General features: G+C 32.8%; 2 protein-coding genes and 1 long non-coding RNA gene across 4 annotated transcripts; 1 reads left to right on the top strand and 2 right to left on the bottom strand.

The window, feature by feature from the left end:
- Nucleotides 1-20,063: 20,063 nt before the first annotated feature.
- On the bottom strand, nucleotides 20,064-21,052 carry LOC112033347 (uncharacterized). The gene is made up of 3 exons (XR_002885210.2): nucleotides 20,933-21,052; nucleotides 20,689-20,767; nucleotides 20,064-20,404 (listed from the first exon to the last, which is right to left on the bottom strand). It is a non-coding gene; the product is annotated as an uncharacterized LOC112033347 (long non-coding RNA).
- Nucleotides 21,053-22,541: 1,489 nt separating this feature from the next.
- LOC112033346 (glycosyltransferase-like KOBITO 1) lies at nucleotides 22,542-32,496 on the bottom strand. Its single transcript, XM_065769594.1, has 11 exons — nucleotides 32,037-32,496; nucleotides 29,021-29,170; nucleotides 28,812-28,864; nucleotides 28,122-28,230; nucleotides 27,882-28,016; nucleotides 27,663-27,707; nucleotides 25,036-25,223; nucleotides 24,784-24,925; nucleotides 24,045-24,091; nucleotides 23,783-23,870; nucleotides 22,542-23,194 (listed from the first exon to the last, which is right to left on the bottom strand). Exons 1-11 carry the CDS (start codon nucleotides 32,376-32,378, stop codon nucleotides 22,910-22,912), a joined length of 1,584 nt encoding a protein of 527 aa, XP_065625666.1. The 5' UTR covers nucleotides 32,379-32,496; the 3' UTR covers nucleotides 22,542-22,909.
- Nucleotides 32,497-38,304: 5,808 nt separating this feature from the next.
- LOC112020013 (ubiquitin carboxyl-terminal hydrolase 24) lies at nucleotides 38,305-47,062 on the top strand. Of its 2 annotated transcripts, none has more exons than XM_024052564.2 (7): nucleotides 38,305-38,635; nucleotides 40,107-40,760; nucleotides 40,909-41,069; nucleotides 42,930-43,177; nucleotides 43,978-44,123; nucleotides 44,452-44,622; nucleotides 46,478-47,062. In XM_024052564.2, exons 1-7 carry the CDS (start codon nucleotides 38,621-38,623, stop codon nucleotides 46,664-46,666), a joined length of 1,584 nt encoding a protein of 527 aa, XP_023908332.1. In that variant the 5' UTR covers nucleotides 38,305-38,620; the 3' UTR covers nucleotides 46,667-47,062. The 2 variants fall into 2 exon arrangements, with proteins under 2 accessions (XP_023908332.1, XP_065625645.1); XM_065769573.1 differs by having other exon boundaries at nucleotides 40,107-40,775.
- The last annotated feature ends 12,258 nt before the right edge of the window (nucleotides 47,063-59,320 follow it).

Here is a 59,320-nt window from a genome sequence, read left to right as displayed (position 1 = left end):
TTTGATAATAAAAGCATCAATGTGGTGCCAAATTCATATTCTTTCCTCTATTTGACACAGCCAGAAGTCAATTGAGGGACCAAAGTAATGAACAAAATAAATTCATGAAAATTCAAAATAATATCCATTTAGTATTAACAAATTCTACGAACAAACAAAACGAAACTAAATGATTGTTTCTTATACATTACAATATATATTTTTTGCTCAGATTAATTATGGTTACTAGCTGAAAAATGTGTCCAAAAAACTTGGAGAAAGGAATATATCAGAGCATATCTTTATAGCCTGATATGCCATGAGGGGTCCCTTAGAAAATTTGAGTGCACTGTAGTCAGTTGCCTCATCCTGCCCTAACGCCAACACAGGCTATGAATTATGAAACCAACATAAAGAAAAACATCTCAACCAGTCTTAGATTGTTTCGATTTTCAAAACAAAAAACTGATCTGAATTCAAACGAAAATTTTGGGACGTCCAGTTTTCTCAAGCATTTCTAATACAATATAAAAGATCACAACTTTAATCATAATTATCTTATGTGATAAACTATAATTAGCTGTTTTTTTATTTTCACATAAACTAATTATTTTTTCCCCACTCATACCATCACATAGACAATTGGATAAAAATTATAAGTGTTTTATTTTGTGGTTTTAGAATTTTTGTTTTCTCTCCCTTAACGTGTGGGATTACAAAGGTCCATTTTCCAAGGTGTTCACAGCCTTCCTAAGGTTTTTTTTTTTTTTTTTTAATACAGCCTTCCTTAAGTTAGTCGTTCATTTTTTAAACTTAGTCGTCCGCGAGGAGCCTAAAAGCTGCAAGGTGAAACAACCTTTTTTTTACCAAGGTGAAACAACCTTTTGACCGGTGACTATCATAGATTCATAAAAATGCTGCATATATATATATATATATATATTTAAAATTTTGAAAATTTTTTTGAAAATTTTCACTAATTTTCATCTAGGTTTATCATTGATATTATTTTTTCAATTACTATTAGTGCTCCATGCCTTCATTCCTTTTGTCCGATTAGAGATATCAAGCCCCATCTTTAGCACGCAAGCAAGAAATATTACTTGTACAAGTTTATCAACCATAATTTAATATATGATTTGTCTAAGGTTTAGTTAGCCTTTATAAATAAGCTATATTGGTTACATTGTACTATATAGTGTTAATATCAAAGATGTGTTCATGTAATGTTAAAATTTTGTAGATGTAAGTCGTCAAGCCAAACCAAATAACTCTCATGTTCTCTCTCTTTCTTCCTATATGCTCTCTCTCTCTCTCTCTCTCTCTCTCTCTCTCTACAATATTTTCAATTCTCCTTTAATTAATTTTAACACACTTTCCCCCATGAATAATATAAATAACCTTTAGACAAACAAAAATTATGATACAAACTTATGGGTAAAATTCATCCTTGAAAACTGGATTATAAAGGAAGGGTGTAAACAAACTCCAAGTTAAATTGCACCTTCTTCACTTATAAATTTTAGGTAAAACCGTAAAAGTTGAATTCATGAAATCAAAACTCATTGAATACGTGTATAACTTACCCATAAAAAAATTACATGTCACATTTATTTTTTATTTTCAAAATCAGTTGTACAGATGAGGTAGTAACACATTGTGGGGCCAGAAAGTCAGGCAGCCTCGGCCCACTTCAAACCAGGCCCAGAGGCCCATGCCAAGGATGCATGTGAGGTCCGAGGATAAAAGTACGATGTCCAGCCCCCAAGGAACAGGTCCGAGGACGACCCCATCCTCGGACATTCGAGACCTCAGAAATGCACAAGCACCCCACCACCAAAGAGGAGTCTTCTTAAATATCCAAGGAGGAAAGGGCAAGCACCACGCGTCGACAACGGGAGCACGGTGAAGGAGCAAGTCTAAGGCAAGCTATCACCTCCACATTAAATGCCCTCAACTAATGTCCTGGCCGCATTAATGAGGAGAGGATTACAGAACAGTATTGCCTTGGTTGCCGCAACCCACTGGAAAAACGGAAAGGTGGCTGATGGGACAGGTACTCAAGTGGTGGCCTGGTTACTCAATAAATGTAGGGCCGTGATCAATGGGGAAAGGAGTATATAATGTAAGGGATCCCTCTTAAGGCGAGAGGTTCTTTTTCTTTTGGAAGGGAAGGAGAAAAAGGGAGGAAGTCATAAGAACAAGAAGCTCGTCGGAGAAAGGTCGAGGAGCATCATTATTCACGTTCACCTGAGAACTACCACGCGTGGTCATTGCACCCCTTATTAGGGCCTAGTTCTTGACTCCACTCTCTACAAATTAATTGCAGGGCTAGCTGGGCTTGGGTCCATTCCCGTAATACACAGGGAGGCCTGAACCTGGTCCCTACACACATTTAATGTTCAAACATGAGAATAATGTATCATTCTTGGATTAACAATGTACGTAATTTTACATTTCACACAACCTTTTCTTATATTTTGAAACCATGACTAATTCAAACACAAACCCCACCCAATCTAATAGAGTAAGACTGGCCGGTTATTATAAGGTTGCATTGATAGACTTATTATTAGGACCAAAGTAATCCTGTAAGTACTTGGTTGCCGCAACCCACTGGAAGAACGGGAAGGTGGCTGATGGGACAGGTACTCAAGTGGTGGCCTAGTTACTCAACAAATGTAGGGCCGTGATCAATGGGGAAAGGAGTATATAATGTAAGGGATCCCTCTTAAGGCGAGAGGTTCTTTTTCTTTTGGAAGAGAAGGAAAAAAAGGGAGAAAGTCATAAGAACAGGAAGCTCGCCGGAGAAAGGTCGAGGAGCATCATTGTTCACGTCCACCTAAGAACTACCACGCGTGGTCGTTGCACCCCTTATTAGGGCCTAGTTCTTGACTCCACTCTCTACAAATTAATTGCAGGGCTAGCTGGGCTTGGGTCCATTCCCGTAATACATAGGGAGGCCTGAACTTGGTCCCTACACACATTTAATGTTCAAACATGAGAATAATATATCATTCTTGGATTAACAATGTACGTAATTTTACATTTTACACAACCTTTTCTTATATTTTGAAACCATGACTAATTCAAACACAAACCCCACCCAATCTAATAGAGTAAGACTGGCTGGTTATTATAAGGTTGCATTGATAGACTTATTATTAGGACCAAAGTAATCCCGTAAGTACTTAATATTTTTTACAATTGTTGAGTTGCCATGTTGTTATTGATTCTTATGGACCTACCATTAATACTATTTTATAGTCCATCATTTACAATTGCCATCTTTACGATTCTAAAAATTGTGAGTTTAGATTTATTGTTTTTTTTTTTTTTAACAAGTAATGTTATAGTCACAAATTAATTTACAATATTTTTGCAAACTATTGTTGAACTCAAGATAGGAAATGTCTCAAAACTGACAAGAGTTATCCTAACTCATAAATCAGAAGTTATAATAAAATGAAAAAAAAAATGACTATAAATAGTAAATTCATTAAGACAGTAGCCAAAACAGAGGATTTGGTTGAAAAGCGTCAATAGGTCATGAAAGCATTACAACTTAAGTCAACAATTAATGATTCTACCATTTGCTCAGAGGATTTCTATTAATGTCCTTCTACCTTTCAAACTTCTTACATTGCAACTTAAGACAACAATGACAATCTCTGAGGTAATAAAAAATTTGAGCTGTGTGAAAGCATGAATTTAGTAGTAAAATCCATATTGAATTGGCTTTTGTCCTTTTGCTGGTTTGACAATAAAAGCATCAATGTTGTGATAAATACATATTCTTTTAGTGTGTTCACCTCTGTTTGGCAGGTATATATATATATATATCAAAATTTACAAGCCAAACTTTTATAATTAGCAGGGATGGTTAATGTGCCTGTACTGTTTAAGAAACCACCTATTCTTAGATATGAAAATACTTGTTTTTGTTACCTTATTATGTTATTAAACTCTAGGTCATTGTTATTATTTGATTCAAGACTAATTTGAATATGTTGATTGTAGTCCAACTGTCCAAGTAGTCTCTCTCCACCTTTTTTAAGAGGCTGTCTTCGGTTCAATGCATGAGACAAAGTGGCTTAATGATGGGAATGCTTTTACTTACTCTACTATTGTCCTTTAATCAAGTGGTCTGACTATATATAGTACGAGCATATATTAGTAAACCTAGGATTACCATAAAATTTGGATTCCTTAAACATAGTGGCATTTTCCCTTAATTGTTACTTTTGCAAAGTGGAGTTGATTATGATTCTTTGTCATTGTCGGCCAATGTAAGTAACTTTCAGCGAGTTTGTGTTAACCAGCAATGCAAGAGAATTTCAAAAATAAACTAACAAATTTTAGGAGACTTGGACATCTAAAACTAAAAGCACAAATTAAGACCCAAATTTGTTCTTCATTGCAAACATGTTCAGGGGATATTTGCTTGTGAAAAACTTTCAAGCTTGTGAGTGGCAGAAATTCATAAGATTTGAACGTACACTATATTAATCTAATTGTTTAATTTAGATTAATTTTAATCTCATGATGATTGTATAGTTCAGGCAGTATCTCTAACACTTAACTAAAAGGCGGTCTCAGGTTGAGTTAATGGGAATGAGTGTTTTTAGTGGAAATCCTACCTCTAAGTTGTGTATTTCTACCATTTTCCTTTAATAAGTACGTCCAAAATACTAGGTGCATGTTTTAGCAAAACAATTTCTCCATCAAATCCTTGTAAATTTTGCCTCCATATAATATGCAATACGATTTTATTTATGCATTTCTTGAAAGGGGTTTGCACTTTACAGTCATGGTGCACAAATCGGATGTCCCATTTATTTATTCATTTTTTTTTTTAAATCTTGTTATAATAAATCGGAATGTCCAAGAGACAATGTTTCTCTCCCTCAACAGGGGAATTCAAGAGTGTTCGTTCCATTTTTCTGGCTCCTTAGTAAACACACTACACAAGTGATGTCCTATCCTATTGAATCGTTGGAAAACTCTACAGTGGTGGTGTTGATCAATGAGACCACACGGCAATGGAATGAGGAACTGATCGATGGAGTTTTTGCTTGTGATGAAGCTACCTTGATCAAAAAAATCCCACTTGGACGTGTAGCTTCAGAGGTCGTGGTGAAATGGCCATACTCTCATGATGGTAGGAATACTTGTAAATCGGGGTATAGATTTTTGAAATAAGAAGCCAAGCTAAAATCCTCCAAACAGCCCACAAATCCGGATTCAACACTTTGGAATGGATGGCATTTGGTCCTAGGAAGCACGGGTGTGGATTTGGGTTTGGATGCAGGTGCGGGTGCGATGTGGTGATTCAGTAATTTTTAAAAAAGTAGAATACAAGTGCACCGAGATACGTTTATTAATAAATTATTAAATATATTTATATTTATATTTTCTATATATTACTAAGCATATTTTTTCATATAATGATAAATGTATACTAATTTAAGTGCAATAGTAGATAAAAAAAACCTTTGGAATCAATTTAATATTTATAACTAATATTTAGAGGGGTAAATTTAGCAAAATAATATTATTTTTTAATGATAAGTAATTTTTTAAATTGATACAATTAATTATTTAGCTATTATTAAGCTAAATGATATAAATTGTTGAATTTAATATAGTGTTTAATAAAAATCATAATAAAGATATTCAAATTTGGGGGTTTTATTATAAATAAACAAATGTGTTGCAATATTTATAAACAAGGAAGATTCCAAGAAGCTCCATTGCAAGTCCCACCACTACCCACGTGTATTGCTTTATTAATATCACATTCCAACGCCCTATTTGAAAGTCTACGCATTTGGCATCTCCACGTCTTCTTCTTCTTCTTCTTCTCTTTTTTTCTTTTTCTTTCCTCACAAATCATTTGGTAGCAAATCTTTATTCTTCTCCTTCCATTTTTTTCTCACAAATCTTTTGGTAGCAGATCTTTCTTCTTCCTCTTCTATTCGGACAGAATTGGACTAAATTGGGGCTGTTTCAGCCAGTTTCTCGGCCAGCTTTTTTTCTCATTTTGTCTCTCCAAGTGCCAAACAAAGTGAATAATTTGATGTGGCGTGCCTGCCAAAACACTTTGCCAACAAAAGTAAGCCTAGTGAGGAGGACAATCATTGATGACCCTCTTTGTGACTGCTGCCATGAAGAACATGAAATTACATTGCATGCTCTCTGGCTATGCAAGGAGGTCGACGTGGTCTAGGCTGATCCCAAGTTGTGGTCTTGTAGGAGGCATGTTCATTTCCTTAACTTCAAAGAACTATTATCTTGGATGATTGTGCAGCGAAATAGTGCCGAGCTCTTTGCTATGACTGCATGGTCGATTTGGACTCAAAGAAATCAAGTTCGGCTCAACCCAAGGCCGGCTCAACGAATTTGGGGGCCCTAGGCGAAAGTTTTAAATGGGGCATTTTATTATAAATTCATATAATTTTTTTCAATTAAAATTTATTTTTCTTGCTTTTTGAGAGGCAAAGATACTAATTAAATTTTTGCATTCAAGTTCTGTGACCAATCGATGAGTAAGTCAACTAAAAAGAGTGTTTTTTTTTTTTTTGAATCAAGATGGAGACTGGAGAGGGTTAGAGAGTGAGCGTTTTTTTCTTCTTTCTGCCTTTTGTAATATTTTCTTCTACAAGCTAAAGATTTCTGCTTTTTGTAATCTTTTCTTCTGCAAGCTAAAGATTTGGTGATGGGATTTCATGTCACTTCAGTGTAAGAAATGGGCCTTTTTTTTTTTTTNTTCGGCTCAACCCAAGGCCGGCTCAACGAATTTGGGGGCCCTAGGCGAAAGTTTTAAATGGGGCATTTTATTATAAATTCATATAATTTTTTTCAATTAAAATTTATTTTTCTTGCTTTTTGAGAGGCAAAGATACTAATTAAATTTTTGCATTCAAGTTTCGCTAACATATATTCTTTTCTTTGTCTTTTTTTTTTTTTTTTAGTTTTTCATATTCGGATGAATATTTTCTAGTAGACATTTGTAATTAAAAAATATTTACAAATAAATGAAATACAATCTATAATTAAAAAAAAATTACAATTTAACTAGAATAATATAAATTTAATGTATAAAACAATAGAACCTGCTTTATCAAAAAGTACAATTGTAGCTTTACTTAATATGATCACTTTACACTTTAAACTTGCATAAAAAAATTAAAATTAATATTAATACAAAGTAAATTATTCTAAATTTATAATTTTGTTATTAATACTCTTTTTTTTGTGTAGCAATAAACCTTTTTTTTTTTTAGCAAAATGTGTAGGACTTAACTTGATTGGATCCACTAAGACTAGCCCACTAGCAAAATATGTAGGACTCAACTTGATGCACTAACACTAAACATCATCTGATTCCATCACACTAAAATCTGATTTCTTAAAAAAAAAAAAAAAATGCAAACGTGTAGGCTAAGTCTAAACATTTTTTTCTTCAGATGAGAAACGGGTCTTTTGTAATCTTTTTTTCCGGCAAACTAAAGATATGGTGATGGCATTAGCCTTCATATCACTTCAATGTGAGAAATGGTTTTTTTTTTTTAGACGAGAAAACAATATTATATACTATATTATTACTACTTGGGGGCCTATTACAAGTGGGGGCCTTAGGCGGCGGCCTAAGTCGCCTATAGGTTTAGCCGGCCCTGGCTCAACCAAGCGGCCAGTGCTGTCCACCATATTGCCCAACCGTCCAAGGATAAGCATGCCGAGTTCCTAGCCTGCCAGTCAACTTCGACAGCTTCATCGATTGAGAGAAATGCACGAAGTAGAAGAAGAAATTTTTGGGAAGTTCCTCCGGCGGACATGGTGAAGATTAACTTAGACGGGGGCTGTCTTCTCCGATGAGAACAAGTCTGGTATCAACGTGGTGATAAGGTACTGCTCGGGCTTGGTAATTGCTTCTTGCTCTAAGGTAGTCCAACAAGCCTATAACAGCTCTGAAATTGAAGCACTGGCTGCTGCTACGGCTTTGTCTTTCGCTACGGCATAAACCAAGCGATCTTAGAGGGTGACTCGTTGGTGGTTATCAAAGCACTAAATGAACATAAAGCTCCACAATCCTCTATAGGCCCTTGGATTGAAGATGCAAAGACCTAAGCCAATAGTTTTTTTTTCAATCACCATACTCTCCTACAAGAAGAGAATGTAATAGTTTTGCTCATAATCTGACAAAATATGTGATTAATATTCCCAATTTTTTAGTATGGGTGGAAGATGTTTCATCATATGTTACAACTGTTTTACAATTTACAGGATAATTTAGCCAGGTTAGATTGATGCATTTCACGTTTTTCCCCTTCAAAAAAAAAAAAATTTTTTTAAATCGTCCTTGAGTAGCCTAAAAGCTTTTAAGCCCAACCCTTTTGACCAGCCGGTGACTATTATGAGATTGCTTTGCTTTTCTGGACTAAAGATGGCGGTTGAAACTGCACAGAAACAACCAAGCATGGCCATATAAATATACACATATTGTGATATATATTCACGCCTCCCACATGGACACATGACATTTGAGGCGATCAAGGGACGCATCCTCCTTAGTTTTCTTCAACTTACTAACCCTATTTCTTGCATGGAGCTTGTTTTTCACCGGTGAGAGTAGCGCCTTTTTCTCCCAAATTTTATATTGTTTGACATGTATATATCTAGAGGTTGTAGCCTGTAGTTTCACATTTATTTTGTTTATGCTTTCTGTGTGAACGAGAGAAAGGGTGGGTGGTTTATTTTAGGAGGAGGGAAGCTATCTTCCAATTGCTGTGTATACCACCATATGACTCAAATTGTGAGAATTAATTAGCTCTCATTTTGGATGGATAGAGTTCTAAAGATTCTTTGTTGGTTCTCAAAATTTACAAATTAAGTTTGTTTATAGTTCTTGGTGTTTCAAATCAACGATTTTAGTCCTTAAAGTCTCAAAAACAAGTTCTATTAGTCCTTCTGCCTAATTTCATTAATTTCAATGTGTACGTTGCTAATATATTAATGGAGTAATAACATGGCCTATTTTTAATGAGAGGACATCTATTTTTTCATTTTCAATTTTTATTTGAAAATAGGAGGAATAAAAACACACACAAACAAACTACACAGTACACAATTGATGAACCCAACTGGCCAACCCCAGAGGCGGCTCTAAGTGTTGGTGAGGGTGGTCCTCACTTGAAAAAAAAAAGATTAATTTAATGAAAGTGTCAAACCGCAGGGGATATATAAATTGTAATTTACATTTGAGTTAATTGTTGAGAAAATAATACTATGGTGTGATGCCCCAAATTGTTCGGATTTAATTAGATTGTGTGCATGTGTTGTATTGCATGAGCGTGTATTAAATCCCGCATGCAGAAGCATATAGCCTTATTCTACTTGATTAATGCTTTTAGTATAAAATATAGATAATTGTATCTTTCAAGTACTAGTTACACTACCCTTTCCCCCTAAGGGCATGAGCGTATTAAATCCGTTGTTTCTTAATTAAAAAAATTAAATTAATAAAAAAAAAAAAAAAAAAAAAAACTCCTTCACCCCCAAAAACAAAAATAAAAATAAACACTTTATTAGACAAAGTTTAGCTACAAAATTGTTGTAGCCTTAAACTACAATCTTATTTAATAAAATAAAATTTTCTATATATTTTGAAAATTTAACTGTTAAATTGCATGTTCTTTATGCTCTAATACACATGTCAAATTTTGTATCATCAGATATTATTTACTATATAATCTATAAGTTTATATTTTATTGAGTAATGTTGTAACCTTAGGCTACAACCAATTTTATTGCTAAATTTTGTCCCACTTTATTTACCTAAAAAAAAAAACAACGACAACTGAATCATAATTAATTTATTGATTTGACTCTTATAACTAAATATTTTGGTTGACGAATTTATCAAATGAATATAATTAAAGTTTTTTAGGATACAAATATAACATGACATCATTTTACTGGACAAACTAAATACGTGTGACAAGCTTATGTGACATTTTAACAAAAATAACATGACATCATTTTAGGGATAAAATCTAAATTCTGAAAGTTAAGGATGTAAAATCCAAAAATTTCAAACTTCAAGAGCGTAATTTACACTTAAACCTACTATAAATATTGTTTTAGTAATATGACTTGTTATGCTATAAATAGTATATGATCATGAGATGCCATGTCTTGGCCTACTCTAAAAAATTTATTGGTATCTTGGCCTGATGATCAGAACAATATTATCATGAAACGGGCGTTATAAATGGAAATTTTATAATTTCTATAATAAATAATAAATAAAAATAGACCAGTAAGGAATGATACTCATGAAACCATCATTAAATCATATTGGTGGACACCTGAATCTTTGCTACGTGGAAGCTCATTTTATGTTATAGTCCTTTAATAGTTCTTCTACGAGCATAACAAAATCTCACACAATTTTCATAATATACGAGATGTCAATCCATTATAGATCAAAATTAAATTAAATAATATATATATGATACCGAAAACCACCACAACTCAAAACAAAAATGTTTTGAAAATGTTGTGAAATTTTATTGTATACTTAGACTTTTAAATAGAGATGAGATTGAAAATAATAATGTTTACAAACAATTGTGTTACCAATTACCCAAAAAATCCGCTTATTAAGTGGTTGAAATTCTATAATTATATTTATTGCTACCTCAACTTGTAAGTTTTATGTTAGTAATTGTTTTCGTAGATTTAACATTTTCCTAATATAATGTAGAACAACGTGAAACATGAAAGTCACTACTCATGATTTAATTATTCCAAAGGCCTAAAAAGGTATCCACTACTAAGATGCTAAGAGAGATTGACAATGGAAAATGAAACTATAAGAAAGTTATGAGAAACTTTTTCTAGAATAACTTTTATATTTTCAGTATTTGCTAAAAAAAAAAAATCATTAGAAAAACATTAAAATAGTAAAAAAAAAAAAAAAAACAATGATGAGATCATGATAATCTTTTTAGATGATTTCACATGCCATGCATGCATGACGTAAAATTAAAGTAAAAATTAAATAAATCCAGCCCTTGAAATTGTAAAATCTCTTGGCTAAAATTTATAATAAGAAAAAATAATCATCAGAAGACATTATTACAGGCAGTACACACTAGCAGCTGAATTTTGAGACCATAATAAACAGATAAATGTCCCACAAAACCTACTCAATCTTAGATCCACTTCGGATGTCCCACAAAACCTACTCAATCTTAGATCCACTTCGGCAAAGTGGATATATACTCTCAAACAATAGAATACTAGCTATAGCTTAATATGTATGTCTCATTCATGCGCCTTCTGAACTTTCAGTTGAAAGTTGCAAGTTTGTGCAAACCCAAAGTATTATGCAGCCATCTTGCAACTTCGTATTTTAGCTTAACATCTCAGCAATCTTTACAGCAATCTTTACAGAGACAGCAACAGAATAAATAAAAGAAGCTGCAAAGTGGACAACAGAGAAAAAAAAAATTGAAGTAATAGCAAATTATGATATGAATGCCCTATGTTAACTGATAAGACTAAATAGGTATGGTACATAGCCCAAAAATAAAAAAAAAATGTTTATAATAAAGTTCTTCTATATAATCATATAGTGAAGAAATAGTAGTATGTTGAAAGGTATCTTATACAAGGAGTCCCTTGAAAAATTGTGTTAATTAAGGAAGAAAGAAATTAAAGAGAGAGTAACATTAGTTTTGTATGTTAAATTGAAATGATCATTTGGTGGCTTACCATTTTTCAATAAAACTTCTGATGTGATCTTCACAACCAGTTTGTCCTTCACTTCCTGTTGTTGTTTTTAAGGCATAGTTCAGCATAGTCCAAGCAATTCAGGAAATTATTTATACAAAAAATTTAAAAAAAAATCTATACAGAAATAGAAATATAGAAAAAGAGAGAAAGATGGACAAGACCTTGTGGAGGGAATTGTAGCTGTATTCTGGATTTTGGCTCCATTCCTATCTTGAAATTAAGAACCGGGGTGCTATGCTTTAGGCAGAAGGGGATCAATACAAGTGCAAGAACCAGTTGGAAAGCTTTTGTTGTTATTTATAAATGTTCTTCCAGAGAACTTTATTCTGCTCTTTAGTTTGATGTACCAGCATGTACAAATGTAGGGGAGTGAGTACAAGTTCACTTTTAAAATATCCTTTATAAGAATAAAATTTAAGCATTATTTGTGAACTTACTTTGTTAATTAGAGTCAAATTACTTTATGTTGATGGTTTGGTATTACTTATTTTTATAGTTTAATATTTTGCGTAAAAATAATAAAATGAAGGTTTTTGTTAGCTAAAAGCACGTCCACATTGGCATGAGCTATATTTTTTTTAACTTTTAACAACTTAAAAGTTATTTTATTTGTTTTAATATCTCGTTTTACAATTTACCCAATAACAAGAGCTTTATTTTAGCAACTATTTCATTTAAATAATCATTCTTTATTCTTTTTTTATTCTTTCTTTATTACTTATTCTCTTCAATTTTTTTCTCCACATTCTTTTTTTTTTTTTGTTTTAGGAACATTTTTTCTCCACATTCTTATCTTTACTTTTTGACTTCTCCACTTCTCTCTCTCTCTCTCTCTCTCTCTCTCTCTCTCTGCTTTGTCTTCCTCATAAGAAATAAGGAAGTTTCTGCCTGAAACTTCAGCATTTTCTGAGCAATATTCATGAGTTTTTTCTCTTGCACAATTTTTAGCCTCCATTCACTTGGTTTTTTAGGTGAACTTGTACTGGTTTGTCTTTGAGAGAATGAGAAATGCACTCCGGGAAGAAATACGTATTTTTATATGCGAGTTTGGTTTGTTTAGGTGGTTTTTATATGTGTTTTTCTGATCTGTTAATGGGAAGATATCCGAAATAGGAAAGAAAAAATATATATTATAATTGATGGTGCCATTAAAATAGTATATTTTGGTTTAACTCTTGAGCTACAGTGCGCTACAATAGATGGCAGTTCACGATAGCTCAAGAGTTAAAAATTTAAGCAAAAGCTCCACTAATGCAATCTCATTTTTAATATATTGGTTGTTAAAAAAAGCAATTAGGCAATTGGGCACCACTAACGCTAATGTTTGGACCTAATTAAGAGCAGAGGTTTTAAGGTGTATTTAAGATTTATTAAATGATGTTTTACACTTTTATGTATTTATTCAGAAAAAATACATAAAATCCAATTGTTGGCATTTTTTTATTAAAGAGCCCAAAATAAAGGAATAATTGAACAGTGCATTGCAACTCATAATTGAATATTTATTATTCCTTAACATTTACCCTTAAAAAATTATTCTTAAAAAAAAAATAAATAAATAAAATAATATACTTATAAAATTTTGAAGAAGACCTAATTGTGGTTGATGTGTGTCACTTGCATGCTATTGCACCAGACATTTTAGATTAGTTTTGAAATCCAAGAAAATTAATTATATTTGGCTCCGAACAGCATAGGGACTTTAGTACTAACTCATTCATTTCACAATAATGATGATTCCATCGTGAACATAATTACTTGGACTTTTATATATAAGGCTTTAATTTTGACTAATGGGACTTATTCTAACCCTATATATATAATTTGTTTAGTGATCTTTTTTTTTTTTTGGGTGATCAGTTTTTATAAATAAATAATCAAAAATACTATGGTGTGTTGAAGGAATTTCACCAAGGAGGTTGCTGCTTTATTCTATGGTGTTGGCTAATGTTCACAGCTAAAGCTTTATCTCATCTTTCCTCTAATTAGAGAATCAGAATCTAATATTGTTAAATTCTCAATCAGATTAGACATAACATACATAAAATACATCTTTAATTACATGATATTAAGAATCATATTCTAGCGGTAACAGGGCTGTGCTACATGTTTCTCATGGGGTTCAAATATATATAATATTTTTTTTACTATTTAACTTATCCTTAAAAATATTTTTACACATCCTAAACACATATTAGCTTAGTTCAAGACTAAAATCCATCCCAAAACCAAACAACACATATCACAAACCAATATTCCTTCAAAATTAATAGCAAAACTTGTTCTTTTCTTTCTTTTCTTTTTTTTTTTGAGAAACAATAGCAAAACTTGTTGAATATAGTTTTTTTATAAACTCATCTAGTCATCTGAACGTACGTTTACTGTCAAATATATATAGTTGTCACTTTTTTTTTTTAGTTTCCAAATGGAGTGGAAAGATGAGGTATTAACTATAAACTCAAATAATGTGAAAATAGCATATTATTCTTGGATTGTCGATATACTCTTACATCTTTCTTTCTTTTCTTTTTCTTTTCTTTTTTTCTTTTTTAACATTTTTGGTTGAATAAGGATAAATTTTATTCAAGAGAAATAGAAGAGTGAACCTGTCTAGCAGCATACAAGGACCTAAAGAGAGATAGGGTCTATAAATATGTAGAATCCCCATGTCAAACAAAAAGAAGGCCAATAGACAAGATTGTAGGCCAGCCCATTAAGGGAACTGGGGCAAGAGAAAGGTACATGTTCCATATATACTTCCATGCACAAATTGGGGCAAGGTATGCCCTTAAATTTTCCATGCACAACCTTTCCTTTTGTTTTTTATTTTTAAACCCAAGCCATCCTCATGTCATGATATATATTGTCCACTTTAGAAATGACACAAAGCCTCATTTCTCAAGGTTTTAAAATGTTGTCTTTCTCCAATTAGAGTCTAAGGCCTTTCATATATAAGGTTAAGGACATCCCTGTAAGGTTGAAATTTATCAACCATCTTTTTGGCTTTATTCCGTGTCAATTTACTTGTAATTTAAGCACTTAGTAACTTTGTATTTAAGTGGGATTATTGTAAGCGTAGTGTGTAAGAAGTTGTGAAGAAAAGCTCAAGTATGTGCAAAGAAGCAGAGCTTCGCGGCTAGGACTCACGGGTGGCTCACGGTTTCAAGTCACCTACTTCAGGCACGTGAGATGCACGCAGGGAAGCTGAAGGGTCGCGCCAGCTGTCGCACTACAGGACAAAAGTCCCAGGCTGGCCAGACCATTACATCGCGACTTGATTTCGCGATTTTGACAAGCCGCGAGACCAAGCCACCAATTTACCCTGTTTGGCAAAAATCTGTCTCTTCGTATTCTCATCTCACCTCACTATGTATAGACCCTTATACCCACTAAATGAAGAGAGCTTCCAGAGAGAATTTTTGTGAGAGAAAACCCTAGAGAAAAATAAGATTGCCTCATCCCCAATCTTCATCCAAGAAACTCTACAAATTCCTCTACTCTTTTCTTCTCCATTGTCATACCCTTGAGAGATCTTTTACCAGATCCTTATCTCACCACACCCACATCTGTGAGAAGGTTTATTTGATGCTGAGGGAAGCAGTTTGGAAGGAATCAATATACATTGGTTGATGCTATGGTCAAGTATAGTGGAATCCAGTAAGCTAGAAAAGAAAAAGGTTTGGCGCAACCTCGTTGGAGCAAGAAGCTTAGAGGGCTTAGGTACCTGGGTAGATTAGGTTTGGAGGGTCTATTGTTGTTCATGTATTCCAACTACATTTTCTAGTGGATTATTGACCGCTTGGAAGGCGGCGGAGAGGTTTTATGCCGAGGACTTCGGTTTCCTCTTCGATAACACATTGTGTGTTGTCTGTGTGTTTGCATCTTTTTTTCCTTTATCTTTGCCTTATATTTACAATTGTGAATGTGTTTATATTTGGCTAAGATTGTCTATCAATTCTATTATAAGCTTATTATCATGTTCCGCACATTAATTGTTTGATATAAAGCTTGAATTGGTATTTTTGTAATTTGGGGTCTAAACGTTCAAGGGTGTTTCATACCCATATTGAACTTTCAATCCCAATCCCCCTAAATCTAGACAATGTGAAACTTAATCAAGATTTGGTTCCCTCTCACCTTATCGCACATAAAGGGTCTTTTAACTTTTTGGGTCTCCACTATTAGTGCTACTCAAACAATAAAATGAATGCTTAAATTTCTTTTTTTCTTTTTTCTTTTTTCTTTTTTTAATAACACGTATCAGTTTTAAAGAAAATGCTATTTTCTTATATTTTAGTGGAGGGGACAATTTAGAAATTGTGTGCAAAACTTCCAAAAGTTAAAGAAAAAAATCTATTACACACTTGTGTAATAAACTCTCCCCAAAGCTAAAACCTGTAAGAAAGTTGCTTGTAACTTATGGGCCGTTTGATAATATTGTTCTAGTAACGTTGCTTGTATTTTTTGGAAATACATGTGGGTAAAAAAGTGTGTAGAAATATATGTAATGTTATTTAAACACTGAAAATAGTTACTCAAAATACCCTACCAAACAGACCTTATATAATCAAAACATAATACGCCATACAAATAAAATAAAATAATTAACATCGATCTTACCAAAGATGGCATCATTATTATTAGCATTTCATACATGCAATGCTAAGAAGTCATTGTTAAATATATAATGTATCTTAATTTTAAAGAATCTAAACTTTTTTATTACTTCTATTTTTATTAACTTTTTAATTCAAATTTTTGTTTTGAAAATGTGGTCTTTTATGTGGGTGTGTTAGAGGGAGTAGAATTTAAGGGACAATTTTACATTCCTAGATTTACCTTTATGCCTTATGTTTATTTTATTTTTAAATCACTTTTATTAAGTAATAGGGCTATGGTTGGAAGTATAAAAAAATGGGACATGGAACAGGGTTATATATACACACACAAATCATGATACTATTGGAGAGATAACATCTAATATAGACTCTAATTGAGTGGTTAATATAACATATAGGAAAAACCACTTAACCCAAAAACTTAAGCCTATTAGTTTTGAAATTTCATTTCGCTATAATTTGATTGTCCAAAAATCGAGTTTCATATTTGAAACTTGAGTTTCAAAACAGGAGCATATTTCTAAATAGTTTCAAACATGAGACATTTTGCTAGAAAGTTTGTAAGAAATGGATATTTTTCCATTTTGGCTAGTATATTGGAGTTTCACATTTTATTATAAGCTCCCAATTTACACACACAACACACACATATATATATATATATATATATATATGTATGTATGTATATATAAATTTTATTGTACAAATTTTTCCGTACATTATTATGCACAAGTTAAAAACTACTTGTTTCTAAATTTGGAATTTGCCTCTGTTGCCATTATTTCTTTTAATCACATCTATGCATAAAAAAGAATTAGAACTATAGAGCCATTACAAATAGGGTGTTTGCAGTGTAGTTTGGTGTGATTTTGGGCCATTTTAAGCGTTGCACTTTGCATTGCAGTCTGGCCAAATCCATAACCATATCGCACCTGTTTTGAGGTTACATGTGTGGTGCAATGTGATTTGGTGTAGTGTATAAGATGCGTTTGGTCAGTTTTAGGATAGTATATTTTTCAGGATGTCACGGACAATGCCTAATTTACTATTAATAATTATGACAATATGACAGTAAGATTTTTTTTTTTTTTTTTTTTTTAAATATAACTTATGTAACAAAAAAAGTAACACAAATATATACAAAACAAAAAAGAAATCCATTATAGATTGATAGTAAACTAAAAGTACCACAAATATATATAGTATATACAAAAAAAAAAAAAAAAAAAAAAAAACATTTGAGATTTNTTAATTTTTTTTTTTTTTTTTTTTTTTGTATATACTATATATATTTGTGGTACTTTTAGTTTACTATCAATCTATAATGGATTTCTTTTTTGTTTTGTATATATTTGTGTTACTTTTTTTGTTACATAAGTTATATTTAAAAAAAAAAAAAAAAAAAAAATCTTACTGTCATATTGTCATAATTATTAATAGTAAATTAGGCATTGTCCGTGACATCCTGAAAAATATACTATCCTAAAACTGACCAAACTGCATCTTATACACTACACCAAATCACATTGCACCACACATGTAACCTCAAAACAGGTGCGATATGGTTATGGATTTGGCCAGACTGCAATGCAAAGTGCAACGCTTAAAATGGCCCAAAATCACACCAAACTACACTGCAAACACCCCTATTTGTAATGGCTCTATAGTTCTAATTCTTTTTTATGCATAGATGTGATTAAAAGAAATAATGGCAACAGAGGCAAATTCCAAATTTAGAAACAAGTAGTTTTTAACTTGTGCATAATAATGTACGGGAAAATTTGTACAATAAAATTTATATATACATACATACATATATATATATATATATATATATATGTGTGTGTGTGTGTGTGTAAATTGGGAGCTTATAATAAAATGTGAAACTCCAATATACTAGCCAAAATGGAAAAATATCCATTTCTTACAAACTTTCTAGCAAAATGTCTCATGTTTGAAACTATTTAGAAATATGCTCCTGTTTTGAAACTCAAGTTTCAAATATGAAACTCGATTTTTGGACAATCAAATTATAGCGAAATGAAAATTTAAAAAAAAAAAAAAAATTGTGGAACTTGATCGAGTTCCATTCAAGGAACTCGAGTTCATGGAACTGGAGTTTCTAGTGTAGAACTCGAGTTCTTTGAATGGAACTCTAGTTTTGCAAAAAAAAAAAATTTAAGTTTTATTTCGCTATAACTTGATTGTCCAAAAAACGAGCTTTACATTGAAACTCAATTTTCTAAAAATCAAGTTTCAAAACAATGACATGTCCCTAAATAATTTCAGACATGAAGCATTTTACTGGAAAGTTTGTGAGAAAATGATAAAACCCCATTTTAGCCCCAATATACTCGTTCATAAAACCATTATTCTTTCTTAGTGGATGAGTGCCTAAGCAATTGAATCAAATTTTGCCATTTGGAAGCTTTTTTTTAAGTTCTGATAATTATTTTGTGATGAGATTGAATATAATAACAATAAAATGACAGATGCATGAAACATGAAATTCCACTACTCTTGGTCTTAATTAAGCCGAAAAAAGTTTGTAATACTCAAAAGATATTAGGAGAGAATGAGAATGCAAAACGCAACTATAAGAAAAGTGATGAGAATAGTTTTAGAATAAACACTATAAGATCATTAAATACTCTTTCAATACTAGTGGAACAATTTTATAAAGAAGAGAATGACAATAAAATGATGAGATCATGAGAATGTTTTTAGATGATTTCGTATGTCATGACGTAAACTTAAAATAAATAACTACTTATTAGGGTCTTCGTAATGAGTTCCCTATGGACACATCTGTAGTTATATATAATTATATATTGGTTCTTACAGGATTTAGGTGTCCTATTACCTCTGCTATTCCCACCTATTGTGACACGAAAAGTGTCATTCAAATTGCTCGCTACATCTTCCACAAACGGGCCAAGAATATCATCTTCTTTAGGGCTCTATAGTCTATATGGTTTATTTTGTTTTCTCTCATGATCAATTTGCTGCTTATTCGTGGATTTCAGTTAATTCAATTAGGAAAGTTTCTGATGGTTAAATAGAAGATCTGGAATTCAATCCCCGCTTACACCAAAAATCAATTAATGTTCTAGTTTAATAATAAAAAACTATCATGAAAAATGGACGTCATAAATTGAATAGCTCTCCCAAAAAAATAAAAATAAAAAACTTGCTGCTTATTCACTGAATGACAACCAATCCCTTCCCTAGCTCAGGCAGGCAAGTTATGAGGAGTTACTTTCTATTTGACTATAACTAGTAGTACCCGCACGTTGTACTGCTACTGGATGCTCTGGACTCTTTATAGATCTTCTCCTACATTATTATGTATTCTACAATATATAAAATCGCATTCTCTCAGCTCCAACCAATCATGAAAGCACGGATATAGGAAGCATCAACGTGCTGATAAATTCATATTCTTTCAGTATGTACATAGGTTCACCTCAATTTGGCAGGTATCAAAATTTACACATGCCAAATAAACTTTTACAATTAACAGAGATGGTTAATGTGCCAGTTCTTTTCAGAAAAGGTATGGCCCATTTCCTCAAACAACATACTGACTACTGAAAATCTAGTTCTCTGAAAATGGATCCAATATGGCTAGAGATATCAGCTACAACAATTTCTAGCAAAAAATTAAAAATTAATACAACACTTTTAATTAAAAATACGTATGTTATTTTCAGAAGGAATATAATTAACCTTGATGATGATCAAGAACAGAACTTTCAGAACAAAGAAACAGAGATAAATATCCCACAAATTACCTACTAAATTATAAATACACTCATGCAAAGTGAATACTCTCTTACACGATAAAATACTAGTAGCACACTAGATATGGCTCAGAACTCTTCAGTTGAAACTTGAAAGTAGAAAGTTTGTGCAATCCTGAAGTAATGAGCAGCCACCTTGCGATTTCTTATTTTTCAACAACGGATTGTTTACGGAAACAGCCACAGTATACAAGATCGAGGCTGCAAATTGGACAGAGAAGAAACAAAAAAATGAAGTAATATACAGTAAAGTTACTAAAGTATATATAACATGATATACTGAAATAAATATTTTTATTACGTACCGAAAGATCTTTTTCTTTTTTTCTTTTTTTCTTTTTTGCAGTATCTTGAATTATTGGATTTAATAGAAGAGTGTGCTGATGATGTAAAAATAAAATAGTTTAATGGTGAATTAATCTTAAATTGAGATAATTATGGTGATGGTGATGATGATGATATAATTTTAATAATAATAAGCTTACCATTTTTGAGTAAAAGTTTTGCCATGGCCATGTTCAAGCTTCACGTTTTGCTTCTCTTTCTTTTGTGTAACTTTACTTCCTGTTGGGTGTTTATTGGGGCATGATATAACTTTAGTCTAAGCAGTCCATGAAATCATTTATCCAAAGCATAAAATAATCAACTTAGTACTGCATGTGCATGAACATGTGTGTGTGTGTGTGTGTGTGTGTGTGTGAGTTAGTGAGTGAGGGAGAGAGGCAAGACCTTGTTTGTGCTTGTCACTTGCATTTTGCTGCTCTTTCTGCTGTGCCATTTTAAAGCAAAAGCAAACACTAAAGCTTGTACAAAGATGTATTAAATTTTACACAACTCAGTTTCTTCTTGCCATTTGGAGTGTGTATATATATGCATTCAAATGGGTGAAGGAATTTCACTGTGGAGGAGCTAATGTTTCACAGCTAGCTAGATTTGTTCTCATCTTCGGACGTTCTAGAATCAGAATCTAAAGTTGGTCTCAATTAGATTAGACATAATGCATATAAAATACTTCTTTAGGAAACAATATGGGAATTATATTATACCTCAAAATTATGTGCACAATTAATTTGTTAGAGATATGTATAATTGATAATTCTATGTTCATTTTTCTTATTTTCTTTTATTGTCAATTGTTACAGATTCTGTTAATGTATAGTTCAACTAATTCCTCCTTTATAAGTTTTAAGTAGAGGGTAAAATCTTGGGTCCAAGATCCATCGACCAAAAAAAAAAAATTAGAGTCATCACATTTATTTTCTATTTTCGAAACCAGTGATAAAGATGAGATATTAACACAAATAAGGATAGTGCCACTAAAATCATAAGGTTATAATAATAAAATGGTTAACTTTTAATTGCTTGAATAGTAGCTCATGAGCACAACATGAGATACCTTCTAAAAAATAATAAGATAACTTCTTAACAAAGATATCATAATTAGAATAGTATTAAAGCCCTTAAGAGAATCCAGATACGTTAGTTTCTAAGTTTGCTCTATAGTTCTGAAGCTTTTTAAACAAGAGATGAGATAACAAGAATGAGTGGCATGAAACACAAGGTTCCGCTACTCAAAAGAAGATACGGAAGAGAGATTGGGACCTTGGAATGGAATGTGAAACTCCACTTCAAAATTATTAAAATGGGCACATGAAATCTCATGATTTAGAATATATACTGCTTGCATTATCATTGGAAGAATATATTTTTACAAAAAGAAAACACTAAAATCTTGATGAGAATCTCATTAATCACTCCATAATACTTTTTCTAGCAAGTAATTACTACATAATACATGACATGACAAGCCAAGCCGGGAAAAAATAAGAGGACAAGTAGGGTTTGACCCTTCTTCCCTTGACCATATAGTTGACCGATTGTTGAAATTGATTTCTTTTACATGAACCTATTGTTTTCCCACTTAATTTTGTGTAGGTTCCGAAGTTGGAATTTGATAATAATTTTCCATCAAGTCATAACACAAACTTTTTTAGCTCCCTTTCAGAGTGAAACCAAACAGAAAAACAAGCTATTTCTCTAGAAATGTTTTATGCCTAAACAAACTATATCAACCTTATCTTCAATTTTTCTATCTATTTTCTTCTTTTCAGTTTTCCCTTTTTTTTTTTTTTTTTTTTTCTTTTTTTTTTTTTTGCTAGTACATTTATTGCAAGTTTTAGGCTCCCAAGACCAGCAAAGCTCTCTCAATTTATGTAACTTTAAAATACAGGAGAACTAGAGCACTGAAACTAAACCTTTTAAACCATATTGAACCCTGTAAGTCGGGTGCAGGGCCTCCCGACAGTTGACTCCCCTAGCATAACCATGCAATGTGGAATCAATGAGAAATCAATCAATTAGATAGAGTTCAATACTAATCCCTGAGTGAAAGGGCTAACTTATAAAAAATATACATTGAAATTTCAATACTAATTTCTATAGACAAGTCAAAGATTTCCAGTTGTAACCAAGTTGCCAACTGAAGGCTTGACCACAAAATCTCCCTCGAACTTGTAAACTAGACTACTAGTGCTTGGATGGCGATCGGGAAGAACCAACAGAACCAAAAACAAATGAACCTCAGTAACAAGCCCGCTTGCTCATTCTTTTTCCCTCCTGATTAATTCTTCCCTTACATAAGTGAATAAACAAGATTACAAAGCATCTGAACAGGAAGAAGAAGAGGCAATCATGCTAGGAGGTGTATCACACTTCAATGATAAGGCGGTCATCATTCATTCCTGGGGGTGACAACGGTGGAACAGCCACTTCATAAAATGCAGCAGATTCAATTTCCAAGACCCTCCTAGCAGCGGCCTGATGCTCTCTACTTCTACCAATCCTTCTTGAGGGAAGGGATTCAGAGGCAGCAGCTCTGGATGAGTTACTACTAACAATGGACGATAAAAATTTGTCCTTCGAAATAGTTGTTGGGGCAGATGCAATAACAGAGCTGAAGACACCAGACTCCCTTAAACCTTGTATTACGACCTGAAAAATATGGCAAGAGACAATAGAAAAAATGTATGTGTATATATATATATATATATGTGTGTGTGTGTGGACAAAAAAGAGAAACCAGCACAGCAAAATAGCAATAACAGCATAGAAATAGTAATAGTAATATAAATGGTTTAATAAAGAGGTGGATGCTGGAGCAGGGGGCCAGAGTGGGAGGGAAAATCAGCAATGGTGTGCAGCATTACTGGCATCAAATGGAAGAAAATTGATCTATTTCATTTATTAAGTAGGATCAATTTCTATTTCAAAGAGTCAAAATCTTTTTTACTATTAATTTTTAACAAATGACCCAGTTACTCTTTTTTTATAATTTGCAAGTAACAACAATGGGGAAGGGGGGATTTGAGCCTTGGTTGTCTCCATTGAAAACGCCCAAAGATGGCAATTGAGCTACAAGGCTCTTGGCTCAAATGACGTGATTTCTATTATTATATTTTGGACAACAAATTTCATCATTCAATTCAAATCATGGAACCAGTTGATTACTAATCAAATCAAAATGCAACCCCCCCTCTTTTCCCAACCAAAAAAAAAATAAAAAATTAGAATCATGCTTACCATTGGAGCATATATGCGAGTTAAAATGCCCTTCCTCAGTAGTTTCATTTTTACATCTTTGTCACCCCACACAATGTGTTCCCGGTACCTAGTAGATCAGAATGGCCAAAATATATATAAATTTATGAAAAGCAGGGAAAAAAGTTATGCTCATGTCAAGAGTTCTTTCAGAGATCTCATAAAGGGATTGCAATGGGTTCGAAGTGAAAACAGATCATGAAGATCAGGGAAAGAAAATCATTTTCCCCATTTAAATATTTACCAGTTCAGCATCTCCTCCTCTGTTGCAGTAGAAGCAATTATGAATGCCTGCAATGTATTATGTTCTCTTAGTATGATGAAGGTTTCATCAAAAGGAAATGCAATCCAAACAAAACAAAGTCAAGTACTGGCAACAAGGATTCTTCTTACAAATTAACCCCTAATTTGACATTGACCTGAGTTTCAAGAGATTAAAACAAGCCTACAGATTTCCAGGATGCAGGCCCAATTGTTAACATTTAAATGGCAAATACTCATCAAAACCAATAAAGATAAATGCCTTGTCCAATACTAGCATTCAAAACTTCCTTTTCCAGGATTTTATAATTAATTAACAACTACGCATATAAGCAACCACTAATTGGTTCACATTAAAATTATCATGAGTCTTAACATTCAGTTATATACTTATATCTTGTTAGTTGTTACATCATCAAGGTCCTTTTCCTTACAACAACTTCTGGTAGGCTTCAAAAATTTCCCACCAACTTTAATTTGTGTAGTTTGACCTCCGTTTCTATATTAAGTCCCTCCAAAATGCTAATTAGCACCTCCTAGTGGAACATTACTGCTTTACATTGCTCATGGACTATCTAGATCAGTTACAAAGTATTACACACCCCCAAAATACTGATTTCATGTTCCATAATCCTGTTGTTTCTACTTTTTACTTATTATGATTGTTTAATAGTACTATTAATGAACAAAAAAAATTGAATAAGAGAAATCACTGGACTCACAGCTCTATCAAATTCCAACATAAAGCATCTTTTGACATCCTCCTTTGTAGGCTTGCAGCCACACCGATCACGCCTAGAGGTCAAGTCCGAAAATTTGGAATACGTGTAGTGTAGAACAGCAGCCTCCTCCAATTTTATCTCACTAGAAGTAGCCATTGCATGCATAAAGTATTGACATCAGAAATCCAATAATAAAGACTGTTAGGGTCATGATACTGATTTTTTTTTCCTTCCAGTATGAAATTAACGTACTTTGGGGTTTTCATATAATTATGCCATCTATGTGCACCATTGGGACGAAGATGATCTTGAATCCGAGCAGCTGATTTCCCATTTCCATAAGTCAAAAAGTAGTTTGGATTACCACGAGTTGCATCCTTGTACATGCCAAAATATGTGTCCTTTGGAAGATGGTCATAATTTCTCTTGAACATCGATATCTGTTTGCATAGATACAAGAACAAGACAAACATCAAATACCATACAGGTATCCTCAAAGACAAGCAAACATAATGCCACAATATTTTCCTAGACAACAAAATAAACCTCCAACACATCTGTTACCTAACTATGGTATAGAATAAAATTAGGTGAACACCTAGTTACTAAAAAACCTCATTCTATTTAAATGGAAGCTGCACATTATACATTCCTTACCATGTGTTCATTTCCCTAACCAAACCCCACCCACCATCTATCCACCAATATGCCCTCCAATCAACAAATGTCATGATTCGTCTCTTTTGAAGCTTAAGCATTGCATTTGTATTTCATAAACTTATCAAAGTGTCTCTCTAATAAAGATATCACATTAACTGCATTAATTTACTAGTGGAGCTCAATGCAAAAATCGCACATAGATAAATATGGAGATAAATCATTATCAATAAACAGAAAACATAATAAAATGTCACAAAGTATAATGATTATCAAATCCAGTGTTCCCTTTCTAGAGCCTTCAAAAGAAAAATATTCACAATAAACTTCCCCATGTGTCAAGCTGAAACCTGCAGAGAACCCAATTGAAAATACCAAATGTGCAAAAATTTCACAAGATATCTTTTTTGCAACATGAGTAATGGTAAGGGTTCATACACCTAGTTGGAGCTACACAAGCAACCAAATAAGAGTAAACTACTTTGACATTTGTGATTTTGTGATTCTGGAATACATGTCAATTGCTAAGGTCTTTGAAATTTGACGCATGAAACACATCTTTATGGTTACATAGCAAACAACTACATTGAAAAAGACCAAACTTGGGTCAAATAATAAATAATCACTGCATGGTTTTTCACCTGACTCTGATATACTAGCCAAAATATTGAATGTTAAAAGAACCATCATCTCCAACCAAGCTTTGTCCCAGATTGAATTCATTACATAATCACATGTGGATGATCCACTGCCTTCACCTATCTTTTGAGAACCATAGTATCTTCAACTTCAACTGTCTAATATTTCAATGCACTTTAACTAGGTTATACAATCCAATCTGATACAGAATATTGTGCCCATGCACTCCACATAAAATACTTTACCAAACCAGAGAACTAGTTTCTAAGAAATGATACAGCTAACAAACTCTAATGTTACTTATCAAAAAAAAACAAACTCTAATGTCAACAGGCTCTATGGAAAAAAGGGTCAGTAGTTCTTTAGGCACAAAGGTAACTCCACGTGAAATTCTAAAACTTGTGACATTCCAAAGTCCCTTGGTATATTCAATAGAAAAATGGATTTACTATTGTAAACACAACATACTTTTCTTATCAATAAAACTTTGATTACCTATCAAATATATATATATATATATGGATCGTCAGCTCCATCAAGTTAGATATAAAATTATGTAATTAAATATAAATGCGATAACCATGTTCCTGTGCAGGTCAATTGATCAAGAAAACTTTCTTTTTTTTGTTTTTGATAAGTAATAAAGATTCATTGATATCAAAAAGAGAGAGATACCCAAGTACACAGGGAGTATACAGGGGTGAACAAATCAAAAACGAACATTACAAAAATCAAGTAAATCCAAAATAGAAGAAAAAGGATGGTTTCTCCACACAGAGAACCAATCAAGTAAGGTTCTAAAAAAAAGAAGCTTGAGATCAGGCATGGAACGCTCCTTGTCTTCAAAACACCTACTATTTCCCTCCTTCCAAATACACCACATCAAACAATGAGGAACAACCATCCATATATCTCCATTACGATGGCAACCAAAACAATCTTGCCAACAAGCCAAAAGCCCAACAACAGACAATGGCATAACCCAACAAACTCCAAATAAACCAAAAACCATATCCCACAACTCCAAAGCAACGGGGCAATGAATGAAAAGATGGTCAATAGTTTCACTATTACACTTGCAAGTATAACACCAATCCAAAATGCAAACCTTTCTTTTCCTTAAGTTGTCAATTGTCAGACATTTCCCCAAGGCTGCGGTCCATACAAAGAAAGCCACTCTAGAGGGAATCTTTTGCTTCCAAATGCTTTTCCAAGGGAAAAACTGCTCACTATGGCCAACTAGAAGATGGTAGTAAGCACTAGTTTCTAAATTTATAAATTTATGATAGTAAGCACTAGAAGAAAACATTATTGGCTTCTAGGCATTCTAACTGTCACATTATCCACAAATTTATGAATTTGTAATGATAATGGACATGGAAACATTGTATATTTGAGTCTAATTCACTAAAGGAAACAAATAATAACAAACATGAAAACGCTATTTATAAAGGCCAAGATTTTCTTTATGAACAAACCGGAAATTTTATCTTGGCCAGGATATTCCATTCCCTTCAGTCATCTATAATCAAACTTAATGAACCAAGTGAATGAAAGGACAGCAGATGATAAGGGAAGTTTACCTCACTAAAAGGGTCCTTGATATCCTCTCGTTCGACACTACTCTCCTGAAGAAATAAATACCACAATCAGTTGTAATTCAAGTAATGAATGCCACAGCTCATTGTTGAAGGGAGTACAGAAGAATGACAAGACCAGCATATGCTACCATCTTCAACAAGGCCCCTAACTATAAGTTATCACTAATATATCATTATAACAAATCTAAATATTTCACTCACATAGTTAGGAAATATAACCATATCCACATTCCCAGGCACATCAAGCAGCAGCTGCCTCAGTGAATACTCCCGAGCATCAGCTGGGTGTAATAACTCATCAGTATCAAGATGAATTATCCAGTCCATGCCAGCATCCTGATGTTTTAATATGCAAGAGACTATATTGAGAAAAATTAACTCGGGACGGACTTGTAAAAAAAAAAAGGGGAATGAGATACAGGAGAATACTATCTTTCATACCCGGGCCATTACAATAGCCATCTCCATATTGAGAGATTGCTTCACAAACAGCTCATAATTGCAAGGCTTGTAAAAGAAACTTGAAAGCCATGTCTCATTCCAAATCCGGCTGATGGTCCCCGAAAAAAAAGGAATATAAATAAATAATTAAAGACACATTTTATATATATATATATATATATATAAGTAAAAGAAACAAAATATCATAAACAATTAAAGAGAGGCAATAGAAGAAATACTTCCATGTTTAATAATTCAGGAAGTTACTTGTATCAAATGCCAGAACATTTAAAGTTGCTTACATCAAATACAGAAATGATGTTCCAGCAAAAAGAAAGAAACATAGGGGGAAGCAAAAATGTGAATGGTCTAAAGTGTCTAGAAAACTAATGAAACATAGAAGAAAGACCACTAAATATTCGTATGATTAATACTATGAGAAAAATGTAACTCTGTTTTTTTTTCTTTATAAGTGATAAAAATTTTATTGAAAACAAAACAAACCTAAGTACTATGGAAATGTACTATGGGAGCAATACAAAGTGATCCAGCAAATCAGGAATAGAAAAACAAGAAAAAGTTGTCCAAAGCTTTAAGAACAACATACTAGTGAGGAAAATACCATGAAACAATACCCTACAGTAAGCTTCAATTCAATCATATGTGATTTGAAAGTAACAGTGATCAAACCTCTTAGCCTGTTGCTCCTCCAGTGCTCTTGTTCTATATATCACTTTTACTCCCTGAGAAAACAACATGAAAATCATGCTCAAAGAGGCTCAGAGAAAAAACATAATATAACCCAAAGTAGAACAACTTCATTTTGAAAAGTTAGCAAACGAAAAGGTCAACGCAGATGAATGTCAAGCAGTCAGAGTAGAGGATATATATCAACTTACCGGGATAGATTCCAGAACTTTAGACACAGCCGGAGATGCAGCCTTTCCCTCCACAAAAAGAAAAAAGGTTGAGACTCCAATAACCTTATGAAAAAACATCCATGGCAAGATCTGCTCTAAACCAGCTGAAGTACTTGTCGTAATACATATCTGCAAGTTTAGAAGCAAACTGCACAAAGTTATAATCATTTAATTCAGTGTTAACTGTACAGATATAAGAAAGTTTTTTACATTGACTTCAACAAAAAAATCCATCGTCCAATAATTTGCTTTATTGAATCCATAATATGACCATAAGAAGTAGAGATAGTAACTTGGAACCATTTTTTTTAGATAAATAATAGTAACTTTGAACAACCGGACGCAAATACCAATTTCCAAAAAACAAAGTCCTAGATTAGATCAATCCAACTGTCAACCTTCAATATTAGACCTCTTAACAAATTCTCCATCTCCTACTATCACAGCAAACAAAACATTTAATAGTTAACACTGAAGTTATCATATTTACCATAGGCCACCAAATAATCATTTTAAAACAGATCCCAGAGTCAGAATTTTTCCATTGTTCATAGACCAGAACCAATTAAACGAGCTGCCACTCAACCAAGCATTAATAGACTAATCCAGTATTCGCTAAAATCTAGCAGTATTCACTAAAATCCAGTCCACAAAAAGCAAAAACCAGAATCAGACAAAATTGTCTTGCAAAGTTTAATACCAAAGTGCTAAGAACAAGTCCAAGTTCAATACCAATTCAAGAATCCCACTACCAAATAGTCTACCAAATCACTAGAATCTCCAATGTATGACTTCACATTCACAAATCCAAATTCTTTTGCCAATATACATTCAAAAACACCAAGCCACATTAAATCAAACCAAAATTCACCGAACCCACAATTCGTTATCCATGCTAAATCACAAAGAAAACTCCCAAACTTGAATCCCAATGCACAAACCTACCACAAATGAACCATTAAAAATCACACCCACTTCTCAGTTTCTACTTTCAAGTAAACTTTCAAAACCTCTTCTCAGTTTCTACTTTCTAGTAAACTTTCAAGATCTCAAAGAACAATGTGATTCAACTCTAAAAGGGGGAAATTTTTCCAATTTGGATTAAATAAAACTCAAAAAGAATTAGAATCCAAATCTTCTTTCAAATTTCAAATCTATCTCCAAAATTCAAAGGCTCACTAAGCAATGCCTACTCAGAAACTAAGATAAATACAATAATACATTATTTAAACCCAAACAAATGCAATCTCTCACAAAAGGCTTGCACACAACACGGCATATGTGACAGACAAAAGTATGGTCAGACTACATAATTAACATAGAAGCAAACAAAATTGTTAAGGAGGAAATGCACACATAAGTCAAAGATTTGGTGTAATTTATTCCAAATTATATCAAACCAACATTGGCTGGCAGATTGTAGCAGAGATTGCAGTGACATGACATCATCTGTTAGTAGCATGATCCTAAGAGCCCAAAACACAGTTTCTCATTCTGATCAAAAGCTATGTAAAACCATGTGATTCTTTTTCTTTTTCTTTTTCTTTTTTTTTTTTAATAACATTAACAATGCTTCAACGATTGCTACGTCAACTGGCCTATCATTTGTAGACTCGTCACTCGAGCTCCTTTTTCATGTACACAAGTAACACAACCAAATGACAAGGTTTAACTTACTTTTTTTATTCGTCTTAACATAATTTAAATCTAGGATTTATTTAACATATGCCATAGCAGGATCCATATGCTTCAAGGACTGTGTAGAACTTTTCTGTCCTGTATTTATGCATCTCATAATGACATTGCAAGAAGGGATTAGTGGAATAATTTGGGCCGAAGAGATGTGAGGGAACCGCTGCATAAGACTGTCTCACGAGATACTTTTCCATTCTAGGGATGAAGAAATCATGTTGCACTCAATTAAATTGGAAATCAAAAACAGAGCTAAATGTCGAAATGGGTTTAAAAGATCGGTTGATAGTGCAGCATTATGCAGAGTATGGGGATTTCCAGAAAGTATGCTCAAAGGAAAGGCACAATGAGTAAATAGAGCTGAGATTTCAGTTTTGAATTGATAGAGTTTCAGACTGTAAACAGTAGAGCATATTTTGTTTGTTTGGTTACTTATCTGTTTCTGGTGTATTCAGTTGAGTGGATTTTGTTTTGAACAGTGTGTTTCTTCAGGCACTTTAAGGCTGTATAGTGTACATGTTCTGATTGGTTTTTCAGTCAATAAATATCATCTCATTCATCAAAAAGAGAGATCCCCAGAATCAGACCAATCCAAAATATCACTAAGAACCGTACTTTATTTCTGTTTGAACCAGTACAAACCCAATTCACAGAAAGAAAACCCCTGAAACAGATCAACCCCAAAAACCAAAACATCACTGCAAGTCAAAGTTTTGGTCTTTGATAGGAGCAGCAGTTAAAACTTCCAAGCACAATACTGAATCCCCAGCAAAACGCATCATAAAAGCAAAACCGAGAAACAGATCAAAGCCCAAAAGCAACATTAATACCCCCTAAAATCCTGTCCACAAAATGCAAAACCCAGAAACACATCAACCTCAAAAACCAAACTTTCAAAATGAGTCAAACTTTTGTTCCTAAATTGTTGCAGCCCCCAACATTTCCAAGCACAACACCAAAACCCCACTAAAATTCAATCCATAAAAAGCAAAACCCAGAAACAGATCAGCCCCAAAACCAAAATTTTAATAAGAGTCAAGCTGTTGGTCTTGGATTGAAGCAGCACTCAACATTTCTACGCACAATACTAAACCACCACTAAATTTTTATCCATAAAAAGCAAAACCCAGAACCAAAAATATTAAACTTTTTAATCTTTAGATTGAAGCAGCACTCAAAATTCCCAAGCACAATACTAAAGCACCACCAAAATCCAATCCACAAAATAAATAAATAAATAAAACAAACCAAACCCAACAACAAATCAACCTCAAAACCAGAGAATTTCACAGAAAAACCGAACCTTAGGCTTGAGATTGGACAAGTCATCGAACTTCCATCCATGGTAGTAAGGAAACGAAGGAGTCGAGCCTTGACGAAGACTGGCACAGTCAGAGGAGGAGGAGGAGGACTGGTGCTGGTGAGCGGTGGGAGAGAGAGGAGAAGGGTCCATCCCAGGGAACAAGTGTTGGGACCCAGGTGGGGCCCAGCGAGTGGTGGGGTCGGTGATGCCTCCACGCCATTGGAGGACGAAGGCCAAGGCCGCGAGAGTGAGAGGAAGAACCGTGAGGAGGAGGAGGAGCTTGGAGGAGATCGAAGATGATGGTGTTGAACGCAGCAACGATTGCTGGTGGCTGTTGGCCATCTTTTCAAAACATACAAACAGAGAGAGAGAGAGAGAGAGAGAGAAGGAGAGAAGTCAAGTTTCAGTTTGAGGAGCTAAACGAAAGTTTGAAACTTGGAAGTGAAGGGACAGACAAGAGTAGAAAGTGACGTGAATGTGAATGTACGCTGTACCTTTTTGTTGTTCTTTGTTGTTGTTGATGTTGTCGTTGAGGTTGGTTTTTTTTTTTTTTTTTTTTTCTTTTTTTAGGAAACTGTGGAAAGATAATAATCATAAATTCATTATCTGGGGAGTAATTAGTAGTTAATTATTACTAAATTTGTTCATATGGCATTATTATTATGATTTTTTTTTTTTAGAGATGCTATGTCTACAATAATTTTACAATATTTTTACAACAAATCACAGGTGGTTAGTTGTTACTGGTTCAAATTTGAAACTAATATTAAGATTACTTTTTTGCCTCAACAATAACAACCAGTAATAACTGTCACTTAGGATTTGTTGTAAAAATTTGTAGACATATCATTTCTCTTTTTTTTTTTTGATAAAATACTGACCTATGATTTTGGTTAATGTCAATCAGATCTAAAACTTTTTAAAACTATTAGGATTCAGGGTCCTAATCAAATTATGAGTAAAATTTAAGGACCAAGTTGGGCTTAGAGATCAAATTAGTCAATTTTGAAAAATCTTAGACCTAGCTAATATTAGCCCAAATCTCAATATTTTACCCTTTCTTTTTAATTATTATTCAATAGTTAAGAGCATAGTTTTAAAAACCAAATCGATTTGTTCAATTGGGAACCAAACCTTAATTTAAAAAAAAAATGAAAAATTCAAGTAAAAATGGGTCAAAAACCAAGCACCGGTGAAGATTTGAAACCTAATTCTCCTTTCGCCAAATAAAGAAGAGCATATTGTGTATGTAGAGCTTCTAAATAGAAAAAGCTATGTATGTAGAGAGGAAAATTTGAATTAAGACCAAAGTTCACTTATTTAGTTGTTAAAAAACAGCCAACAGCAAGGTATTATGTGTTATTTAGTGGGAACCGTTGTTGTTATTAAGAGATAAACGAAAATTTGTCAAATGTTACCAAAGGGAAATTACATGGAATATTCAAGAGCTAATTACATGTCGATATATATATATATATATTTTTTTTTTTAAATTAAGTGATACAAGCTATCTAAGTAAATATTGTCGGGTGTTACCTAAAGTAAAACATTTTTGGCAAGTTAAATGATGTCATATGTCTCTTATAAATAAAGACTTTGAGTTTATCCATTTAAATTATGACAAGTGTAGGTAATAAAAATAACAATTATGTGTCATTAAGCCTCTTCATGACTCCTTTAAATAGGTACTCATTGATCTCATGGGGGCACTCATCAATTTCAATTGTTTCATTTCCAATTTTGAAATTTTGTGTTTACAATGTTACTAACTTACAAGGTATGTTGAATTATATGTTTTGTTAATTAAATTTATGATGAGATTTAATGATGTATTGAATTAATTTCCCATATGAGGGGTGATCTATTATTAATGTAAGAGAAATGAACATTTTTAAGACTATTGAATATTTTCATGGGGGAAAAAAAGTATAGGTTGATCTATTATTTTGTTTGGTTTGAATTTGATAGCCACAACAAATATATACCCATTAGTCAAGATTAAATATTTTGTTACAAAAAATCTAAAAATTAATGTAGCATTTTAAATGGATGCTACACCAAAAAGCTTGTAACTCAATTGGTTGACACTTTCTGTTATTTCTATGAAATTCAATATTTAAATCCTTCCTCTCCCATTATAGTGATCAAATTTTATAAAAAAAAAAAATGGTATATCAAGTTATCAACTATTTAAAAAATGGGGCAAAAAAAAAAAANGTCAAATCTTTGACAGGATTTTCTTACAGACTGGTTTGAATGAAATTCGTTCAATCTTCAAGTTCAATCCACAATGTAAAGGTTTATAAGATCCTACGTGTGTGCATTAATTATATGACACATTGGTATTCACTTGACCAATAGAAATAACTTTCATGTGATAAAAAATACACCAAAGTTATCATATAAATCAGCACCTATTGAGGTGAAGGAATTTTCTTAACTTTGTCCTTTGATCTATACCTATGGATATAGAAAGAAAGAGAAAGAGGGCTTTAAATTCAGATACCCACTTTATTTTTAATAGTCTCATTCTTTGTCTTGTGCTCTTTATCGAACATGGCCAACCAATCCGAATCCTCATACTCAAAGCCACTAATCCAATTTCCAGATCCCCATTATTCTTATTGCTCCTTAGTTTATGTACAAAATCCAGTTACTTTTAACGGGTATAATATGATTGTGATTTTTATTTTTTCTTTTGTTGGAATGTTCCTGGATTTTTCGTTCAGGGAACGAAGAAGGACTTCAGCATGCCAATTTAGCTAATCAATCATCTTGTTGGTATTGAAGAGAGTTAGATATTCCTATCTCGAAGAAAAAAGAAGAAGAAGAAGAGAGGGTTGGATTTTTTTTTTTAAAAAAAAAAAAATATATATATATATATATGTATATATAAACATGATTATTTTATTTTTCTAGAATTAAATAAACATAATATATATCGTAGGGTCTTGATTTGTAGCCCAAACCCAAAAAATATGGGATGTGAGCCCAATAAGCTCAATACAATAAATTTGTAGAGAGTGGGTGTTAGAGCTGGGTTATTTGCGAATTGAACAACGGCTAGTAAGGATTTAAAAGATGAACAAGCATAAAAACACACTTAAAACCCGATTAATTTGGTGTCTGAGGAGATGAATTATGAATTGAATCACTATTCCTGAAAGCTAACACAGTCCTTAGCGCTACAGTAATTCTTTTTCTCTCTTGTTTCCCTATATTTTCTCGATCTCCCTCTTATGGGAGGTTTTTTACATTATATAATTTTCTTTCAAACCATCTTGATCGTACACTTGTTAATCATCTAAGCATTCACTTGTGTATATGTCCCATCAGACATCTTCTTTGGCTCTCTGTGAATGATGGTAGTTGAGACTACACTGTTCAGGGATCTTTTCTACATAAATGCGGTCAAAAAAGTTACTGCAGTGTATTTAATGCAATGTTAGCAGCTTTTCTTCTCTTATTGTAATTGTACGTGCCTGAAATTCATCCTTATCATTGAAACTTCTTGGAAGGTCACCTAAATCGCTTAAGTACCTGCTTGGCTGATATTCATCGTATCCGAGAAGGATATACTCCTCGGACGATATTCTTCCATCATTTCTTTACGTGATTCTCAACTTTAGGTCTCTCCCAATCATTTACTCCTCCTCGGACATATTCATATCCTTAGATAAGGCCCAAAGCCCAATATACAAATTTGGACTCTTATCCTCACACACACACACACACACACACACACATATATATATATATTTAAGGTCTTGTTAATTAAATGACATTTGTTCATAAACCATTTTATGAAAACTTTGATTCTATTTTTATGGGGAATATAAAAAGTTGTAAAAAAATAATTACTTTTTTTTTTTCATAATAAAAATTTATAAAAATATTTTCTAAACCAATACATTTAGGGCATCCGTTAACTTTTTTCTATAATAAAATATTCATAACACTAGAGAATCACGTATGAGTTTGGATTTTGAAGTACAATGTCGAAGAGAGAGAGAGAGAGAGAGAGAGAGAGAGAGAGTTATGAACAGTTGGATACTATTCATCATTATAGGTTGGATTGGATTGGATCGAGTTTCTTGCATATTCGTCACCTCATCTAGTTGCTCTTAGGTGTTGAAGTGTTGATCCACCACCAATCGAAACGGTCGCATTAATGAGTAAGAATTCTCTTCCAATCATTGAGTAGATTGCTCGTTTTTGCACTAAATATAGTGGCAAGTGGTGACAACAAGGCCAAATCTTATGATGCGAACATGATGTAGCAAAGAGACGAGGGTTCCGACAAAGGGCAAGGCACAACATAAAAGAGGGATTTCATTCAAATTGGTCTTCTTGGTTGTGTGTGTTAGAAACTGATATCTAATCTGTTTCTCAATGGACATGTGATTTCCCAATCGGCATCCAGTCTATATCCATTCAAAATCGAATGGATCTTTATTACTATCAGTACGTCATTTAAGCTCTATCAATTAATTATTGACAAACATGGTACTAAGAAAAAAAATGGAGGAATCAATCTGAAATTATTATCGGTTCACTACTTTATAAATTGCACAATGAGTGCTCTGTTTCATACAAAGACTAGTCTCTAATCTAACTAACTAACCGTTATAATTAATGCGCATAACAGAAATTTGTATAACTAACAACACTAACACCAACATTCGAGTGCTCTAATTGGTAAGATATCAGGCCAACAAGTCTTAGGACTTAGTTTCGAGCCTCAAACAACTAGTTATGTGTTGGTACTTCTTATATTCCATCTTCATCCCAAACGATTGACCAAAAAAATAAGTGAATTCTTCACACAGATTGGGAGTATGAGGTCTTACCCAGTAACAGGTAAGGTGTTACTATGGTTACGCCTAGGTAAGAAAGTCACAATAGTTGCCTCTACCCATTTTTTTATTACAAAAAAAAAAAAAAAAAAAAAAAAATAACAACACTAACCAATCCATATCTTTAATAGTACACCTACAATTGAAATGAAAATGTCATTTGCCTCTTAACTTTTTTTATTATTTTTTTAATACGAAATAGAAATTTTACTTTGGTACTTATACTTGTAAAGTATTACAAATGGATAGAAACACGACATTGCACAACTTGTAGTATTACAAATGGATAGAAACACGACATTACACAATAAGTATGATACAAAACTTAAGATAAGAAAGCTGTAAATTGTAAGTTTTCATGATTGGAAAACTTGTGCATCTCTTCTCGCTTGTTTAATAATAATTGTTTGCCATATATGAACTATTATTTGGTTAAATAGATAATTTTTTTTAAGAGTGAAATAGATGAATGTTTGTTGCGACATATTGTAATATGGTTGAGGGCAACTTTAATGTGTACTTGCCATAAGTACAAGAATACACTAAAAACAACCTCCCAAAAGTGAAAATTGCTTTCTATTTTAAAAAAAATGGGGTAAAAACTACTCTTAATATCATGTTTCATTATTATTATTATTATTATCATTCCTAATAAAATTGAAAGCCACTTACAGAAACTCATTTTATTGCAGCTTATAAATATACGATAAACTTGTTATATTGAAACTCCATTACTTAGACATTCAATACAATAGAGGATAATTTTGTACATAATAATAATGAAATATATTTATTTATTATTTTCAATTGTCTTCAAAACCATGCAATGCACGAACTTTTGATTAGTTATCTTAATAGAATCTTTGATAAGTTATACATAGAATGAAGTACTCAAATCTATTCATAATATAGAAGTTGCTTAATTTTTTTTTTTTTATATTTTTTGATGAAATATATAGAGTTGCTTCATGGTGTTGCAATAACCTTTTAATATATAGGAGATTACAAATTTAAAAGGGTATATTTAGAGTGGAAGAAAATAAGATGAAGAAAAATAGTATATTCACTTCAACGTGTATATGTGATACCTCATCCTCTCCTCTTTTCATGCATTGCTTATAGTATAGTATACCCCATAAAAAGAAAATAAAGAAAACAAAAAACGGAAATAAAGAAAATAAGGGTTTTTGTCATGAAATCCTACAATTCCTAACAAAACAAAAAACCTAAAAGACCAAAAAGAAAATAAAAGAAACCTTTTTACTTTTTATTTTTATTGTGGTAAGAACTTGTTACTACTATGGGGTATCCAAACACAACTTAATCTTTAAGAACAAACTCTCTCTCTCCCAAAGTATATAAATATAAATATATATATATATATATAAATAATAGAGAAAAACTCAACCCTATTCTCTCTATTTGTCTCTGTTTGCAAACTTTGCAGTGTAATGCTTGAACTTGTGGAAGGAAGAAGAGAGGGTTCTTTTGTTAAATGCTCTCTCTCTCTAACCACAATTCCTCACTCTTCTCTCTTCTTTTCATGTCTTCAATCGACGCTTCTCTCTCCTCTGTTCCTTCAGGGTCTCCTTGTTACAATACACTTTTAGACTTTTTCCCTTATTCTCTCTCTTCCTCTTCTTCTATAGAAAGCTCCTACTTTGCTCTCAAATCCACTTTTCATATCACAATTTTGGGTTCTGATTTCTGTGTTTCCGCCCCACAAAGATGACTGACTCTAGGGTGAGTTTTTTTTTTTATTTTTATATTTATTTATTTTGTTTTGTTTGGTGGGTTTTGCTTTTTTTTTTTTTGATTTAAAGATTTGATTTTTATGTGGGGTTTGTTTTTTTGCTATGTGGGTGTTTTTGTTTTTGTTTGTTTTTGGTTGAATTAAGAAGTTTTAGATTGTGGGTTGTCGTATTTATGAGGTTTAGTTGTAAGAAAGATTGGATTTTTATATGTTGTTTTCAATGTTTGAATTGTGGATTAGCTCATGCATGATAGGAAATATGATGTGTCTCTAAGGTTTTGCTCTTGGTAAGTTTTGTTTGGTAAGAAAAAGAGTAGAAACATTGTAGTTTCTATGTTATGGATTAGTTATTGTATGAATTGGAACTATGTGCGTTTGTTTGATTTAGCTGTTGCTTGAGTTTTGTTGATTAAAAAGTTCTGAAATTTACTAATTTTGGTTGTTGGTTGCTTCTATGATGAGATGCAATTGTTCACAAGTCTATAGAAATTTTGATTGAGTTTATGTTTAATGATGTGATGGCACTATGTTTTAATCAAGAGAGAAAGCTCTAGTTGTTTTTTTGTGATGTTTTCTTGACCCGGTGTGTTTATTTTACATGAATGCTTACATTGTGAATTTAAAATTGTGTAGAGGCCAGAAAAATACAATCTGTTGCTCTGAAGTTTTCAGTTATTGATATGTGTTAAAAATAAGGCTGAGTTTTCAATGTACTTATATGTGAATGTTGATACTTCAAATTATAGTAAATCTGAAGTGGTTTTGGAGATTAAATTTGAAGAAGTGTTTCTTTTGTTTAGGGAGCTTTTTTGTTTACATTTTTATGCCATAGAGCCTGCAAATTTACATTTGGTTCACCCCTAGAGAAAAGAAACAAACAAATATTGTAAAGCAACCTCTTTTACTAGTATATAGGCATTAGTTTGTATTATATTTATATGTAGTAATGGAAGTTAGTGGCAAGATGAAAGCTATGCATGTGGTATCTTTCAATCTTTGTGCATTGCAAATAAACTGATTGGTGTAAAATGCAATTCTATTCTAAGACACTCTATGTTTAAGAATTAGTGTCAGATGTGCAAGTGGAATCGGTTGATTTCTTGGGTGAATTCACCCTGCTTGAGTAATGATTCAGAGAATTATAGCTAGGATTTTAATGTTTATTACCTGCTGGAATTTTTTTCTCCTTATAATGCAACTTCCTGCTTCATTTTTTCTTAAAAGATTATGCATCAGGCATGAGTAAACAGTGGTTACAAGAAGTAGGTCTTGAATGCAGATTTAGTTTATAGCATCACCTACCTATTTGGATTTTTCATGATATGAATACTCTGCAATATTGCTAGCAACTGATTATGTGACGCATGTTTGAATGCTGATTTTTTTGTGCGATTTGTGAAGTTATTATGATTCTTATTTTTGCTTTAACTGTTGTTTTCTGGTGGCTTTTGCTGTCTGTAGAAGGTACTAGTGTTTGGATCATTCACTGAAGATGAAACAAGATCATTGCTGCTAAAGCCGTCATCTGGCAAAGCTGAAAAGCCAGTGGAGAAGAAAGAGTTACGATTTGGGTCAGTGGATTTTGTTGCTGGAAAATCTTTGGGTGGTCTTTATGGTGAATCAAGCAGACCAAAAGGATCAAATGGTCTTCTGTCCTCCCCTATGCTGAAGAAGGACAATGAACCGAAGAGTGTTAAAATACTAAACAATCATTTACCAGGAGTTCTTGGAACTCCAAAAGAAAATGGAAGCGTTGACAGTTCCACCCATGGCTCCTCTCATATTAATGGTGTGGATGAAGTAAAAGCTGATGGTACAGATTTCACTGCAATGCATGCATCCCAGAATGAAGATGGTCTCTTGAATCAATTTTCAAGTTTGAAATTGCAGAACCCAGAGGAAAATGGAGTTCTCAGTGATTCATCTGTAGTTGTGGGTGACAATGACTTACAGAAGGCATCTAATGGTCCTATTAATTCTTGCAGAGACATATCACCTAGAGGTTTAATTAACTCAGGGAATTTATGTTTTCTTAATGCAACTCTGCAGGCTCTCCTAGCCTGTTCTCCTTTTATTCAGCTTTTACATGAATTGAGAACTCGCAAAATCCCCAAGGTCTATTTTCTTGATGTAATGTGTTTTATTACTTCTTTCTGCCTTTAAAACATATCATGTGAATTAGTCTTGTTTTTATGTCATTATGATCAGAATATACTAAACCAACATAACTAATCTGTGCTCATTTTGTACTTTGATTTTTTAGGTTGGCTATCCAACATTAACTGCATTTGCAGAGTTCATTGCTGATTTTGACATGCCAAATGGTTCAAGCTTAAAGAAAGATGCCAAAAGGCCTACCATGTTTGAAGGGGTTCTTAAAATTTTTACTCCAGATGTGCCAAGTAACGTCTCCGGCAGAGCAAGGTATGTGCTTGTTCTGTGTCAGTACTTGTTCCTTCTATTTAATAATCTTAAGCCTTGTTTGGTTACTGTATATTAAGACTGGATTGGATAAAATTATCTATATTCAATTTTTGTCACGACAATTGGATTGGATATGAAAATTCTTTTGGATATTTTAATCCTCCACATGGCATATACATCGATACTATGGGGATGTAGTCTTATTAAATACAGCTGTTGGGGATACTATAGATTTCTTATTAGTTTGTCTTAAAGCTGCAATTGGTCACCCTTGAGGTCACTGCTGACGGGTCAAGATTGCCGCTGGCCTCTAAATTTTGCCACTAGTGGTCAATCATTGGCCACTTGAGTTCACTGTAGATGACCAACTGCTGCCTGACAGCCAACCACCAGTAAGTGCTTTTCTTCCCCCTCCCTTCTTTTAAATCCTTTCCGCCACCAATAACTAATCATTCAAGTTTAATTTAACTGAACCTTAGCCCAATCCAGCAAATACAGCACACCACAATTCAAATGCAAGCCTTTATAAACTGCGTGCCAACACAAGCTTAATCTTGTTTGTGATTGAGAACTGTTTAGCTGGCCAAAAATACAAACAATAACAAAGTGATGTCATATATGTTGCACCATGTATGGACTTGGATTGTCTAACGGCAACTTTTTCTAATTAAGATAGGATAATAGGGTATGGGTATCCCTCTGTTTGTTGGTGCTCTATTCCATTTTGGGTTGCCCCAAAATGTTGTCCGTTTTGAGAAGTCAATGAATGAAATTCCTAACTTACCCTTTACGTTTTATTTAAAAAATTAATACCATTCCTTCTCTAAAGTTTAAATTAATGAGTGTAATTTTGGAAACTCTCACCCTTTTTTACTAAATGACAGCACAATCAATTGATGTTCCTTACAAAGTTGGATTTTCTAAATAGGACTAACAATATGGGACAAAGGATTTTTATAAATTGATGACAAAAAGAGATAATTAGACACTTGGATAAACTCTGTCGTCATTCTAAGGGAGCTCTTTTCTTCCCTTCCCTCATCTTCTTTTCTATTGTATATGTTTCCTTCTGTCATATCTTGCACTTAGTTGTCATATTTAGAGTAATAGAATAACCAAGTGACATATCTGCCATGTTTTTTTGGTCCCTTTTTGGCATGCTTACTGTTAAAATGTGGGGCTTTCTCAAGGTGGGCCTAGTACATGGTCACTGGTAAGTTTGATGGAGAATTATCATGATTTATGTGACACGACTCATTTACAGGTTCCCATGTTAGTTAGGATTCTCTGTCTCTTTTCTTCTACTTTTTACTTGAGCACCTTTATTAGTTAAAAAACTTTTCAAAATATTGCTGCTCTGAGTGGTTTATTGTTATTAAGCTGCCATTTCCAAATATAGTCACTTTGAATTGTTTATTGCTGTTATCTAGCTTTCTTTCTACAGAATACGAGATTAGATACAGATTATTGAGAAGCCAAAGAGCTTTAGGAAAAGTAGCACTCCCCCCTCCCTCAAGAATGGGTGGAAGTTGAGGTTGTAGATTCAAAACCCACCAAGTATATGTGCAACTTAACAATAAAAAAACGATGTACAAGTTGAGAAAAATAGAAGTTAATAGGCCACTGGTAGGTAATCTTAATTTTCATCTGGTCGATTTAGTGTACATTGGTATGAACCCAGGGAAGAAAAAAAAAAGGCTATATAACACTCGGTACAAAATAGAATTTGAAATTGTATCTTAAATTTTGCATGCTTAGCATCTTTCATTCCTGGTACCCATCTGTTGCTATCATATGCAATTTTATTGTGTTTTGATATTTGTGATTGATTTGAGTTGGTCTCTGGTGTTGTCTTTTTAGGCAGGAAGATGCTCAGGAGTTTCTTAGCTTCATCATGGATCGGATGCATGATGAGTTACTTAAACTTGAAGGACAGTCTTCAAGCATTAATGGGAACAAATCATCTGTAGTTTCTTCTGCTGAAGATGATGAATGGGAGACAGTTGGTCGAAAGAACAAATCAGCTGTGACGAGAACTCAAAGTTTTGTTCCTTCAGAACTAAGTGATATATTTGGGGGACAGTTGAGAAGTCTGGTGAAGGCATCAGGTAGGGCATCGTTATTTATGTGACTACAATGGAATATTTCTTTTTCTTCTAGCTTACTCTGCTCTAATGCTATATATAATCTCTCTCATTTTTCTCATTTATGTTTTGTATGTTAAATTAAAGTCGACATTACAAAAAAAAATAAATAAATAAAAAGAAAAAAAAGAAAAGAAAAATAAAAAGTTATGTGGAACGCATAGATCATTTGATACAATGTGTTTCCACTCAAAAAATCATTTGTATGAAGTGAGCTAAAGTGAATGCAGAATTGGGCATGCAATGGTCTCTAACGTGCGTCTATTGTATCCAATGGGTTGATCTTAGATAACTAGGTGGGTTTGCTTCATTAAGTTCAGATGATTAGTTAACATATGATTTTTTAAGTATATTTACTGAGGTTTTGAACTATAATTTTCTTCATCTATGTTGAATGTCTCACTCCAAGTCTCTTAATAGCTTGATCACAAAAAAAGTGAGCTCTTTACCTGCAAAGTAAATATCTATGATCATTTTATTTTTGCCAATTTTCCTCTTATAATTGTGGAAAATAATTAGTTCTCTTTTAATAGTTTACCAACAATTCAAACCCTTCCCCCACATCCCCCCCATCCCCCCCAAAAAAAAAGAGAGACAAAGCATAAAGAAATGCTTTAGCCTTACCACCAGGAATGTGCTCCATCTTGTGCATTTATTATATATGACATTACTTTTAAATTTTTGTGTGGAACTTGGGAGTCAAATACCTTGCTCTATTGTTTGTAATGAGTTTTTATGTGTACTTTTCATGATGTGTGGAGCAGGAAAAAAACCTTCTGCTACTGTACAACCATATCTCTTGCTGCACCTTGATATTTGTCCTGAAGCAGTTCGAACTATTGAGGATGCACTTCATTTATTTTCTGTGCCAGAATCTCTTGAGGGTTACCGAGCATCAGCAACTGGGAAGGTAACTTTTTTTTTTTCCCTTAAGATCCCTTTTGTTCTTGTTGCATTTTTTTTCCGTATGAAACATTAATTGCTATTGGGTGATTAACATCATTGTATGGGTCCTGTGAAAGCAATGTCTGCATAAGTGAAGAAGACGAGAAAATATTCTTGTCTCTATAGCTCTCTCTCTCTCTCTCTCTCTCTCTCTCTCTCTCTCATTCTCATGACGCACATAACATGTGATCTCTCTGCACATGTGCAGTTTTGTCTGTGATAATTTCATGTATATAAGTCATATGCTTTATGTTACTGATGTTAACATGTTGTTTAATGTTGATTATTTGCAGGCTGGGACTGCTAGCAAATCTATTCAGATACAGAAACTTTCAAAGATAATGATTCTGCACCTGATGCGTTTTAGTTATGGAAATCAAGGAAGTGCAAAGTTGCATAAGTCTGTGCACTTTCCTCTTGAATTGGTTTTGGGTCGTGATCTGCTTGTTTCTCCATCTGTTGAGGTGATGATCCTAATGTTATGATTACTGTTACTCTCCCTTGAAATAATGTTCATTTTTTTTTTTTTTGGTTCTTGTGAACAAGTTATGTTCTTTAAAAAGTGAAATGTAAAAATTGTCTTGTGTGCGATGTCTTTTATTACATGAAGCAAGTTCTTGGTATTTTCTTGCTCCTCTGCCTACTGAACAACATAGTTATGATTTATTTTTTAAAAGTTTATAATGGCTATTGACAGTTAATAAGCTGGGGTTACTGCACAACATACTTTTGATATTAATGTTTTAACTAGCTGTTTCTGTGGCTGTCATCTTGTTTACCCTGGCTCTTGATAATGCTCTAATGTATCATTTCAACAATTTTAATTTTTTTATGAATTAAATATATGGTGTGTTATATGTTAGTGAAATAATATTACCAAATGTGCGAGAATATATATGTATTTAATTGTATGATCCCTCCCCTCAAAGAAAAATAGAAATTTAACTGTTGTATTGAAAGTATATTGGGGAGTAACTTGTTAAGTACTGTGGGGACTATTTTTGCCTAGACCAAGTGTTGCACTTGTAATCATTTTTGGCTTAGAGTCCCACATTGGAAAGATCTCTTCCCTCTTTCCACCTTATAAGAGATGACCAATGGCTTAAGAGTACCATTAGTTTGGTTTTAAGCCATTGGTCATCCCTTATAAGGTGGAAAGAGGGAAGAGATCTTTCCAATGTGGGATAATTAAACTAATGGTACTCTTAAGCCGTTGGTCATCCCTTATAAGGTGGAAAGAGGGAAGAGATCTTTCCAATGTGAGACTCTAAGCCAAAAATGATTACAAGTGCAACACTTGGTCTAGGCAAAAATAGTCCCCACAAGTACCAATGACATTGATTTATGGTAATAGTGGGATAGGGGGTGTGGTCATGGATTCATGATCCACTGACTAGTGTAACTTGCAAAAAAATTATTGTAGCAATTAGGAAAGGCTTTATTGTTCTTTTTGTAATCAGTAAATGTGTATATGGAGTTTAAAATGTATACTGTGTCTGTGTCTCTGTCAAACACTTTATATCTATGGGGACAAATTTATTTCCCCTTTATATTAACTTTTCATGTGATATAGCTGCGTTTTTCCCGTGTTTATCTTTTTAGGAGCAAAGAGAGTGTAGATTAATTTGGTGTTGGTCCAATCTACTGCTTTTTGGGTTCTTATGTTGTTTTAACTGATGGGAATTGTAATGGATGTTAATGTGGTTGCTTTCTTATTAGAAGAGGTGTTGATTTGGGCCTGTGCCTTGGTACAGGCTGTGGAGTGGTGTGTTGGGGTTGTTATAGGCCTTAGGTTTGAATGACCTGGAAACAGAGCTAGAAGTCCTAAGACTGATCAAAATACTATGCTTCACACATGTAGGTGTTGATGCATATGAATTTTATTTACCTGTTGCCATACTGAAGATCTTTCTTTTTTTCTCTCTATTTTGGTCAAATGACCTCTGGCCTTGTCTCTGTTTTTATTACCTTAGTTGTGCCAAAAAGTTAGTATTTTTTAGAGGAGCCAAAAATTTGGTCGAGTGAGCAATTGCGCTTGTGGTTGTACTTCACTGTTTCATGTTGAACGCGTTTGATTTGTGCCTGTTTACTTACCTGTGCTAGAGTTTTTGTTGGGTGATTAGGTGTTACAAGTTCTAATCAAATATTTACCTGTGCTCCATAGAACTTCAGAGATGTCACATTGATTTGAATGTTATCATGTATCTTTCTAAAACCATCTATTATTATGCTATCATCTAGTAACTACTATCCATATTCGTTCTTAATGTCTCAATCAAGTTTTAATTGTAGTTTGACTGACAAAATGTCTGTGTACAGGGTCGGAAATATGAACTTGTTGCTACAATTACTCACCATGGCAGAGAGCCATCAAAGGGGCATTATACAGCCGATGCTCGCTATCCTAATGGTCAGTGGCTACGGTTTGATGATAATTCAGTTATTCACATTGATGCAAATCAGGTGTTGCATGACCATGCATATGTGCTCTTCTACAAGCAAGTGTAGTAAGGTCATCAAAGAGTTTCGTCACTAAACTAATGCCCTTTTGAGAGGCTTGTCTCATTCGTGTAATTTATAGAAAAAGATTTGACATGTCACAACTTATAGATGTTTTTGAACCTTTTAGTTTGATTCTTGATCGTTTACTATTATTAATTGTGGTTGTGATGCAATGAGCTGGTAGTTGAGTTTCAGATTAACCAGGTGGTGATTACATTTACACTTCCTATTAACATAAATGTTGGTCCCATTTGTGGGATCGATACATGCGGTCTACCTTTATATGAGATGGTGTAATCCACGGAGTGCTTTGAATAATTTCACCAAGATCCTGGGATATTCTCATTGTATATATGTGATTATTAACCCATGGGATGGTATTTTTCCTTTTGGTTGCCAAAATATTGTGTTGACTGTTGAGATTATTTTATTACAATGAGGAAGTGGAGATGTGAATGTTTTCTAAAAACGTGCCCGGTAGAACCAATAAAGATCCATAACATTTGTGTCCCCTCATGCTCAGAAGATAATTACCATTGCCAGCAGGAAAAAAGTACAATTGAATTTTGTATATAATGTAAGGTGATGTTTAACTTAGTCTTTGGTGGTCAAAGAACCTATCCTTAATCAATATTAAAGTTCAAGGTATTTTCCATTTTAATTATCCACTTTTCAATTGCAGTCTATATCTCTTATGCATCTATTGCCGTATGAATAAAGTTTAATTACAAAATTAATAGTAATCTAAGACTACAATCTTACCTAATAAAATAAATATTATTACATATTTTGAAAATCTAACTGTTAAATTGTATGTTTTTAATATACATGTTAAATTTTGTATCAATTTGATATTATTTATTAAATGATCTATAAGTTTATATTTTATGCATAATTTAAAACTATAAAAACTTGCAATTTAAATAATTTATTGATGAGATAATTATTGATCTTTAATTTTTTAGAAATTTTGCAAGCATAGAATATATAAGATGAAAATGTAATTTAATTGTAGATTTGTCAAAATTCACCTCTAATAAAAAGATATTGAGTAAGCTTGTAGTCTTAGGTTACAATCAATTTTGTAGGTAAACTTTGTCCTTGAAATATTCACTTTAAATTCTTTTTGAACAAAATTTAGTTACAAAATTGATTATAGTTTAAGGTTGCAACTTTACTCAATAAAATAAATATTATTATATATTTTCAAAATCTAACCATTGAATTATATGTTCTTTATGGTCTTAAAACACATGTCAAATTTTGTATCAATTGGATATTATTTACTAAATGATCTATAAGTTTATATTTTATGCATAATTTGAAAATATAAAAACTTGCAATTTAAACAATTTATTGATGATATAGCAATTGATCTTTAATTTTTTTTGAAATTTTACAAGCATAGAGGATATAAGAATAAGATGTAATTTAATGGTAGATTTGTCAAAATTTAAGGCTACAAACAATTTTGTAGTTAAATTTTATCCCTCGTTTTTAATCTTTTTAGAGAGAGAGAGAGAGAGAGAGAGAGAATTTGAATATAAAAAGAATAGAAAAGTTAAAAATGGGAAATGTTTCCCAAACTTGTTGATTATTGTAACGTTTTGCTAAAAAAATTAAATATTGTTTGGATATTAAAATGCAATTTGGCTAAGAAAATGATTTGAAGAGTCGGATGCTAATGGTGTAATGTTGTTGACATTGCTCTTTGACATTTTTAATGTAATGTTGTTGTGACATTTTTAATGATGTAATCATTCGATACAACATGCTAAATGCTTATTAAAACATGAATAACGCTAAATGCTTATTAAAACATGAATGTTATTCATAGTATGTCTTGGAAAGTAATTATGGTGGTAAAAAATGAACCCTGATTAATCTGCTAGTGACGAATATTGTTCAATGAACAGATTAAACATTTCATGAATAGTGATATTTTTGTTTTTACTATGTAGACTTTTTTTCCCATCTTTCTATCTTCTTTTTGTCCTTATTCTATCTTCTTGCAATTATAAGGCTTCGCCTTAGATGCTTCTTTTTTCTTTCTATCTTCTTTGTCTTTATTTTGTCTTCTTGCAATTATAAAGCTTTGTTGTAGATGCTTTTTTCCATCCTTATTCTATCTGTAGGTGCCTATCTTTCTTCTTACTATCTTCTTTCTATCTTTATTTTGTCTATCTTGCAATGATGAAACTTCTTACTATCTTCCTTCTGTCCTCATGAATGTAACTCATCAGAATAAGTTTTGATCAAGAACATTTTGCCTCTCTCTTTTCCTTTATTTAAATAAATAATTTTATAATATTTTCTGTTTTTGTTTTTCATTGTGTGATTGTGCACGTGTTTCTATGTAATGGAAATATATAGAGAAGTAAAACAATGCTTATAGACAGTCCTAATGGGAGCAACTTCAATTGAAAATCTTAAAGCTAAGGAACTTATCTGTGTTAACCACCTGTTCTTTTATGATTACTGCCTTCACTATAGGTATATTTCTAAACTCACCTAATAACTTTGTCTTTCTTCGCAATTCTTTGTCGATAATAGGATGCTTGATTTATGGGTTGAGGTTGCTAAAAGTTTGAAGTTTGTCATGTAGAAGGAGTGAGTGAGTGAGAGCGGAAGATTTAGAAATGGTCTTGTTGATTGATATCATAGAGAGGAAACTGTAAGGTAGATGAAGGCTAGCTTTACTCTTTCAAGTGGCTTTTATAAGTTAGATTTTTCTTAGTGTTTTCACTTTTCAGTTTACATTTTTTCTTCGCAATTCTTTGTCGATAATAGGATGCTTGATTTATGGGTTGAGGTTGCTAAAAGTTTGAAGTTTGTCATGTAGAAGGAGTGAGTGAGTGAGAGCGGAAGATTTAGAAATGGTCTTGTTGATTGATATCATAGAGAGGAAACTGTAAGGTAGATGAAGGCTAGCTTTACTCTTTCAAGTGGCTTTTATAAGTTAGATTTTTCTTAGTGTTTTCACTTTTCAGTTTACATTTGCTAATGGTAAGAAATATAGGCGGGTTAGCTAAGCTTAGATCAAACAAATTGAAGTACAAATAAATTTGATATATAGAAGCCCAATACCTCTTTTAGAATAGAATCCAGGCAATAATAAATTTAACTTTTGTTGCCACAAGTAATAATGAAAATTAGGACAAGTTGACTTTATTTTTCTTTTTCTTTTTTAGAATACGAGGGTGTTTGGTACATGTGTTTGAAAACATGTGTTTTGTTATTTGAAAACATATGTGAAAATATGTATATGTGAAAAAGTGTAGAAATACGTGTAATATTGTTTAAAAACTGAAAATGTGTGTTTGAGTGGGTGTACCAAACACCCCCGTATTTTTAACACACACACACACGAGGAGAGAGGAGAGAAGAGTTTTTTTAAAGAAACTTACAGTGGTGTATATCCAAAATGGTTTAACTTTTGGATACACAGCACAAACTTTAAACCTCTTTAACTCACACTCATTTTCTAATGTGAGATTAACCCGCTGTTTTTTCTTTTGAGAATATTAAAGTTATGTTTGGTAACAGTTTTTATTTTCTATTTTAAAAAACTTGTTTTTGGAAATATAAAGAAAAAACATTTTTTTTTTTTTTTTGTATTTTTGTATTTTTGAAATCAGAAACATGTTTGGTTAGTTGAAATTAAAAAGATAGTTTTTTGAAGAAAAAAAATAGAAAATACTAAAATATGTTGTTATTAGGATTTGAAATTTAATGTTAACTCATTAAATGAGACAGATTCATTAAATTAAATGCGTGTTTTCATTCACTTTTGAAAATTAAAAACTAAAAATTGCATTTTACATGTTTTCAGTTTCCTTCACAAATTGAGTTTTGAAAACAGTTTTTGTTTTCTGCCCATTTTGAGTTGCCAAACAAGTTTTTTAGTCTTCAAAATTGAAATTTTTTTTTGAAAATAGAAAATAAGGAGAAAAAACAGTTACCAAATATAAGTATTTTTAACACACACATAGAGAGAGGAGAGAAAGATTTTTAAATAAACTTACGATGGTGTACAAGTTGACTTTAGGCATGCAGCACTACACTTAATAAAATTGTTCTTATTTATTATTGTTACTTGTCCATTATTTCTGTTATTATCATCTCTATTATTGTTTGCCCTTTGCCACATGATTTAGTTTTAGGCCACTATGTTATAAAATTCACTATTTGTTTGAGCTATAATAATAAATTCATATAAATAGTTTGTATTAAGGGTAAATTCTAATAAACTACCTTGAGATTTAGGGTATTACTAAATACATCTAAAACTTAAAAAAAATAACCAATTTAATCCTGAACACAAACGGTGTTAATGCTTGCCGTTACTCAGATCTGTAAAGGGGTTTTTTTTTTTAAGGAGCTTTTCCTTTTGATTTTCTCAGCTGCCAAACGCTAAGTGGTGGAGATGTGACTTTTTCTATGACTTTTTCTTTTGATTTTCTCAGCTTTTCTGTTTGATTTTCTCGGATGCCAAACTCTACATGGAGGAGACGTGACTTTTCCTATGGCCCTTTTTTTTCCCCGTTGCCCAAATAAAAAGGGTTGGTTGATCTATTGTTGGTTGATCTATTAAGAAAAGGGTGGGTCGATTTTCTCAGATTTTCTCTTTGATTTTCTCGGCTACCAAAAATGTAATGAAGTGATTAAGTTAAAAATATTTATTTTATGAAAAAAACCAAAGAAAAGCTTTGCATGTGTTGTAGATTTTAAGAAGAAAAAGGAGAAAAATTCAAAGAATGAATCTTTGGGTCCATGACGGACTATTCAAAATTTTTCAGATTTGTACATGCAAAGAAAAAGAGAGTTGAGAGAGATATAGAGTTGATGAGATTAGGAAAAAAATAAGAAAATAAGAGGGAGAGAGAGAGAGTAGATCTGATTTTCAATTCGGTTTTGTGAAAATTTTGTTATAAACGGGAAAAATAAACTATGTTTGCATTAAAAGATTAAATTCGTCATTTTTAAAAAGTGGTGGATGTATTTGATATTATATCAAACCTCAGGGTAGTTTACTGGATTTTACCTTGTGTTAATTAAATAATTAATAGTAGACAAGAAACTCTTATTTGGTAAAGACTAAAAAACTTGTTATTTATGAGTCACACCTTCCCATAACATAACTAGATCTCCAAACTCATTTAGATTAATTTTCTTATCCATTGACTTAATTAAATAAAAATGGATTTTAATTTATTTTTTATTTTCTTTTTGAAAATATTAAAAAGGTGGCAAATCTTAAATTTTCAAAAACTTATAATTTTTTAACAAAAACTTCAAATCAATCCATTTTCTAAATTCCTCTAGGGGGCATTTAGTTTTTGTAATGGTGTTACAAAAAAAAAAAAAAAAGCTTGTTTTGGTGGGTCCTAAAAGAAATTTCCCTTTCTTTTTTTAGTAAATAATTAGTTGAGAAATTATCTTTTTATATTGTAGACATAAAAAATGGCAAATGTGTATAATAAAAAATGACGAATGTGGTATGTCTACAATGTATAATGTAAAAATATAAAAGTCCTAATCAGTTTACTGTATCCTGCAAATCGGAAAACTATAGGTATTTAGAATGGTGAGGACAAGAATAAATTAAAAAAAAGAAAAGAAAAAAAATCATGTTCTATTAAAGAAAATTTACTTATACTCTTTACTAAAGCGTATCTTAAGTTCTTAACTACTAGAGCTCGGCATGTGACGTTTGAATAGATGAGCATGAGCTTAAGCATGAGCACTACTGAATCTGCTAACGCAAAAGCTTATAAAATAGATAGACTAGTTTGATTTGTTTTTTGTTTTTTTTGTTTTTTGTTTTTTTTTTTAAGGAAAACAGATAGACTAGTTTTTTTTTTTCGCTAAAACATGTTCCAGCGACAAAAATAGAGGTATGACTTATAGGGAGGCTTTATTAAGGGCTTATTAATGGGTTGGGTTTTCTTCAGACTAATTATGTGGATAGGCTTTGTTTAAAATAATTGGTTCATGACTTAGTTAATAGACCCACGAATTAGGCTCACCCCCTATATCAAATCTCATGCTCTTGCTTTGATGAGCATCCACATCAGTTGGTATATAGTCTTCTAAAATACAAAAATCTCTTCATTTTGCACATTTTAGCCAAAAAAACACCCACATTAGTGGGTGTAAAATTGTATATTTATACATAATTGCTATAGTAATTGTGCATATATGCACTGTTACTGTAGCTTGTGTATTTGATATTTTATTATTTTTTTTCTCTCTCCTACCTTTGACTCTCATCTCAACTCTCTCTTTCTTATTTCATCACAGCTCTCTCTTTCTCTCATCTCAACTTTGCACTGCAAAGCCGATCAGCCTCTCCGATCCAACAATCTGATAATCTCAACTTGCTGTTGAACTTGCTAGTGATTCTGACGGGTTTGTTCTATTTGATTGTTGATGGTGGCTGGGTGTGGTTGATTTTGGATTTGTGTTGGGTTTGGCCGTTTGGAAATGGAGACAGTGACGGAGAATTGATCGGACGGGAGCAAGCTTAGCATAGTGGAAATGGTCTGCTTAATGGAATCCTTGGCCGAATCAGAAACAGCCTTGGATACAACTGAAGTATCCAAGGGCTCAATCTTCTTCAACTATTGGCAATGACGGAGAATCCGCGATCAAGCTTTGAGTTCCGCGTTGAGAAGACGGTGGTTGGCTGGGTGTGGGTGATTTTGTTCTGTTTGATCTTTGATGGTGGTTGGTGGCTGGGTGTGGGTGATTTTGAGTTTGTGTTGGGTCTATAGCTCGATGGAGAAGACGGTGGCTAGCGGTTGGGTGTGGGTGATTTTGGGTTTGTAGCTCGACGGAGAAGACGGTGGCTGGGTGTGGGTGATTTTGGGTTTGTGTTGGGTCTATGAGAGGGTTCCAGAGAGGAGAGGGAAGGAAATAATAAAAAATGTAAAAAGAATGAATATTTTATTGAATAAATGTATAGAATAGATAAACTGATTTGGGTGTTTTGTAAAAGTGGATGTGTAAAATAGAAAAAGTAGGCTTTTTTTTCTTGCAAAATAGACAAAAAATTTGCACAAACTAATGTGGTTGCTTAGACTAGTTATTGTTTAAAATAGTTAGTCCATGACTTAGTTAATAGGCCCACGAATTAGGCTCACTCCTATACTAAAATGCTCTTACTAATCGAATCCAATAATAAAGTCATTTCTTTTTTGCAAAGGAAGATAATACCCTTTTTTTCTTATTTAGTACACACCCACTAATTTCATAAAAGAGAGGTCCAATTTCTTCAAGTTTCTTTTATAATTATTTGCACTTGCTTTCAGTTTCATTAATATCATCACACCTCATTATTGATATCGTATTTTGTCCAGCTTTAAATTTTGATAGAAGTTTTATCCCTAAATTAAAGGATTTTGTGGTCTTATTGATTAAACCCCCTTTTTTTTGTTGATTTTTTATTTTTTATGTAGTTGACTAAGTTTGATCGAGCTTTAATTGAATTTTAACCATGTAATTGGATTAATTTTGATGATATATTTAAAATCATGAAATTCTCTTTAATTTAGCTTCTCATGGGCAAAAATCAAGTTTGAATAAAATGAGATATCACTTAATTAAGGAAATTACCCACTTTGTATTTTAACTGTGAAAAAAGTTCATAATTTTCTGTAGGACTTGAACTAAATTGTTAGTATCAATTTCATGGAAAATTGGTACCATTTTGGGACTTTTTAATCAAGCATGAGATTAAAAATTTCCTGCCAAAATTGATTAAGGAATTTAATTGATTTTCATAAGCTCCAATAATGCTGCTACATCTCTTGTTTTTATTCGGGTTCACTTACTTTGTTGGTCCATTTATTTCTATTAGGTCATGCATGTGGTTTATTTAAAAAATAAAGTTAATTTATTTTAATTAATGGACTTGGCAAGATTATATTATGAATTATTAACTATTGATTTAAAGTCCATGAAGTTGTTTAAGTGCAGTTTTTAAACTTTTGCGGTTATGAAATGCAATCCTATCCAATCCCAATCTTTTATCCTTTAACCTTAAACCAAGTGCAATTTTTAATCTTTTGCAAGTTAACATAAACTGTTTAGTAATGTTGTTTAAACAACAATTTTCATTGTTTAAACATCTCAATCCGTGTTTCTACGACACTTTTTCACTCGTTCGTATTTCCATAACCCTAAAACAAAGTTACTATAAATCTCTTGCCAAATGCTCAATTCATTCCTATCCAATCCCATTCGTTTATCCTAAACCTTAATCCCTAGAGAGTCCCATATAAATGCCTTTATTCTCCTATTCACAAAGACCAAACAATCAGCAGCTCCTTGGAGGCACAAACCCACCCTCTAGTCCTAGGAATCCCCCCTACCCCACTCCCACGGCTGTCCTCTACCCTTCCAATTTTTCCTTACTAGTTTTTATCCAAAAGCAAATAAAAATCCCTCCTTCCTACCATCAAGCAGAAAAAACCCAGCAAAGATCACACCTTTTTCATAAGCCCGAACTTCTCAACAACAAAACTCCAACACAAAGCCAGCTCTCAGCAGTAGCCATTCCACTCTAAAGAGGCCCAAAACCCCACTGAAATCAGCCACAAAACCCAGAAAAATAGTCCCAAAAAGTCACTGAAAGCTCCCTCCCAACAGCAGCAAAAAAAAACCTCCAAAACAAAACCAAAAACACGTAAAAGCTCTATCCTTTCTATCATCAAGCCAAAGAACTCAACAAATGCCTCTCCTTTCTCAACAACAACAGCAACCACAGCAACAACAAGCGGGCAGCAAGACATGGTAGCAAAAATGTGGATACAGAGCAGAGCAGATAAAAGAAGAAGAATCAGAATGGAGCAGAAACGACCCAGTAATATTTTCTCACTTTCTCTTGTTTCTTCTCTGTGTTCTTTTTGGCCTGAAATCTAATTTAAAGTTTGTTCCTTTTTTTCAGCCATAAAGAAGGGAGAACAAGGAGAAGCAAAGCAAATGGCAAAAACACAGAACCAAAATGAGTAACATATACTCCCTTCTCACCTTTCATAGAATGTCTTCAATACATGTTGGTTTTGCACTTATGATTATATACAGTAAGTTCACATGCCTAAAACAGAACACACACACATTCAAAACACACAAATCCCAGGTCAAAACACGAGACATCCAAGTTCATTTCAACAGCAACCTAGAGTCTAGACCATATCAAGAATACACTCTTCAAAACCCATTTGTTTTAGTCTCTACCAAAAACCCACAGCCAAAAATCCCATCTTTTGAAACCTCAAACCCAAAAAATCAGATAATGGCCACACATATCTAACAAAATCACCAAGCCCACAAACTAAACATAAAGAGAAATAAAAAGAAATTAGAGAGTAAAAGGAGAGAGTTTCTTTGAGCAGACAAATAAAAGAAAATAAGATTAAAAAAAAGGATTTTTTTTTTTTCATTATAGACCGAAGGAAATAAGAGTTGGATGATAGGGTGTGAGGTGTCAGAATTTCATTGATGCACTAGATAGCCCTTCGGCTCTGATTGGTGGAGATAGATTTCATTTGGATAAGGTGGGTCAGGCAAGCCCAATTTTAGGCCCAGGTCTGAATTTTGCTAATACCGAACCTGAATCCAAGGCCCAAATCTTTTCCAAAATACTCTGACCCCAAAACTCTCCGAAATTTCATTCTGACCCCAATTCTATTCCAAGTTTCCCTTTTAACTTCCAATTTTGCAAATTACATTTTGAACCCCAAAATTTTCCCAAATTATCTTTCACACCCAAACTTTCCAAAATTTCATTTTCAACCCCAAAACTTCCTGAAATTTCATTTTAACCTAAAACCTCAAAAAATTGCACAAAGACCCTTGAGGCCACAAAAATGATTTTTCTACTTTGCCAAAAAATAAGAAAAATTTATTCAAGATCAATAATTTGTCAAATGACATTATTTTCACATCTTTTATAAGTATTTAACATTTGTGTTTTTTGTTGTTTCCTCGTGTCCCTTTTTGCATGAGATGAAATATTTTGGAGAAAAAGAATTGCAAAATTGCATTTGGTATGCTAGGCTAAGGAGTGAAGTAAGTTTTACACATTTTACTTTCTTAGTAAATGTCACTCAATCACATGCTTAGCAATGCTATTTAATCTTGTTTTCAAGAATAAATTGTGGCCATGCATACACATGTCACCATAGGGTAGATTATACATGTCATGCATTCACATGTCATGTTAGGATAGATTACATATCATTCTTTTGCATGTCATCTTAGTAATAGTTTGATCATTGTTTTATTTCACATCTACATGCATATCATTCTTTTTAAAAACCAAATACCAAGTATTTTAGTTGTTATTAATTAAATGGAGAGTTTTTAAGATTAAATTCGAAATGAGGTACTATTCTTTTGGATAGGTTTTGTGGGGTGCCTAGCACCTTCTCCACACGTAACCGAGCTTTAGGATCTGTAATCTAGTTTGAGACATTTTGTTTTATTTTCTATTTTAGCTGAGGAGCCCTAGGGTTTTCTTAGCTAAGATTGGGAAATAAAATTAATTAGAATTGGGTAACCAATCAAACCTTAGAATTCCAATGGTTGGTGGCGACTCCTAAAATTGAATATAAGTAAGGAAGTTTACTTGCACACACCCCACTATAGTGTTGCACATGTGCACACACTTTTTGCATTTTATGCTAAGCAAGCGTCGACGAGTGAAAACCCTCAATGGTTGGGGGAAAATGTTGAGTGTGGGCTGAAATCCGAGTACCACTTCTTACAAACCATTTTATTATTATATATATTTTTCATTTCGCCTTTATTCCGTACACTCCACATAAAGTTTTTCAACATCAAAAATTTTCGAAACAATTTCAGTAAATTTGTTTTCAGACATGGTTTTTAGAAATCATGTCAGCATCTTGGACCATGTGAGAAAGGTACTTCGATATTTAACCATGACACGATCCAATACTTCTTAGACCACCCTCTCATAGTCAGTGTCTAGTGCACTGGTAGCTTTATCTATTAGTAATATCTTTGGGCTTCTTATTATTGCATGTGCAATGGTCCTTTGTTGCTTCTGCACTTCGCACTATTGGGCCTCACGATCTCCTACTGCTGTATCATGACTAGCATTTTGAATTGTAGAAAGAAAAAAATAATAGTTTACTTATAAAAGTAAAAAACATAAGGAATTTAATATTGGAAATACGTTGCTTTGTTCTAACCTTTCGTAAGCCACTAATGAACATGTGAGCATCTACCAACTTTGTTGCATTTTTTATTTTTTCCAAAGTTGCATGATTTCTTGCCTTTCCATATGCAAGATTGGCAAAAATAATTTTATTGAATAAAACCAGTTCTTGATTCACAAGACCCATCTGTTATGTTAATCACTTTACATTGGATTTCATAATATTAATTCCATCAAATTTAATAACACCAACATCAAGATCATAAAACCTTTTCATAATGCTATCACGATATCCCACTCACACTTTCTCCAAGCAGGAAATTTACTTAAAAAATTGGGAAAAAAAAGCCATATTTCATATGAAAATAATTTTGATATGAAATCAATTTTGGTTTTTTTTTTTTGTTGTTTTTTTTTTTTATAATTTTTTTTATAATAAGTTGCCCTTGTTGGAGAAAGGGCGGGTGGTATAGCCACACTGTTGTAAATGTTTTATGATCTTGATTATAATGTTATTAACTTTAATGCAATTGAAATCAATAAATTTAATATAACGTGGTTGAGACAACATATGGATATTGTGTATCAAGAACCGATTTTATTCAATGAAACTATTGCATATGAAAATGGAGGAAATGCTCACATGTTACATTGTCATAAATAAAAAATGCAGCTGAGTTGGCAAATGTTCATATGTTCATTGGTGGCTTACAAAAAGTTAAAACAAAATAAATCATTTTTCTATATTAATTTCCTTATCATTTTTAATGTTATAAGAAAAACTATTATATTTTCTTCTTAAAATGCAAAATGATGGGTTATGATACAAGCGTGGGAGATCATGGGGTCTAATTGTCCAGAAAGTAGAAGCAGCAGGTGGCTATTGTATATGCAAGCTAAAAGTCCAAAGATATTACTAATAAATGAAGTTACCAGTGCACTAGATATTGACTACTAGTACATTAGACACATGTCATGGTTAATCGGACTACAGTTACGGCAAGTTGGTGACACATGGACTATCCTCAATCAAGAATGTAGATGTAGAGAAAGGAAAACATGATACTTTAATTAAAAACAAGGACGACTTCTATGCCTTCTTAGCAGGGGCGCTTCACACAAGTGCAAGTTCAACTAGCTGAGCTTATAGCATTTTTAATTTTTATTTTTTTTTTTTTAATTTGTAATCTTTTGTATTGCTGTAAGCCAAACATTATGTACATTATGTACGTGACAATTTGTTGCATATGACTTTATATGACCTGATGAGAGGGTGGTTCAAGAAGTATTAGACCATGTCATGGTTAACAGAACTACATGGTTAACTGAATTACAATTATGGTGGCACATGGATTATCCGCAATGTAGAGAAAGGAAAACGTGGTACTTCGATTGAAAACAAGTGCCACTTCTATGCCTCCTTAGTAGGGTTACTTCACACAAGTGCTAATTCAATTGCCTGATAGTAATTT

Source organism: Quercus suber, unplaced genomic scaffold (genome assembly GCF_002906115.3).
Source record: "Quercus suber isolate HL8 unplaced genomic scaffold, Cork oak 2.0 scaffold_28, whole genome shotgun sequence".
Lineage (NCBI taxonomy): Eukaryota > Viridiplantae > Streptophyta > Magnoliopsida > Fagales > Fagaceae > Quercus > Quercus suber.
Note: the sequence above shows the minus strand (reverse complement) of the source record. Positions and strands in the feature narration are given on the sequence as shown.

Bases quoted from the DNA above. Each gene is read 5' to 3' on its own strand.
- LOC112033346 (XM_065769594.1), bottom strand. From the start codon at position 32,378: ATGGCCAACAGCCACCAGCAATCGTTGCTGCGTTCAACACCATCATCT. The intron at 28,231-28,811 runs GTTTGATCACTG...GGGGACCATCAG, and splicing joins GAGGAGCAACAGGCTAAGAG to CCGGATTTGGAATGAGACAT. The intron at 23,871-24,044 runs GTAAATATTTAA...CTGATCTACTAG, and splicing joins GAGGAGGAGATGCTGAACTG to GTACCGGGAACACATTGTGT.
- LOC112020013 (XM_065769573.1), top strand. The intron at 40,776-40,908 runs GTAATGTGTTTT...TTGATTTTTTAG, and splicing joins CCAAGGTCTATTTTCTTGAT to GTTGGCTATCCAACATTAAC. The intron at 41,070-42,929 runs GTATGTGCTTGT...TTGTCTTTTTAG, and splicing joins AACGTCTCCGGCAGAGCAAG to GCAGGAAGATGCTCAGGAGT.